At 40.2% G+C, this 60948-nt stretch overlaps 1 protein-coding gene and 1 pseudogene across 3 annotated transcripts in view; both read right to left on the bottom strand.

Annotated features, from left to right (window-relative positions):
* Positions 1-2289: 2289 nt before the first annotated feature.
* On the bottom strand, positions 2290-54437 carry POLD3 (DNA polymerase delta 3, accessory subunit). 2 transcript variants are annotated; one of them, XM_003910411.4, is made up of 12 exons: positions 54254-54437; positions 52853-52908; positions 40278-40380; positions 33643-33682; positions 31863-31995; positions 26041-26308; positions 24782-24854; positions 19651-19816; positions 15955-16061; positions 10637-10749; positions 9066-9144; positions 2290-4442 (listed from the first exon to the last, which is right to left on the bottom strand). In XM_003910411.4, exons 1-12 carry the CDS (start codon positions 54311-54313, stop codon positions 4240-4242), a joined length of 1401 nt encoding a protein of 466 aa, XP_003910460.1. In that variant the 5' UTR covers positions 54314-54437; the 3' UTR covers positions 2290-4239. The 2 variants fall into 2 exon arrangements, with proteins under 2 accessions (XP_003910460.1, XP_021782007.1); XM_021926315.2 differs by lacking the exon at positions 52853-52908 and having other exon boundaries at positions 54254-54372.
* A 4457-nt stretch (positions 54438-58894) lies between these two features.
* Positions 58895-60948, bottom strand: part of LOC116269721 — a 2277-nt pseudogene continuing 223 nt past the window's right edge. Inside the window, exon 1 of the transcript XR_004177443.1 lies at positions 58895-60948. This exon is cut by the window's right edge and continues 223 nt beyond it. The product of XR_004177443.1 is annotated as a 60S ribosomal protein L4 pseudogene (transcript).

Below are 60948 nucleotides of genomic sequence, written 5' to 3'. Positions count from 1 at the left end.
CTCCAAAATGGTAACTTCTGGGCTCTTACAATCCCTGAAATATTTTATCCAGGACTAAACATAACTAGCTTCCAATAACTGCTTTATGCTTTGGATCTGACTGATCACAAACAGACACTAAACAAAGTAGTTTTTCCATTCTTCAAGAGCAGTCTGGTAAAAGACATGCCATGAAAAGCCTTGAGAAAGCCTAAAACACCAAAAGAATGAAGCTGAAGAACTAGCCATGAAGAGCTTTGATTATTAAAAATGAAGGTACGGGGAGCCAAGGTGAAACCTCAAGAAACATGGAATCTGGAAAGAGAAAATGAGAAAAATTAAGGGGAGTGGGTGTTCAGAAAACATTAAGGGTTTGAAGTAGAAGGGGAATTGTAGAGTTAAGGTGGATTCTGATCCAATGGAAAAATATTGGATCAGAAGCCTTACCGAGTTTCTCTGGCTAAAGAGCCTGGGTGGCAATCTGTGGGTGGTCTGCACTTAAGAACACAAAAAACTGGACACAGATACAAGTGGAGAGAAGTGTCATGCAGCAGGGAGTGGTAAGAGTCAATCCTAAATGCAGTCATTTGGGTACAATGTGCCCTTCAGAGAGGGCATGGTGACAGCATGGGCTAATTTACAGAGCTGCCAGGGCAATAACTCAGAAAGCAATACTGCCTTCTCACAGCAAAACGAGGCAGTCCCAGAATGTTTCATGGTGGTAAAAGCTGCATTACAGCATACTGAGATCCTGGAACCAATGAAAGGAGACAAGTTTACCAAAACGAGTCTTGACACAGAGTACGTTTCTGGCAAATACATTATTAGGCACTCATTCTACTCATGTCCTGGAGAAACTATTTACTTTCCTTATATGGCCCTTCTCTTCAGCTCTCTCCTGTATAATAACTAATGTCTTCTTAAAGAAACAAAGATAGAAAAGGAATAAGACAACTGTTTCACTCGGTTACCTGCCCCTCTGCCCCCAAATTCCCAGTTTTTTCCAGGGAGGTGAGTGGAGGCTCATCACTGAGAGTGTCAAAGAAGAAACACCAGCTTTTGAAATCACTTTAAAAAACTGATTCTGCTACAGAAATCTACATTGACAGGGGAAGACAAGGAAAACACTGCAATTGTCTATGCTGACTGCCAGAATTAAGCAGCCTTGTTTTAACCAAGATAGTTTTCTTTAATCCGCTAGAATTTTAAGACACGATGTGCATATGCAAGGGTAGAAATACTATCATGGATACAAAATCAAAGTAAATATTGGCTGTCACTCTTCTTAAATTTCTTCAGTTGGCCCCCATTATCTACAAATCAAATCCAAACTGCTTAGCAAGACCCCAACTTCATTTCTGAATACACTTTCCTCCCTATTCTCAAGTTCTACCGGCCACCTCTCCCAAAACCCATGCTCCTCTGCCTAGAAAATAGTTTCCATTCCTCTTTGCCTGGTGAAATCCTGCTCATCATTCAAAGAACTGCTTGCTTTCCTCTCCTCCAGGAAGACTGCCTTGATACCTATCCTCCTAGGAATTCTTGGAGGACCTGTACATTGGACTCACATATGGCATTGTCATTTCATTTTACTGGCTTTCCCTTCCACTACATTGTGAGGATCAAGTGCCAAATTCCACTGTTTCTATTATATCCTCTAGTCCCCAGGTCATGGGCTTGACACATAGTAGATATACAATAAATGAACAGTAAATATAGCCATCTGTAATTCCTTCAATAGGAAAATATCTACTCTCTAAACCTTTCATGAAATAGGACAACTATCTTCCCCTTTTTACCACATGTACAGCCAGAATGACTGAAGAATACACCACCTGGGCCGTATAACTGATAACATTTCAGTAAGTTGCTAGCTGATTACATCACTTACGACATCAGAAAGGAAGCCACCATTTGTAGAGCGCATATGTGACTACCATCATGTACCAAATTCATGCTACATACACTTGACTTTAGTCTTGACAACCCTTGGTAATTCATTTATTTTGATAAAGAACTTGAGGCTGTGAAACTTGCCCAAGGTCATACAGCTAGCAAGTGATGTAGCCAAACTAATACAATGTGCTAGATTTTCTTATAGATGAACTAAACAATGAGGTTTGCTGAAACTAAGATTTCCCCAGGGCTGAAAAAATGATGAAGGCAGAAAATAACTTGTTCATCTCAGACTATAGGTATGCAGTTTTAACAGTATCAACTGAAAACCAGCCTTCTTCCCATTCAGAGTTTAAATAATTGCAACACTGTTACCATCCGTCAAATAAGACTCATCAGATACTCAGTTTGAAGCACTGTCTTAAAACTTCTCAAATTTATTTAACTCATGTGGTTAACATGGTGTTATGTAAAAAGAAAAAAAAAACCCTCACCACTCAATACTTACTAAGCCTTGCAGCAGCTCAAGTTGAGGCAGCATATTTGGCATAGAGATCATAAGATTTGTATTATCCCTTGAAAGTTGGAACTCCAACCAGCACCAGAATTTTCCAATTCAAATTGTTTTAGTCGAGACCCCAGCATAATTTTTAGAAAAAAGATTGGATTGTTGCTTTTAATTTTCCATTCCTATTTAGATAAATGACCAGAGGCAATGACAAAAATAACTGTTTAAAAGAGATTTCTCTCCAGAAGTTTTCTCTAATGGTTTAAGTCCAGGCTTTCCATCCTTCTCTCCATCCTTTTTCATTTTAAAAAGAAAGGGTTTTGGAGTATGTCAACCTTGCTATACAGCTTGCTATACAAAGCCACTGCTTTAGCCCCAGACATAATGCCAGGACTCATCTCCCACACTTCTGGTCTTAATCAAGTTCATGCTTGGTTGCTAAAGAAGCTCATGTTAATCCCAAGGTCAGCACAATCCCAACCTTAAAGAGGAGACAGCTGATTGCATCACTTACGACACACACCAGCCTGAGGTGGAAGAAGCCGGTCAGACACCTCGTCTGCTACGTGTGAGACACATCAGCAGCTGAGCGTGACCCCTTCCGCAGAGCTCACTGCAAAATCACCAGCACACCACTGCAATCCACTGAGCTCACCGCCTGTCCAGCCATAATGGAAGTCGCTTGAAGGTTATCATTGCAATAGACGATTTTCCATAAGTAACTAATAAAAATGTTTTCTTTGCTGTTTAGACTACTAACAATTCAGTCTCTCCCTCTCCATCCTCTCTTGGGGAGCCTCTACTTTTAAGCAAATAGGGGAGCTAAAAATACAAAGGAGCAACATCCATGTATAAATGTGTGCCTTATCTTCCTCACTAACTTCCTGGAAAAGTGCTGTTTTTGAATATTCTGTTTTCTTAAAAAGAAGAAATTTTATGTAAATGTAGTACACTGTATATAGGAAGGGATTTCTCTTTTTAGTCTTTATCTCATTGTACAGGTTTCACTCTCTAGGTACTGAGAGTGGGGGAGGGGGATCAACAAACCAAAAAAAGCAGCATAAAGCACACCCCGTGTCAGCAGCATGGCAGCTCCTCCAATATCGTCAATGCTGACTCGAGGTAATTTCTGGTGGAGTTGAACACATCATTAAATTTCTATTTGTGTTCTGCCTGAGGCTTTTCCCTAACCACTAATTCAGAGTGAAGGTCCCAGAGAGCTTTTGTGAAAGGAACAGAACACAAGCCATGTCCTGGTCTGTAGCCAGGTGTCCGTATACTGCATAATGGAGGAAGAGGATTACAGGGAGATTTTCACTTCAGCCTTTAGTCCAACCAAGACTTAAAAGACTTACAGAGAACAGCCTCAGGAGGTTAGGGGACAGAAGTGTGGTACTGGAGGAAGACAAGAGGGGTAAACACATCCAGCAGAATGTAAGGATAAGAAACACCCATATGAATTCTCAGAATACAGAGGAACAAGAAGGAATAATTCCTGTGCCATATGCGGACCAGAGCATAAGGCAAGTGGGGAACAGTGGATTAGCCACTAAACGGCTTCAGTGAGAATTCTGAAAACTGTTCCAGTATAATTGTGGAGTAAATCCTTCTCCTGGACAGGTCAAAGATTGTGCTTTTTAAATGTCATTAGAAGGTAACAGCTTTTTGTCTCCTGCTTCCAGATGATTTCCTTTTGGTTAAAAACCAGAAATAGTATAAACCTCACAGGATGAAAGAACAGTCTTTTGATACAAGTGAGGTGGAGATCTAGATGAACTTACATAGTAAGTGAGGAGCACATTTCTTGGTCTTCTCCCTTGACCACTTCAAGTCTCTCATCTACCAGAGATGGCAGTTTATTTCCTCTGGAAGAAGCCAGTAATGGACACCTGTCTGTTGGCTTTGCCCAGAGCAGCAGTCCCTTTCTTGAGGCCCTTTCGTTCCTCTTTGGGTTCTTTTTTCACAGTCATGGCAGGGGGTCTGTGTACTGAGGATGTCTTCATCTTAAGCTCCTCTTCACTATCTGTGCAGGATTCACTCTCGTAGACTTTTTCAGTCACTGGTAGGATGAGAAAAAAATGGAACATGGGTGGGTTGAATCATTTACTCTATCAAGAAAATGGGATGTCTTGCTAACCCCAATCATTTCAGACTCTCTGATCAAGGCAAATATGCTTACTTAGGACTGAATCTTTCTCCCACTGGGAGATCAGATCTAGCCTAAGGTAGCAAGTACGTGGAATCCTGAGCTCACACTGCCTCTATTTGATGCTTAGAATTAACATTCACTTTTCTCCCTCACTGCTATATCCCATGCCTTTAAATGGCCCTTTATCAGTGAATTGCCTAAATCCTTTATTTGGGTCCTGGCCTATGTTAGCTAACTTCCTGAACTCTATACCTGAATTGTCTATATCTCAGACACTTACTTCTAACTCCATGCTTTGACTGGCTTCTTAAGTCTCATCTCTCTGACCTACAATGCCTGCCTATTCCCGTTATTGGTCTTAAACCGCTGGCCTATCTGCCTGCCTCCATTCTGTCTAGCCAAGCTCACCGTGGACCCTCCTGTCTAGCTCTATCCTGATGCCACCCACTCTCTGCACATCCTAGATACAGAGAATTGAAGATTAGTTACTCAACTGTTCGGTTCTTAGTTCTTAATGGCTACAAATTAACCCAAGATTTAGTAGTAGTCTATATCACGAAAGTTAACTATCTCAAGCAAATGCTATCAGATGACACATTTGTTAGTTTTAAGGAATGACGGTGATAAAATGAGAAACAAAGTTACCAGTTTTCTTACTCTCTATCAGCCAAAGGCATAAATTGCCTTTCCTCTGCTATTAAAACTCACTGAACCTTTCCCAAGGGAAACTTGGAAAAGAACTATACCAGTAAGCAGTCATTATGAGCAAGCCCCAAAGGGCACAGGCAGAGATAGTGGCTTCCAGCCATGATGTCACATAACCGAGGAGGATCCACACTACTGCAACACATACACCAACCACAAGAAACAGCACGCCACCTTTCTGTAATTTGAGAGAGCTGTGGCAGCTGCATAACCAATACTATCTAAATTCTTTCTCAGCCTTCCTGGTTGCAGCAAGTGATAGAGAAACATTGAAGGAAAAGAGCTCGTTCTTAGCTGAAAAGTGTAACCTAATATGCATATTAAATGCTCAAATGATTAAAGTTTTTTTTTTCCATTAAAGAACAATGACAGTCTCAAGCTCTTATTGATAATTCTTTCTAATAAAATATATCAAATTGTTCTAGAGGCATAAGCTTTGGAATCAAATGATTCTGTGTCCTAATACCTACTCTGCTACTTAAGATATCATCTCAAACTTTACTATGCATCAGAACCACCTGGAGGGCTGGTTAAAACATAGATTGCCAGACTCTTGTTTCCCAAGTTTCAGATTCAGCAGATCTGGGGTGGAACTGAGAATGTGCTTCTCTAACATCCTCCCAGAAAATGCTGATGCTGCCGGTCTGGGGACCACACTCTGGGAATTAATGTTCTTTCCTTCCCTGTTTTAAATGTTGAAGTACAATTGCCACTGGAGCACTCCTTCTCTCTTATCCAGCTAATCCCATTAAGGCTGAATAATCAACAATCCCTTCCCAGAGAGTTCCCAGAGTTTGTCTTTAATTTTGTAAGAGCCAAGAATTCACTTTGATTTTCACTTAGAGGCTAAACAATACTAATAAACTTTAGATAGTATTATACTAAGTATTCTGAAAGGCCTTACTACTCAAATTGTGCTCCACACACCAGAGGCAACGGAATCCCCCATGAGCTTATTAGGAATGTACTCTAGTTCCCACTCCTGGCCTACTGATGCAGAATTTCCAATTTTAGCAAGATCTCCAAGTAATGCACATAGTCGGCGAAGTTTGAGAAACGTTGCTCTAAGATAATTAGAGAATTCCCACGGCATACCTATTCGTTCAGCAATTAGACCCCAGAACACCACCTCCGTCTCACATGCATCTTCAAAAGCATTATGTAACTGAATTAATGGGACAAAATTACGAGCTGTTATTTATTCAATATCTTAAATTAGAAAAGTCTGAAGAGCCATCTACAGATACAGAAAGGAAATGACTTTCTACTAGTTGGTGGTATAAGACTTTGCTCCTTCATAAGCTATATTCTGTATTCAAATGGCAGCGTATCTACAACATTACACTTCAGCATCAATTAGCTCATTATTTCATTACTTATTAACGAAACCAATGGCTGTCTCATTGCCAATTTTGTGCAACACATTGCTTGGGGGAGTTAAAAAACAGGGCAGCACCAATAAAATTTCTTTTTTTTTTTTTTTGAGACGGAGTCTCGCGCTGTCGCCCAGGCTGGAGTGCAGTGGCCGGATCTCAGCTCACTGCAAGCTCCGCCTCCCGGGTTCACGCCATTCTCCGGCCTCAGCCTCCCGAGTAGCTGGGACTACAGGCGCCCGCCACCTCGCCCGGCTATTTTTTGTATTTCTTAGTAGAGACGGGGTTTCACCGTGTTAGCCAGGATGGTCTCGATCTCCTGACCTCGTGATCCGCCCATCTCGGCCTCCCAAAGTGCTGGGATTACAGGCTTGAGCCACCGCGCCCGGCCAATAAAATTTCTTTAGCAGCATATTCAGTATACTGTAAGAGCTAAAAGGCATATTTCTATATTAAAGCTGTAGCTACCTCAAACCCCAGGAAAAAGGACGCCTCCATTAAAAATATGGGGCCTTTGTTTTAGCTGAACAACATGCCACTTTTCTGGGTTGCCATTAAAAAAAGCAAACAAACCTGGTTTTTGTGGGTAACATCAGATTTCTTTTCCACTTAACTGCTTTGCTCTTAGAAACCCATCCCCTTGTCCAGGAGTCTACTCCAAACTTATCTCAGGGACCCAACTCCCCAGTTTCTGCTGCAAACTCACAAAGAGGGAAAGATGAGTTTTCTAAACCCACAGAACAAATTTGATTCAGCACGGAACAGGGCAAACCCCCTATGCTGGTACATTTGGAACAGTCTGAGCAGAAAGAGGAAAGCAGAACTCCTTTGTTGGTAACCAAAGCCAAGATTCATTAGGTTGAGCTTGGACCAAAAACCTTAAAAAAAAAAAAAAAAAAAAAAAAAAGGTGCAATGTGAGCACAGTTTTCACTGTTGCATCCAAGGCTCTTAACAGTTCTGTCTGGAGACAGGAGTGCAAAAAAGTCCACATCACACACCTGGCCAAAACTCGAGTACTATGTTTTAAACAAAGCAATAAATAATTACCCACAAATTCCCAATGAACTCTCACAACGACATTTGACTTTTTTCTTTGGGGCAGAAAGAGGAGGAAAAAACTGGCACCAATGCTTTTGTCCTCCTAAATTTAAAAAATATACTGTTGAATTAAGAAAGTCAATAGTAAATACATATATTATCACCCACGGCCAAACCAAGAGGCTTGAAAATGGCAACTATTAAAAGACTGAAAGCCAAAAAAAAAAAAAAAGAAAAAAAGAAAGAAAGAAAGAAAGAAAAAAAAAAAACCCATACAAAGTCCAGAATTCACAGGTTCATAAGAAATTTGGCACTGAAAAGACAGAATTTCCACATGTAAAGAATTTTACTCCCCAGTCGCATGCTACAATTAAAATGGCAGAGGCCTTTTCAGAGGACTGGGAGGTTGGGAACAGTGGGACAGGTAACACAGATGACAAAATGTCCTCACTAGTTTTAAGAACCAGGAAAGGTTGATTCTTCAGAGCCAATCTTTTAAAAACAAGTTTGAACTAGAAGAAAAAAAAAAAAAGTCAAGAACAGGAAAAAATAACCTTCTCTGAAGATCCAACCTGTGGCAGGTGCCACAAAAGGCAAAATGACAACCATGGGCTATCCAACTAACAAAGGTAAAAGCCTAAACCCACAACTCTTTTCAAACACAAAAATACAGTACCAGGATATGAGCATCCCATCAAACCTCAAGTGCTAAATCTTAAAAGCTCCACAGAAGTCTGGTTTGATTATGGAAAGGGCAGAAGTAGCTAAAACATGGCTGAAGAACCAGCCAATGACTCAAAGCCTGAACTCTAATTCCTCCCTAGGCCTTCGTAACAAGCACATGCTTTTACCTAACATGGCTTACAAATAGGAAACACAAAGGAAGTAATCTGGATGAGTCATTCCCTTCTGAAGAACAAATGGAACCAAATACCAAAAATGACTCTTGATACAGTCTAATCATCTGTAGCTTCTTTTCCACTGTTCAGATTTATAAAAACAAACATTCTAGGAAAAAAAAAAATGCTTCTCAATGTCTATGATAACATCTTAAGCCCATACTGTGGTTTCCATCTTGTTTTTAGACATATTTATGCCACCTGAATCTTCATAACAACCACACATTTAGGCAAAATGGATATTCCACAGATAAGAAACTCTTCACCAGAGACAACATAACTTTTAGCCAACATCTCAGTGCTTATTTTTCTAGTGTATGACTTAAACAAGAACCTAGGTGTTCTGACTTACACTCTGCTACACAAAGTGTATGCCATAGACAAACAGCATCGGTAGCACTTGGGGATGATTCATATGTAAATTAAAGTTTGAGATGTACCTGTTCTAAAAGAGATTATGGTGCCTCTACGGTAATAAGAGACTCTTTCCGGATTTGGAGCCAAATATTTGCCTTACCTATGCAGCCTTCCTCATCCACGTAAGTTTTAGATTTTAGTACGCGTTTTCGTTTTCTTTTGTTTTCTCCACTTGAGCTCTAAAAGATCAGAGGATACAATGTTAAGCTGATCAATTATGTTATACAGAAAAATAACAAAAGCTTTTAAATCTATACTAATCATTCTCCAGTACTCCATTATGATAAAAAGTTGAAAGAGAAACTCTACATTAGTTTTAGAGAACCAACCCCATCACATAGACAAGTTACGCTCACTATATACACAGGCTTGATATTTCATTGTTCATAAGAAGGAAAGTAGCATGCTGAAGAAAGAACTGTGTTCTGTTCATTCGGTCAATAAGCTTTTGCTGGGTAGTGCAGGCGACATGGTTAAAAAGTAGGATAAGGACCGTAGTGGAGGAGACAGATAAGGAAAGCAGACCACTGCAATACGATGTGGTGAAGGCTTCAATGGAGGGCTGAGGCAGATATTATGGGAGCACACAGGGATGGCCCCTAAACCACACCAGGGGTTTCTGTGGCATATGCCCTTGCTGTAGATACTTGCTATGTCAGCCTTCACATTTCTTGTTTTTTTTTTTGGTTTGTTTTTGAGAGGCAAGGTTTTGCTCTGTTGCCCAGGCTGTAGTGCAGAAGTGCAATCATAACTCATGGCAGTAGTCCAACTCCTGGGCTCAAATGATCATCCCGCCTCAGCCTCCCAAGTAGCTGAAACTAAAAAGCATGTGCCACCATGCCCAGATATTTTTAAAGTAGAGACAAGGTCTCCCTGTGTTGTCCAGGTCTCAAACTCCTGGACTCAGGCGTTCTGCCCACCTAAGCCTTCCAAAGTGCTAGGATTACAGGTGTGAGCCAACATGCCTGGCCAGCCTTGACACTTCAACATTACACCTATCTAATTTAGTCTCAAATAGGTATTACTAATACCAACTTCCTTTTATCTCCACTGGTCTCTTTCATCTCATTTTCTCTTCAGCTAATGAGGAAATTGGCGTAAGATTTAAATGATGCACAATGAATTAAGAAAAACTAACAGCCACAAAGGAAAAAAAAAATTGTCAGCAACTATTTTTTCAACTCTTCATTATCTACACTAATAGATGTAAAAAAGATGCAGCTGAAGAGCGTTCCAAGCTGTATTTCCCCTCTGGCTGACAGTTTGCCCATCCAGCCCTTTTCCAGAATTGCTTCTGAAGGGCAGCAAATGTGTTTAAGTTGTTTGTTCCCCTGTCTTTCACATGTTGCTCTGATGCAGGGGGATCTCTTTTTGCACCACTCTAACAGGAGGTGTACAGCACAGCAGAGATGCTGAAGGTCATGAATACAGAACAGCTCCCAGGTTCCACCTCTGAAACGTTCTTGAGACTATACCCGCTAGCAAAATCTCCCTTCAGGTGAGAAAGGAGGAACACCCATTCTGTACAACCTGTTGGAGAGCAGAATGAGACAAGAGCCATCTACTGGCATTTGTGAAGTATACAGCAAGGGAACTGATTTAGCAAAGTGGTTGTAGGTCCTTAAGACATAAAGGATACATGGATATGCAAGAATCCCAGTATAATTTTACCTTGACAGAAGGAGGTTCAGGCTCAGTCTTTGGCACTGGTTCAAGAGGTGGAGACGGAGGAGGAGGTGGGGGTGGTGACTCAGCCTCATAAGCCCCAGGAGAGTCTGGGAAGACTGAAATAATGAAACAGACTTAGATCAGAGAACTACAAGCACTATCTGGTATAATGCCTTCTCCACTGGTTCTCTAAATTGACATGTCCAGCAAAGGGGATTTAGCAAGCAGTAATTCATGATAACCAAGAACTTTGCAGTTATATAGTTATCTTTAAAATATATATATTTTATTAATTTTATATAAATAAAATCAGAGAATCAAGAACTATTACAGCCAGAAGTATCTTAGCTAAATGTTTTCTTTTATAGCTAAGTCAGGTTATGAAGTTGGTTTGTAAATATCCACTCATCGCCTTCCATATGCCATGTATTTCACTTTATTTTTACAACTCTGAGACAGATTTTCTTATTTGCACATTACAGTAAATAGAGGTTCAGAGGGGTTCCGAAACTTGCCAAGGTCACACAGCTTACAACGGAGACAGGAGGTTTTAAGCCTAAGTCAATCCAATTCTACAGCCTTGCTATTCCAACTATACCATGCCGCTTTACCATTGAGGACAAGACATTCTCTCTCAAGATCTATGTGGAGACAATCCTCAGGTTATAACGAACGTTCTATGCCAGAGTCTTTCACTGTGACCTAAGGGTTTTCATCACTTGAGATGTTTGTTAGACTGAAAATCTCCAGCTGATGTTAAGAGTATAAACTTGGAGGTGGGTGAAGTCATCTTTTAAATGATTATCATTATTTAAGCTCTAACAACTAGGACCTGATTAATATTTTGCATATTTCTAGTGACTGCTCCACTGATAGGGCTTGTTCTGCTACACTGAAGTTAACAGGAAAGCATACTTTTAGGAAAAAAATACTGCTGTGGAAGTGGCATCACCCAAGAAATGAGCACCACCAGAGGGATCCCATGATTTCTTAACAATTGCAGAATTGGTGGTCTTAGTAAACGGCCCATGAGAGGGGAAGCAAAAATCCTCAACTGACCTATTACTCAATCACCACAAAGAAAGTGCTGGGTAGCAACTTAGCCTCACCTGCTCCCTGACTCTCCTGGCTGTATTCAAATTCTTAACACAAGTCTTGGATCTGAAATTCTCCCAACTGATTAGGTCAGTGTTAAAAATTATGACAGTGAAGCGAGTTCAAGGCCAAATGACCTAAAGAGGTGAAACAGAACAAGAGCCAGAATGAACAATAAATTACACACTTTAAGTATAAAATGGGCCCCAAAAACTTTATAAGCTCTGGGAAACAAGAGAGAGAAACACAAAAGGAAAGCAGTCCAGCTATCAGCCCAGCTCTGGGAGGCTAGAACATGATGGGAACTCAGGCAAGAGAAAAGTCAAACACCAGAAGTAAGCCTCCATTGTTCTGAAGGAACAGCTATGAAGAAAGCTGGGCTATAATGGTAGATGTGTTATAATGGGAGGAGGAAAGTTTAGGCAATGAGGAAGCCAAAGGAATTTTGAGACTCACAGTAATAAACTTAGGCATTCTTATTTCCAGTTCTGAAACCAGTTGACTTAACCAAAGAAAACAATCCTAGTGACACCCTCTAAGACCCCTCTCACAGCACTGTATGCAAATGTTTATCCAGATCCCCACTCTAGACTCTAAGCTCCAAAAAGGCAGAGACACCACGTTTCCCTGGCATAAACACAGAATAACTGTGTGTGTGTGTGTGTGTGTATGTGTGTGTGTGTATTTATTTACATAAAGGAAAACCACCACTTTCTGAACTAAATTTGGAATGAGGAACCCAGGTCAAGGAAGACAACATATATCTCTCTCTTCCTTCCACACACTCCCTGAGAGAAACACTGTGATAATAAACAAGTAAAACATTATGACTCCCCCAAACAGGGAAGAGAATAGTAGAGGAGTCAAGAGCCCTTAATGATTAAGAAATTTCAACAAATCCCTGGAAGATGGAAGGCAGATGGGAGAAAGCTGACAAAAGAGGCATCAGTCAAATTAGATGAGTCAGAGAGTAGAGATTATTATCTATTATAAAACTTCTATTTTTATCTGACTTTTAAAATTGTAAATATCTACTACTTTGTTTAAACTTGCCGCCATTCATGTACTAGAATATATGTCTGTCTGCCTTAGTCTTTACCAAGCCAAACATCCCCACTCAATACATTTTTACTGACACAGACATAAAGAATGTTCCATGCACTGGTGTATTTTAAACAGATTTGTAGCCAATCTGCAGCTCTTCAAGTGAAAGGTAAGCAATGAAGTATCACTTATTCCAGGAAAGCAACCTTTGTTGGGACAGAGTAAAAACTGCAATGAAACTAATTTCAGAGATCCACTGTGTCAAAGAGTTCTCTGGCAGAGACAGGTAATTAGAATTCTTGGAAACCATTCACAGCTTCCTAGGACTCAGTATTTTTAAAAAATACCTATCTTTACCTAAAATTGGGGATCATTTGCTTAACATTCTCCATAAGCACCTTGCAAGGACTGAAAATATTAGCAAAGACTTAAATATTTATCAGTTAAAACTACATTTCTTCTTAGCAATGTAGATGTTATTCTTAATGTTATTTCTTTCTGGGTCTGGCCTTTTGATTTTGCTTTACAAAGAGAGTATGTAGAACTACTAAAGGTGCATATGACCCCGCAGGGGTAAAAGAGAAAGGCACAGTCCCTTGGGTAGAGAGTTACAAACAGAAGTGGAAGGGAATTTTCTGAAAAAACTGAAGGTACTTGCAAGTATGGGCACCTCAGCAGGAAGAGTAGAGTGAGTAATAAGAAAACTATCTGAACTTGTTTCCAGACACAGGTAAAAGAAAAAACAGGCCAGGTGCAGTGGCTCACGCCTGTAATCCCAGCACTTTGGGAGGCCAAGGCGGGTGGATCACAGGGTCAGGAGTTCAAGACCAGCATGGCCAACATGGTGACACCCCATCTCTACTAAAAACACAAAAATTAGCTGGGCGTGGTGGTGGGCGCCTGTAATCCCAGCTACTCGGGAGGCTGAGGCAGAGAACAGGTTGAACCCGGGAGGCAGAGCTTGCAATGAGCGGAGATCATACCACTGCACTCCAGCCTGGGCGACAGAGTGAGACTCCGTCTCAAAAAAAAAAAAGAAGAAAAGAAAAGACAAAACAAAAGAAAACCATGTACCAAGCACTGTCTTGGCACTTCTGACACATCATCTTATTTCATGTTCATAAAAAGCCTGTACCATTTGTGATAAAAATCCCCATTTTAGAGATGAAAAACAAAGAATTAAACAAGTTAACTAACCTGCTTAAAGTCACACAATAAATGGTCAAGGTAAAATTTAAACCCAGGTCTGCCTGACTCCAAAGTTCTTGTATTTTCTCTTCTCCTGCTGTTCCTTTTCTAACTTCTGGCTGAAGACAGCATATTGAACTATATGACATACTCAGTGTAACAGAAATAAAGCAATAATCAGTTAGAGACTGTGTAAGGGTTTAAAATAAAATCCCACTGGCTTTGAGACAAAGACGAAATTTAAGAATAAAATGGCAGAAGTTTATAAATTTAGTCAGATGCCAAAAATTATCTTTGCCAGAGGAAAAAAGAATCTAAGAGCTTCTGCTCTATATCATCTGTTATTATAGGTTGTGCATCTCTATCGCATTTCTTCACATTCCTTTCAAAACTAAATAACCCCACTTATATTTCTAATCACCCAACAGTATTATTGTTGTAGGCTACAGATCAGAACTACAAGGAATATTTCAGAATGATATAATGAGTGCTCAACCAACCATAGTAATTCCTTAACTTAGAACTGACTCCTTCACTAATACTAGAGTATCTAATTTACCTTTTTAATGTACATTAGGTTGATGGCTTCAAAGACCTTTCCAAAATCTTCCCAAGGTCTTTTACTGATTGGAAATAGGGAAGCACCTATTCCTACATTTACTTCCTAATTATTTTCCCATGTGTCTACATGGAGTTGTTCCTTTCTGCAGCCTTGGCCAAAGCATTTTGATAAATGACAATGGAATGAAAATATAGCATTTGCCTCTCTGGGATGCTCATGTGTCTTATCCTACCCATTCTGAAGGGCCACTAAAAACCACAGAAGGACATTGTACCTCTCACAGCATATCAACGGCTGTAATTCTAAACACATAGCATGAATGGTAGAATCTAAATCCACAGAAGTGTAAAAGATGCTACATCTCTATCACAGACTCAACTTTCTGCTACTATTTCTTGGGTCTGTTCATTTTTTTGCATTACTGTCATCCATATATATAATTTGTTTTTTTTCACTCACTTGTATAGTTGAGCTAATATCCTTTTTCCAGAAGCCTCTCTTAGCATTTTCAATTCCTCTTAGTTTCTAGAAAAAGTAGAATCTTACAAGTTTCATTTTGTCCTTTGATAGCACAGTAGGTTCCTTTTTTGCATTCATTATTATTCTTTACTCTCCCTTTTAGTATCTGTTTGTGTTTGTCTCTATATCTTCATGTGATGCTGAAATACTTTAGACTAGATTTCCCCTCATTACTTAAAATGTTTTATACCCATTATGCCATGAATTCATGGACAATTGATTAGAGCAGTTCAAACTTTTAACCACTGTGTCTCAAAGTGGGCTTTTCAAAGTAGAGTCATGCACTAGTATATCAGTTCAACCCATTTAACTTTCTTTTTACCCTCCTTCTTTTTCTATATTCTTTATACAATTTGGGGCAAGATCTTGGCTCTTCAAAATACTTGATATTTTTTTTAAAGGCATATTAATGTTCCTGGTAAGACTCTTGCCCTTATGAGGTTTGCTTATCTTACACTGGCCCACAGCCTAAAACTAGAAGGGTCCACAGTGTCATTCCCTTCCAATAATGACACTGCAGGTTGTTCCAGTTAACCCTAGTTTTACCTGTGTGGACCACCACCAATAATATCCTGGCTGCCTAGAATGTCACAATTCTTAAAAGATTCACATGAAGGTAGCCAAAGGAATATCCTCCCCTTAAAAGAAAAGAAAAGAAAAGAAAAAGTCTTAGATAGTGTGCATAATAATAATTCTTATCCTCTTTCCCTCTGTGTTATTTTGACAAACTGACAAAAGATCATGGTTCTAGTCAAAAGGCTAACGCAAATTTCAAACAGAAAGAGGTGCTATGGTGTCTCTCAATGCTAGAATTACTACTCTCATTGTGATCCTTAATCCATTACTTTTTTAGCTCCTTGAACATTAAAAGTAAAATTGATCCCCCTAACCAAAAATGACTGGTAATGCCCACCTTCATCTTCACTGCTATCAGATTCAGGAAGTTTGATTCTTCTCCTTTTTTTCTTCATGTTTTCAGTTTCCTTTGTCTCATCATCAGATAACGCTACTTGCTTCCCCCTGTTGTCATCCAGAAATAAATTAAGCTTGTTACACATAACAAAAATGTTAAGTATTCACATGCTCTTATGGGTTTTGCTTTATCACTCGTGGTCTTAATTCCAGAGGGTAGAAAAGGACAGCCAAATAGTCCAATAAGGACTCTTGTTAAGGATACTCTGCTAACTGACCATTAACTAGGTCACTTTATGAGGTGACTTGAATAAAAAATTTCTAGAGTTTTCTAGAAACTGCTGGAAGCTACAACCAGGTTATCAAAAATCTCTCCAAATTCCTTCTTACTTCCCTGATAGGACTTTCAATTATCCAACAAGCATTAAATAAGCAGCTACTACATACCTACAAGGCTCTTTGCTAGCCATTGAGAATACAACGATACAGAAGAAAATACTGTTTTCAAGAAGTTCTGGCAAGCACCACTGGCTATAAGGCAATGTGGTAGATTTAACTGGACAAATAAAATGTTATGGAATATAATTCATATTTGGAAAACTTACAAGCTAAGTAGAAGTTCATCATGTAGAAAGGGGAAACATATTTTAAAGAGAAAGAACAATATGAGCAAAGGCAGAGATATCCTTTTAAGGTGATTCTAATGACATAATAATAATAAAAAAAAAAACCCTAGACTCCGCCGTGACATTATTTAGCTCCTCAGGATGAATGGATACTCCATCACACTTCTCATGCAACCAACAACTAATTTATCAAAGGCCTACTGAATGTTAGAGATACAAATATATACAAGACATAATCTTTGCCAACAAGTACCTTATGTCTTATATAACTTTAAATACCAACTTTCCTTTCTACCTTGAACTAGAAAAAGAACAATTAAACCCAAAGTAAAAGGAAATAATAAAGATAAGAACAGAAATCAATGAGATTAAAAAAAAGAAAATTAACAAAGCCAACGTTGTTACTTGTGGGAAAGAGATTAATAAAATTAATAAGCTTTTTATAAAACCCATTTTGAAAACAGAAAAATATAAATTACCAATCAGGAATGAAACAGTGAAGAAATCTGTATTGAGTACAGGTTCTACAAACTCGAAGAATAAGGTTATATAATGAACAGGTTTATGCCAATAAACTCAGCAATTTAGATCAAACTTTGAGTTTTAAAAGCACAACTCAGTCAAAACGGATCCAAAAGAACTAGAGAATTTGCACAGCTCTAGTTAAATCAAATTCACAACAAAAACCTTTCCCACAAATAAAATCCAGCCCTGGATTCACTGGTAAATTTTATTAAACATTTGAAAAATATGTACGTATATATAAACTCCTTCAGAAAACAGAGGAAACTTCTCCCAACTGCGGTCATGGATCGCTTAATGACAGGGACACATTTTGAGCAATGCATTGTTAGGTGATTTCACTGTGTGGACGTCATAGAGTCTACTCACACAAACCTAGATGGTCTAGCCTACTGCTCCTAGGCTACAAACCTGTACATCATTGTTACTGTACTCAATACTGTAGGCAACTGTAACACAACGGTATTTGTGTATTTAAACATCTAAAAAGAGAAAAGATAGTAAAAATACTGTATAAAAAAGATTAAAAATGGTACACACGTCTAGGGCACTTGCCATGAATGGGGCTTTCAGCACTGAAAGTTGCTCTGGCTGAGTCAGTGAGTGAGTGGTGAGTGAATATGAAGGTCATAGGATGTTATCGTACACTACTGTAGACTTTATCAACACTGGATACTCAGGCAACACTAAATTTATTTTAAAATGTTTTTCTTTCTTCAATAATAAATGGCTTACTGTAACTTTATTTTCAATTTTATAACGTTTTGGCTCTTTTGTAATAACACAGCTTAAAACAAAAAATTGTACAGCTGTACAAAAATATTTTCTTTATATCCCTATTCTATAGGCTTTTTTCTGTTATAAAAATTTTGTATTTACTTTTTAAACTTTTTTTGTTGAAAGCTAAGACCCAAACACACATTAGCCTCGGCCTACACAGGGTCAGGATCATTGTCTTCCACCTCCACATCTTGTCCCACTGGAAGGTCTTCTTCAGGGGCAGTAACACACATGAAGCTGTCATCTCTAATGATAACAATGCCTTCTTTTGGAATATCTCCTAACGACTGCCTGAGGCTATTTTACAGTCAACTTTTTTTATAAGTAGAAAGACTACTGTCCTCTAAAATGATAAAAAGTATAGTGCAGTAATTATAGTAGCATAGCCATTTTTATTATCAAGTATTATGTATACATAACTATTAATATATATGCTATACTTTCCCATGACTGGCAGCACAGTAGGTATGTTTATACCAGCATCATCACAAACACGTGAGGAAAGTATTGTACTACCATGTCATGACAGCTATGACGTCACTAGGCAATAGGAATTTTTCAGCTCCATTATAATCTTACGGGACCACTGTCATATATGTGGCCCATTGTTGACCCAAACATTGTTATACAGTGCATGACTAATCTTACGAAGTTAGCACAATTTTGACACAGCAACTTGATAAAGACATTACCAGAAAAGAAAGTAACTGACCTATAGCCCTCATAAACACAGGCAACAAATGCTTAGTGTAATATTAACAAATTTAATCCAGCAATATATAAAAAAGGATAATATCATAACTAAGTGGAGTCTATCCCAAGAACACAAGGTTGGCCTAATTCACCACATTAATAAAAACACCATCTGAGCATCCAATAAATTCAAAAAAGCATCTGTCAAAATTCAATAACCACTCATGATAAAACCTCTTAGCAACCTTGGAACAGAAAACAACTTCCTCAATCAGGTTAAGGGTATCTATTAAAAATCTACATTTAACATCACATTTAGTAGTGAAATACTGAATGCATTCCTGACAATAAGCATCAACAGTGAGTGATGTACCCATGGTTGGGGACATTTTTATCCATACAAGTCATAAGTTCCTAGGAGGTAAGACCCACTGGACAGAGCTTTAACCCTCTAAAATTTCACCATTTTGTTGATGTTTTCAACGAGAGTAATCCCAACCTTGCCACAAAAGTCGTCTTTCTAGGCCTATCAGTCTTGACAGTGTCCTTTAGAATTTCTTTCAACAGACTAATTCTACCAACTATGAGGTAGTGTCTCCAATTCCTGGATCTAGTTTTAATAGCTTATGTGCTTTTTATTTTCTTTTCTAATTACATTTTACCACTTGAAAAATAAACTCATTGATACAAAAAGAAAACAAAGAACTTTTTCTCTTAAATTTGACTGGAAACAGTAACCCTTCATTTGGCAAATTGAAGTGAAACACACACACACACAATTAGACACACTTATGCCATGTCCACAAATTTAAAACAAAAACTAACAATCAATTTAGATCAATAAGGCCAAAAAAATGACTTTGGTCCTTAAATCATCCAAACTGGCTGATTCCACAGTTCTACTCCACTAGATAAGCTAGTGGGCTTCTCTTTCCATTTTGGTTGTATAGTTGTATCCGTAAGGCATTAAGTGGGATTTAGTACTTAACTGAAAACTGCCTGCTGTCAATAAGCCCAAAGAGACCTTCTCACCCCCAGTAGAGACTCTTCCCCAACAAGCAACAACATTTTCCTACCTTTTTTTTTCCTTCTGCAGCACCTTAACAGGCTCTGCTTTTTTGCTGGATTTTTTCAGGCCTGCAGGAGCTGCCAGCTTTGGTTCAGTGACAGATACTGTAGGCTGCTCCACTATTTTTTCTTCTTTCACTGCTTGTTCTGAGTCCAAATTGACTTTAAGTTTATCTATAAATAGAGTATAGTAGACAACATATGACCCCATCATGCAATATTAATACATCATTCTTTTGACAGTCTACCATGTGCCAGGTAATATGTTAGGAGCAGGGGCAAAAAGGAGCTCATGGACTATTTAGAAAACATTCCTCCTTTCCAACCACCACTCTAACTGTAATTTCTCATTTCTGCCTCCTGCTAATCCCTCATTGTATCACAGCCCCCAGGCTAAATGATAGTAAAAGCAAGGCTTAGAAAAAACATATACAACTTTATGAGGTATCATCTTTTTCATTTTCAGATGAGGAAAATCAATAATCAGAAGGATTACAAGATGTTTCCCAACAATACACAGTTTACAAATGGTGACAACGATTTGTAGCCAAGACCTTTACTTTCTATATATTCTATCTTTTAATGCCTGGATACCCTTAATATCTCACTACTACCTTAATGATAAAAGTTAAAGACATTTTGGATTCAAAGAAGTTTGGTTCAAACCCCGCTTCACTCTGGGCAAGTTATTTTATCTAAAAGTCAGTCTTTTCTACACCTGGGATAATAGTTACAAGATTATTATAAGGACTAAAAGAGATCAGTATTGGTTAAATGATTTATCCAAGGTAACACTGACAGAAAAGGTAAGAGTTGGGATTTGAACAGAAGTCAGTTTAACTCCTCAAAGTCCTTAACCCTTTTCCTACACCGAGCTGAAGAATGACTACTGTGCAACAGGGAGAACTAAGAAATGCAAAAAGGCCTAGCCATCTGAGGAACTATAGAAGCATGTCATCTAGCCTTCACACTGTACTTAGTGATAGCTTTTCACAAGTAAAGTCACAAAATACTATTAGAAAGCTGTCAATAGCTGGAGGCGCTTCAATAAGTAGTTTTGGTTATATGTTGTTATAATAGCTTAAACCTTCTACAGTGTAGAAAAAACTAGTATCATAGTCTTGGCTATTATGCATAGCTTAGTATAATAATTTATAAATAATGTGTATTATTTGAAGGTGTAGCTGATGGACCAAAGTGTAAAATGTAATCTATTTACACTTTTCTCTTTCCTGAAGACTTGAATAGAAAATGCGAACGGTGGAATCCACCTTTCCAATGATGGCATACTCTTGCATTTTCAACTGTTATTCTCAAGTATCAGTGCCTCTCAAATATCTCAAATTGTATAAGAGAGTAAACATGCATCTCCAGGGCTCTAGGGGTCAACAGCCAATCCAAAAAATACAGTACACTGGAGTCACATGTGTAGCTTTAAAATTTATGCAAAATTTTCAATCTATCACATAAATTATACTGTTTTAATAGCAATTGTTTTAAAAATGGCATCATTAGGAGAAAAAACCTCCAAATACTTCCTACCTACCTTATGTATTAAGGAAAGTGTGGCTACTGCATTGAGTTTACCAATTACAGAAAACCGATCTCAATTAAAATACCACTGATCAAACATTAGATTCAGCATCCAGAGTTTCTTCTCTCTGTCTTGGTTTCACAGAATTTTGAGAACTCTAACTTAAACATATATGCAGCTACCAATAGCCAATTAACTGGTAAAGAGGTAGTTCAATGCAACAATTTAAGGCGATTATTAAGGAAAATTTAATGACATTTTGTTACCTGAATGATCAAGTCACCTATTTTCTAGCTGATTAAAAGCATTTCCTTCTTATACTCAAGAAAACATGAAACCTTTTCAAGCAAATAAAGATAACCAATTATGACCTTTAAATTTTGTAATCAATGCTGAATTTTATCACATATAAAGCATTACTTTTAAAAATTGAGATATAATTCACATACCATAAAATTCATCACTTTACATTCAGTGGGTTTTGGTTATATATCCACTATAACTGTCCAGTTTTAGAGCATTTTCATCACCCCAAAAAGAAACCCTGAACCCATTAGCATTCCTCCTTGACCCCAGTCCAGTCCCTGACAACTAATCTTCCTCTCCTCTCCTGTCCTTCCTCTTTCTCTCTTCTTTTTTTTTTTTTTTTTTTTTTTTTTTGAGACAGAGTCTCACTCTGTTGCCCAGGCTGGAGTGCAGTGCAGCGATCTTGGCTCACTGCAAGCTCTGTCTGCCGGGTTCATGCCATCCTCCTGCCTCAGCCTCCTGAGTAGCTGGGACTACAGGTGCCCGCCACCATGCCCGGCTAATTTTTTGTATTTTTTTTAGTAGAGACAGATTTTCACCGTGTTAACCAGGATGGTCTCGATCTCCTGACCTCATGATCCGCCCACCTCAGCCTCCCAAAGTGCTGGGATTACAGGCATGAGCCACCACGCCCGGCCCCTACTGTCTCTATAGACTTGCATATTCTGGATGTTTCATACAAATGAAATCATATATGATCTTTTCTATCTGGCTTATTTCACTTAATATTTCAAGGTTCATCCATGTATATCACATATCAATCTGTACTTCATTACTTTTTATAGCTGAATAACATTTCATTGTCTGGATATACCACCTTTGTTTATCCATTCATCAGATGACAGACTTTTGGACTGTTTCAATTTTTGGCTATTATGAAGAATGCTGCTATGAACATCTATGTACAAGTTTTTGTGTGGACATACAGTTTTAATTCCCTTGAGTAGATATCTAGGAGAGGAACTGCTGCTCTATGTTTAACTTTTAGAAGTACTGCCATATCATTTTCCAAAGTTAGTACACATCATTTTACATTCCCCACAGCAGAACGTGAAGGTTCAATTTCTCCATATCCTTGCCAACACTTGTTACTGTCCAGTATTAAGTTTACATGGTTCAAGTCCCCACAATGAACTCTCTTCATCCAATTCTCAAGCTTCATTTTCATTGTAATGATCTTGTCATGTGTCAAATACAATAAAAAAGTCCTAATTTTACTCTGAACATTCAGCCTTGAAGAAATGTCTGTTAAATAAATTAACTTTGTAAGCAATTCTTTTTTTTACATTAATATTTAATAATATTTTATTTTATCCAGGTTTTCCCCCTCACTGAATTACGTGCCATTATAACACCTTATTACTCCTACCTAGCAATTACAATCATCCACTATTTGAATGTTTTCTTTCTTTCTTTTTTTTTTTTTTTTTTAGGAATGGGGTCTTGCTATATTTTTGGCTGGATTTGAATTCATGGGCTCAAGCAAATCTCCTGCCTCGGTCTCCCGAGTAGCTGGGATTATAGGCATGTACCACCATGCCTGGCTTTTTTTCCATATTTATTTGTCCATCTCTCTCAGTAGAGTATAAGGACTTGAGGCAGGGACCTTGTCTTTTTCTCTATTGTATCACCAGTGCATAACAATGCCAAGCATATAGCAGGTGCTTGATCTATTTGCTAACTAAACACATGACTTAAATAAGTACACTTCTGTATAGTTTGATTTTTTTAAACAATTCACAATCACATATTTTATGTATTTTAAAAATAAGAATTTTAAAATTCACTGGGTTTTTAAGGTTACAAATGCATTAAAAAAAAAAGCAACCAACAAAAAGATGGGTCTCATCAAAGTTGCCAAGAAACCATGATCTGATTGGGTACAGTGGCCCATACCAGCTAGGCAGGTCAGTGACAGCATGATGCTTTAACACAGCAGTCCCCAACCTTTTTGGCACCAGGGACCAGTTTCATGGTAGACAATTTTTCCATAGGCAGGGGTGGTGGTGGGCAGCAGGGTAGGGGTGGTTTCAGGATGAAACTGTTCCACCTCAGATCATCAGGCATTAGATTCTCATAAGGAGCCCGCAACCTAGATCCCTCACATGCACAGTTCACAAAAGGGTTCGCAATCCTATAAGAATCTAATGCCACCACTGATCTGACAGGAGGTGGAGTTCAGGCATAATAATGCTTGCTCATTTGCTGCTCACCTCCTGTGCAAACCAGTCCCCAACAGGCCCTGGACTGCTACCCATCAGTGGCCTGTGGGTTGGGGACCTGTTTTAACAGAAGTAGGAATCATTCCCTGTACACCAACTGTGCCTGCAGTAATACAACAATGCTTCCCAGAAACCTTTAAGTATCACATTTTCCATTCACTTTTCTAGTTACCCATTCTGAGCTGCAAGAACACAAAAATGTTCTCTGACAGCTTTTATAGCAAACACAAAAACTGTCACGCTTACATAAGCAGAATATGAAAAAAAATTTAGCCATCATGGAAAGGCAGAATTTTGACTAATTTTGCTTGCATAGGCATGTAACAAAATGCCTCCTTGAAAAATCTTTGTAAAACTGATGCTCCAAGAAAGTGTGCCATAATTATCCTGTGGCTCCTGCATTCTTCCTGGTATTCTACCACATACTCTCAGGGGATGTACACTTGATATGAGAAGTATGAAAATATGTGACTACTGGTTCTTTCCATACAGAAGAATTCTTACTTAAGTATCTTTTTAAAAATAAAGAAGATTTTTGCTTTCTCAAAAAAAGATTTTTAAATGTCCATTATGACTTGGGCCCTTCTAATTCACACTGGAAGTCTAATTCATTACTGTAAGTAATCTGCAAAAAATAACCAAAGAAAGGCAAAATATTTGCTTTTGTGGACCCTTGAGAGATAGAAGAAATAAAGGTCACACCAGGCAAACTGACTCTAGCATCCATGTTATTAACCTCAATACTATACTGCGTAGCCAGGCAGCCTCCCTTTTATTTTAATCACCCATTTTCAAGGGCCCTATGAAGGAAATAGTTCATTATCTTTTCAAGGCGGGAAGTTAAACCAGGAATAATAAACTGCTCTCGAAGAGATCTCAACTGAGCCTAACTCACCCATAAAGTTCCAGCTAAGTTACTTTCATCAATATATTGGGCAGTACACTGTAAATTTATGTTAGGATGCAGGTAGTCTCCTGGACAGGCAAAAACTAAACAAAGTAACTTTCACTTCCGGTATAATATGTCATTACATTAACATTCATTCATTAGTCAAAGTAAGGTAAGAACATGCTTACTCATAGCAGCTTTTCCAAAAAAGTTGCTCATCATATTCCCTTTCCCTGGGGCCTTGTTGCCTGCTGAAGATGCCTACAAGCACAGAAAACACGTATGATTTTTTTCTAGCATTTAGGCTGTTCATGAAGTAGCAGTCTCAAACAATCTCTTCTATAGCACACTGCTGCAATAGTATAGTCTCTATATAATAGTGCCAAAATGCAGAGGTGTTAGATATAAGAACAAATCTAGAACAATAATCCACACCAGATAGTAACTGGTGTTAATCTCTAAAGCTTAGTTTCTTATAGATCTTATAAAATTAAGTACCCATGGATATGTCTAAACTTTTCTTGAGCACATTTAAAAACTATTTAATTTGACAGAATTAAAAAAGATCAGAGACAGTATGTACACAAAGCGGGAAAACCTAAAACATTACATTTTTAATCATCAGAAGTAGATCTGAATTCCTGGTTCCCACCGTTTAGTAGCAATATGAGCTCCAGGCAAATTACTTAAGTCTAGGTTTCAGTTTTACCATATGCGAAAGGGAAATAGTTAATACCTCCCTCACAGAACTGATAAGAGGATTTGAACAAAGACCAAACTCTTGGCACACAGCTGAAATTCAATAAACATTATTGTTTTCCTCCATCCTTCTTCCCCAAGACAGACACTTGAAAATGACAGTGATCTGAATTGAATACACTTGACACTTGAAAATGACAGTGATAATAATAGTAACAACAATAATTATACTTTTCTGGATTTTTAAAATAGTATCGGAATGATACTTTTCTTAAGTCAATGCCCTTAAGTTAGTTCAGATGACTGAACAATAAAAATCTAAGGGAAGCAAATAAAGCAAAACAAAACAAAAAAACCCACATAAAGTATAATAAGAATGGGAAATACACTAGGAAGGAAGGTATATATTGCAAAGCCCAGAACATAAGATATTCCTCAGAATGACATATTGCAAATAAACATTTTTTTGAATGTTAACAATTCTAGAGGTGTTTTCACATGTTTTCATCTGGGTCTCACAACAATCTCGTTTGCAAAGGAAATCCAAGGCTTGGTGAGAATCATTATCAAAAGCAAAAGAACTCTTTCAGGTAATAGTATCAAGTATTAAAGCGTTCAAACTAAAGTAGAAAAATCAGAACTGAGTATCAGAACCTTACATAAATAAACTACTACCCCTGGGACCATTAATGCTTTTCTAGTTACCCACTAGGAGCTGTAATGAAGGGTATCTTCAAAGAAGACTTACATTTGTTACTTCCTTAGCCTCTGTTTTAGCTTCCTTGTTGGTTTCTTGGGTTTTAGCAGCAGCTTTGGAGGCAAACATTCCCATAATTCCTTTGGGCTGCTGGGAAACCTGCTTGGATGCAGGTGGGCCATGACCATTGGTGGTCAGCTCATTGTTGGCTTGTGTCTCACTTGACATGTGAAGATGTGACTGCTCAAACTTTTTGGAAGATGAAGAAGATTCAGCAGGAGATCTAGGGACTGCAGCTGCACATTGTATAGCACTAAATCTAGGGACAGAAATGTTACATTAAGTTAATGTCAGCATATGCATTCTTGGGTGGTTCAACAAAAAAAAGAGAAAGAAAAAAAAACTAATGTCAGTATACAACCTTATTTTCAAATTCTTGCTTCTTCCACACAATACTTAACTCTAATATTGTTTAAAATCAACTTTAGAAAAATGTTGTATGAAACTCTCTATTACATAAAGAAACAAATACTAGAGAGAAGTGAGTCACTTGTACTAGGTCATACATCTAGTTAGTAACAGACAGGGTTGGAATTAGGTGCCTTCTACCACCATTAATTGAATATTCTTGCTTTTTTTGAAAAAAGTATCCTAATTCAAAAAAGAATGCAACCAACCATAATAAAAGACGCAGTAATTTCATTATCCTTGGGAAATGAAATAGCCCTTGTTTTTAAAGACCTGCCTCTGATAGGGCTAGATTTGCAATAAATATTGACTGAATCAAAACTAAGCTTTAAATATTAACAAATTTCCTGGCAACGCTCTTGGCCAGAGTAAATCATGCTGCAGGGTTGGGTGTGCTGGCTCATGCTTGTAATCCCAGAGGTTTGGGAACCTGAGGTAGGCAGATCGTGTAAGTCTAGGAATTTAAGACGGCCTGGGCAACATGGTGAAACTTTGTTTCTACAAAAAACACAAAAATTAGTTGGGTGTGGTGGCACACGCCTATAGCCCTGATTACTCGGGAGGCCAAGGTAGGAGGATCACCTGAATTCAGGAGGTCCAGGTTGCACTGAGCCATAAGCTCATCACTCAACTCCAGTCTAGGGAACAGAGTGAGACGCTGTCTCAAAATAAATAAACAAATCATGCTTTAAAACAAGGAAAAGGCTGGGTGTGGTGGCTCACGCCTGTAATCCCAACATTTTGGGAGGCCAAGGCAGGTGGATCATGAGGTCAGGAGTTCAAGACCAGCCTGGCACACAGCAAAACCCTGTCTTTACTGAAAATACAAAAGTTAGCTGGGCATGGTGGCACGTGCCTGTAATCCCAGCTACTCAGGAGGCTGAGGCAGGAGAATTGCTTGAACCTGGGAGGCAGAGGTTACAGTGAGCCAAGATCACACCACTGCACTCCAGCCTGGGTGACAGAGTGAGACTCTGTCTCAAAACAAAAAACAAAAAAAAGAAGAATAGGAGAAGCTGGGAGCAGAGCCACTGGCTCCAATAACCTATAGTCCTTGACAGCCATTTGTTAATAATTTCTAATAATACTAACGGCACCAGACAAGTAAGTATGCCCAAGGCCAAGAGAAGAAAATTGGTGGAACAGCTTGCGTGGCATATTAAAGGGAACATACATCTCTTCTCTAATCATTATAGAAGTGCCGTTTCACACAAATCCATAACGTAACATTCCACATTGTGAATAGGTAATTAATTTAGCCTTCTCACAGGATTATTTTCTTTGTTAGAAAAAGCAAAGTTCCCCAGCTTTTTCTAACAAAGAAAAATATTTTATTTTTCCCAGTCTTGCTTATTGAGCATACGTAAGACCTCCTTGAAGTCTTATTTATCTTTTTTATTTCAGGCACCCAGCTCAAGACCTGGCACAGAAAAGTGCTAGAAACAACATGTTGAAAGAATGACTAAGTGAATGAAAGTGAGGCTTCTGGCTTCTCTCCCTTCTTTAGTGTATCACCTTCAACTTGGGGTGGGAGATTTCTAAACTATGTGGTGATAGCAATTATCTTAAAGATCAACCAGGCACAACTTCGAGATTAACTGCTAGAACACCTGGTCTAATGAAAAAAAAAAGAAAATCCCTGATACATCATTTCATCTCAGAAGTAACTTTAGACTGGACAGCCCCAAAGCTAGAGTCAAAAGCTCCAAAAATCTTCCACTGATTTATTATGGTCTTCATCAGAAAACTCTGTATTTACACACATCTTTTGTGCATCAGAGTTAAGAACAGATGGAAATCATTTGCTTTCACCCACTGCTCTTCCTCTCTGGCCTTGCAGTACTTCCACATACAAGGAAAAGGGTAATGTTTTATTTCACTGTCAATGTCTGAAGTTGGCGTTGAAACAACTCTTTCTCCTTCTGGTTTGAATTCCACACCTTAGGGTCAGGACCAGGAATTGGCAATGAGGAAGAGACCGAGTTAGGCTGGGAGTATGTCTGATGACAAGAGATCTCTGGTCAATCCTAAAATTTCAACTTTCTTCATGTCACGGCACTTAAAACACACGAAATCATGAGTCAGATCTCAGTTGGCCCATAATTCTCAGGACCAAATACAAACTCATTTGTTGGAGATAAATTCACTTTTCTACTGAGGATACTTTAAGTAATTAGGTAAAGTTTCACTGAAGTGCTTCCTATTACCACATTTCTACTTGCCATGTTTATTTTAGTGGGCCCTGGCAGATTTCATTTTGAACTTTTGCGTCACTTTTATTCTTGTTTGCTTACTTGCTAGATACAACAAAGGAACTGATTTTTAGAGCCCGGAATACCCAACTAGATTTAAAAATTTTTTGAAATCTAGTAATATATTTCAAATAAACTTATCAGGGTGTTAATATTTTCTTGAAATCCTTCCCTAAAAGACAAGAGACTTGTAAATTATTACTCTTTGGCTATACATTTGTTTATTTAATAAATATTTGTATACTTATGCTCAAGGTTTTGAGCTAAAGAAAAAAAGAACTAATGTCTATCACTAATTCACTCAATAACTACTTATTAGTGTGCCAGGCACTATTTTGGGTATATAGTTAACTGAGACACGATCCCTATTCTCATGGAACTTACAGAAACTATGGCAATTCTGTCTCTCTCTCTCCCTGAGGACCCATCTTTATCAGTCATCCCACCTCCCCAGGATTTTCAGCCTTTTCTTCTCTATAGCACCCTCCTAACAATCCAAGTTCAAGTCATTCTCAACTTTAGAAACGTATATATCCTTCCCGTCTCAATCCCTCCTTAGCTACCACCCTCTTTTCTGCTTTGCAGTCAAATCTCCTGGAAAGAGCTGTCCATATTTGCTGTCTCACTTCCTGTGTTCCCATTTACTTAGCTCACCAGAATCTGGTCACTCCACTGAAAATGCTCTTACTAAGGCTATCACTAAATTCCATGGATAATTTTCACTTTCTAACTTACTTGGCTTCTCAGCAACGTTTAACATTGTTGACTGGTCCCTCCTACTTGAATCTCTTTCCTTAGGGGCTAAAACCCCATATACTCTTATCTCTGATGGCTCCCTCTTGAGCCCCCTTTTTCTGTTCTTCCCTTGAAAAGCAACTATCATTAAATAGTGCTTACTATGTGCCAAGTGCTATTCTAAGTGCTTAACATATAATAGTCCATTTAATCCTCTACAACCCTATTTGGCTGGTACTATTATCAGCTTTACTGACAAGAAAATTGAGGCACCGAGAAGTTAAATAATTTGCCCAAGGTCACGCAGCTAGTAATTTGGCCTAGAGTTTTACTTTCTGCCCTTCTTTCATTCTATACATTCTCTCTGCATAACTATCTACTACTATGGCCCAGTTACTATTCTTTCTGATTCCAAAATCTCTCTTTAACCCAGATTTCTCTCCTTAGCTCTAGATTCACCTATCTTTTGCGATGGACATCCTCACTTGGATTTCTTACAGGCTTCTCAAACTCAACATCTCTAAAACCCAATTTGTCATTTTTCTCTCTCTCCTAAAGCCTGCTCCTCCTGTTATATTCCCCTTCTTAGTACTCAGCTGCCCAAGCCAGAAGCATGGGTATCAAACTTTTAATACCAAGAAAGGCTGTCTTCCCCCATCCCCTACCCCCACACACCTTGTCCCTGACCACTACCATACATTGAGGTTGTTTTCTATTTTTTTTTGAGACAGAGTCTCGCTCTGTCGCCCAGGCTGGAGTGCAGTGGAGTGATCTCGGCTCACTGCAAGCTCCGCCTCCCAGGTTCATGCCATTCTCCTGCCTCAGCCTCCCGGGTAGCTGGGACTACAGGCGCCTGCCACCACGCCTGGCTAATTTTTTGTATTTTTAGAAGAGACAGGGTTTCACCGTGTTAGCCAGGATGGTCTTGATCTGACCTTGTGATCCACCAGCCTCGGCCTCCCAAAGTGCTGGGTGCTGGGATTACAGGCATTAGCCACCACGCCCGGCCACGTCAAGGTTTTTTGATGGTCATGACTCATTAAACTTCACACCTCTCCATCCCCAACAGCACAACTTTACATCAGAAAACTGTCGTATCCACCTGGATCACTGCCACATTTCTCCTCCCTGATGGCCTTGCCTCCAGATTATTCTCTTCTGATCTATCTTCAATACTGCAGCCAGAACAATCTTTCTAAAATGCAATTTTGATAATTTCACTCCATCTGCTTAAATATTTTCAGTGGCTCCCCAGTGCTCTCAGAATAGAGTCTAAATTTTTATCCTAGTAATCAAAGCATAATGTAATTCCTGCTTGGCCTTTTTAGTCTTCTATCTAATTATTTCCTAGCTTTCACTCTAAGTTGCAGCCACAGAAAACGATTGTGGTTCTGCACAAGCATGTTTTCTCTCTTAGCTCTGTCCTTAGCCTCTCATTTCTCCTTTGCTTGGCTATTTCTACTGGGCCTTCAAGACTCAAGTGAGATGTTATAACCTTCAGTGTCATAAGTCATAACTGTCTTGTCCCCTGACTCTATCCATCCAAAAGTGGGAGATAAGTGCCCCAGCCAACATCTTCCCCCAATATTCCTCCTATTTCAGCACTCTTACACTGTATCATAACTCCTGTCTCCCATCAGTTACATGAAAAGGTACGCAGGCACATTCACTCTCTACTGTATGGTATGTCATAGGTATCATGAGATATTTGCTGAATGAATTCAAATGATTTTGCTCAGTACCTGTCACAGCAGTAGGTGCTCAATATATATCTGGGGAACTGATCTGAATTCTCAATACAACCCCACGAAGTAGACATTATTACATCGAATTGAAAGGCAAAGAAACCAAAGCTCAAAGAGTTTAAGTAATTCGTCCAATGCCACCGGGCTACTACGCAGCAAAGCCACAACTCAAGCCTGTGACCACCAATTTCCAAAATGTACATGCATTATAGCCCATTACCTCCTTGTGCTGTTAAGGATACAAAAGATTTTAAAAACCTGATCCTGGTATGGAAGCTTAAGAAAAAGTTGTTTTTGAATGAAAAGTAGAGGGGTATCAAATTAGGAATTATTTTTTTAAGGACAACATTTGAACTAGTTGAAGGATAGGTAGGATTTAGACAAGCAGAGACTGGGTAAGGGAGTTAGAAAGGGCACGACAAACATTTCTGGTGGCAGTGACAGGATAAATACACGAGAAGTAGATTTATGGGGAGTCCACTGGGGTTTTCAATATGGGTTGTGGCTGCTATTTTTCACCTTATGATGTACTAATAAAACCAGGCATGTGTCTTATTGCAAGATAAATGGGGTTTTACTAGACTTGGCATTCACTCTTAAGAGGCAGCCACTGTGTAAACATCTTACAAAATCAATTCGTAAAGAAGCCCACAAGGAACATTAAGAAGCTTACTTGCTGCAGTTCTGCAAGTTGCTTTTAAGGATGTCATAGTCAGTATTGAACAGAGGCCCACTGTCCTTTAGCATGGCTTTCTGGATGCTGTACACATGGATGCTGGCAGTCACAGCTAGCTTGGACTTCACTGCTACAAGTCAACAGGAAAAGCAGTCTGTTAATACACAAACTTCATAGCATAGAGGACTTTAACAAGAAACCCTTCTGCATTAAAGCATTTGTAATCTGCGGTGGTCCAAAAAACTCTAAAAGGCCACATAGCCACATATACAGTAAAACATCAACCCTTCTGTCTGCAATGGGGACATTATGACAAGTTGGTGGTGGTGAGTCATTTCTAAGTACAGCACCTGTGAGGGTATCAGTCATGCAGTGGACACTCAGTAAATATTAATGATTGATGATGACTACGATGATCTTTTTCTTTCGGTCAGAAAAGAGCCTTACACTATAGCATATAATTAAAGAGGACTGGCCGGGCGCGGTGGCTCAAGCCTGTAATCCCAGCACTTTGGGAGGCCGAGACGGGCGGATCACGAGGTCAGGAGATCGAGACCATCCTGGTTAACACGGTGAAACCCCGTCTCTACTAAAAAAAAATACAAAAAACTAGCCGGGCGAGGTGGCGAGCGCCTGTAGTCCCAGCTACTCAGGAGGCTGAGCCAGGAGAATGGCGTAAACCCAGGAGGCGGAGCTTGCAGTGAGCTGAGATCTGGCCACTGCAGTCCAGCCTGGGCGACAGAGCTAGACTCCATCTCAAAAAAAAAAAAAAAAAAAAAAAAAAAAAAAAAATTAAAGAGGACTAAGTAATTTATATCTGAGAATATCATTTATATATTTCAATTTTAGTTTAGAGAAAGCAACTCTATAATAAAAACAATGCAAACTAGATAAGCCTACTGAGGAGAAACACAAAAGAACACCACAAGAACAAATGTTAGGTTCTGTGAAGGAAAGGATTGCAGCTAACTTGTTCCATGTCCCCAGTTCCTAGTATAGAGCTTGGCACATAGTAGATAATCATTACCTATCTATACAATAAAGAAATTTTGCTTTGCTTAACACTGTGGGAATTCAGAAAATAAAAAGTAGACAAACCCACCACTCTGAATACTTTAGAGTTAAATTTGGTAAAATACCCCCATCCTACCCTCACAGGCAGGAGCTCTTTCTTTTTAAAATACACATATTTTTTGTGTCCCTGACATGGCTGCCCTCCACCCTCCTCAGTCCCAATCTGTGAAATGGTGCCTGCAGGCCAAGGAGCCTTTATATACAAAGTACAACAGTACAGATTTTGTCTTGAGATATAGGTCCAAGATCAGGAGAACCCTGTTATTAAATTCCTTTGAATTGGGTTTTTAAACAATCGAATGGTAGCACTAATAGTCTTGAAAGAGTGAGACAAATTTAATTTAGAAGTCTTTCTGACTTCCAGAAAAGCATTCTTTAACTTGCTTCCTTAAAAAACTGCCACTGTCTTTTTACAGTTGATGAGGTAGCTCATATGGTATTCATAACAGTTTCTGCATGTGTCACGAGTTTTGAAATTCTATGATAAAAGTGCTTTATAAATGTCAGCAGCTATTGGCCCTAAAAATGGGAAGTTAGGCAGATGTAGTATCATATTTTAACATGCTTCAAAAACTACTAATAAAATGACTATTGGGCTATTCAGTTAAATAGCTAAATATATGCAGATGTTAGAGGCAGATTTTTTATTGCACCTACATTGATGCCATAAGAGGAAAACTTGCTAAGTCACTAAAACACTTACCTTCCAATTTATCTTCTCTCACTACTGCAACCTTGTGGCACTGTAAGAAAACAACACTTGATTAGTGCTTAATGTAAGAATCTGCAATTTTAATTTCCTTGCCCCAATAATTCAATTGTGCTTGGATGTGAATTAGGAAAACACCAGGCACTCCTTAAAATATATGTTATAATTTAATAAAGTCAGACTCACTTTTAATTTGCTTACTTTCAGGAAAAAAATAATTTGCTTATCTTAAAACTTCTCAATAAGGTTAAGAAAAGTGATCTAGTACAGATTTCAGTACTACAATTTAAAAAATAAAGCATCTCAAATCAGTGTGAGCAAAGGCTTTTTAGTGAGTGATTTAATAAGAATTACTGTATAATCACATGGAGCCACATAAAAATTGGATCTGTTCCTCATACCATATACCAAAATAAATTCTAAATGGATCAGAGATTTAAATGTAAAAAATGAGGCTGAGTGCGGTGGCTCATGCCTGTAATCCCAGCACTTTGGGAGGCTGAAGTGGGTGGATCACCTGAGGTCAGGAGTTTGAGACCACCTTGGCCAACATGGTGAGGCCCTGTCTCTACTAAAAATACAAAAATTAGCTGGGTGTGGTGGCAGGCGCCTGTAATCCCAGCTACTCAGGAGGGTGAGGCAGGAGAATCACTTGAACCTGGGAGGCGGAGGTTGCAGTGAGCTAAGATTGTGCCACTGCACTCCAGCCTAGGCGACAAGAGTGACACTTGGTCTCAAAAAAAAAGAAAAGAACACATACATGCACATGAAAACATGTGTGAATTCTATAACCGGCTATAACCTAAGAAAGAGGGAACATTTCCTAAGTATAATTTGAAATCCAGAAATAACTGAAATAATCTATTAAAAAAAAATTTAAATGAAAAAAAAAATTCAGTACAAAAACAAACAATAAAGTGGAAAAAAAAATCTGCAACTTACATCACAAAGGGTTAATATGCAACTTCTAAAAATAAAGAAAACAAAGACTAACAACCCTTTAGAAAATGGGCAAGAGAGGCCAGATGCAGTGGCTCATGCCTGTAATCCCAGTACTTTGGGAGGCTGAGGCAGGCAGATCATGAGGTCAAGAGATGGAGATCTTCCTGGCCAACATGGTGAAACCCCGTTTCTACTAAAAATACAAAAATTAGCTAGGCGTGGTGGTGCGTGCCTGTAGTCCCAGCTACTCGGGAGGCTGAGGCAGGAAAGTCGCTTAATTCCGGGAGGTGGAGGTTTCAGTGAGCTGAGATTGTGCCACTGCACTCCAGCCTGGTGACAGAGTAAGACTCCATCTCAAAAAAGGAAAAAAAAAAAAAAAAAAGGGCAAGTGGTAGGAACAGATAGTTCACAGAAAAAGAAATATAAATATCCCTAAAACATATGATAACATATGCTGTACGGAAACAGGCACTTTCATACATTGTTGGTGGGAACAAGAAACAGAGTGATATTTGGCAATATCCAACAAAAGTACACATGCACTCACCCTTTGACCAAGCAATTCTACTCTAGGAATGTAACCCTAAAACACACTAGCAAAAATATACAAAACACATAGACACTAAGCTATTCACTACAGCACTATTAATATCTGTAATAGCCAAAGATCGTAAATAACAACTACCAATAAAGGATTGCTGAATGAGCTAAGGTATATCTATCAATGTGGCACTATGTGGCTATAATAATGAGGAATATTTCTATAACTGCTGTGGAGTGATGCTCTGAATCTACTGTTATGTAAAAAAAAACCAGAGTGCAAAATAGGTTGCACGTATGAAAACATTTATCTAAGAAAGAGAGGCAAAATTAATATATATTTTCTTATATTAAAAATATATACAACAGGCCAGGCGCAATGGCTCACGCCTGTAATCCCAGCACTTTGGGAGTTTGAGGTGGGTGGATCATGAGGTCAGGAGTTCAAGATCAGCCTGGCCAAGATGGCGAAGCCCCGTCTTTACTAAAATACAAAAAAATATTAGCCGAGCATGGTGGTGGGTGCCTGTAATCCCAGCTACTTGGAAGACTGAGGAGGAGAATTGCTTAAACCCGGGAGGCAGAGGGTGCAGTGAGCCGAGATCGCACCACTGCACTCCAACGCCTGGGCGACAGAGCGAAATTCCATCTGAAAAAAAAAAAAAGGAAGGAGAAGGCAAACCCAACGTAATAGTTACCTGTAAGGGAAAGGAGGGAACCTATGAATTGAAAGCAAAATGGAAAAAAAAAAATTGAATTTAACTAGATATTGAATTGGTGGCTTCAGTAGAGTGAGGAATTATTTCAAGTGATTCTAAAATACAGGATGACTGTGCATCCTTAGCAAGATATATCCTACAGACAAAGAACTGCAAAGAAATCTTATTTTCAGTAATCAAATTGTTGGTAATAATACTGGTTTTGCTTTTCGAAACCTTGTATATTTGTGTAAAGCAAATAGATATTTTTGTTAATGTTCGGAATCACCAAAATTCACAACATAAGAAAAAGAGCAATCTAAACATCAAATAAGTATTTTAAAAAGTGTAACCATAAGTTTGAGCTGGGATTATTAATGTTCTCATAATGTGTTTTCTCTTAAAACAGGCAGTCCTAAAAATGTCATTTTTACTGGTTTATTTAAGGGAAGAAAAAAGTCAGGTTCTGTAAAACTGCACACTAAAAATTACAGAGATTATAAAAAGTACAGACCATTAGGAATGAATCACTCAAAACCTATGCAGCTTTGCAGTAAAGAGCCCTAAAAACAGTAATTCGCACCTCATGAGAAGATCTGAATAGACCAGACAGGTCAGAGTGGCTATATACTGCCTCGGGGGATACTGAAAGTATGTAAAAAACAACAGAATGGAAATGCCAGCTGGTGCTAAAACAATGCAGACCAGAGTAGAGCTCTGATTCAATGGGTTCCTATTAAAGTGGACATGGGAGTTAGGGAGCATCCACAAACCCAGAGCCTAGGACGGGGTAAGCCCCCTGTTCTTAGCAGAACAGGGAAAACATGGCTAGCTGATGAGAGAAAATTCTTCATAGAAAAATTACGGCTAAAAAAAACAGAAAGGCCAGGTGTCGTGGTTCACGGCTGTAATCCCAGCACTTAGGGAGGCAGAAGCATGAGGATCATTTGAGCCCAGAAGTTTAAGACCAGTCGGCCAGGTGCGGTGGCTCACACCTGTAATCCCAACACTTTGGGAGGCTGAGGCGGGTGGATCATGAGGTCAGGAGATCGAGACCATCCTGGCTAACACAGTGAAACCCCATTTCTATTAAAATACAAAAAATTAGCTGGGCGTGGTGGCGGGCACCTGTAGTCCCAGCTACTCAGGAGGCTGAGGCAGGAGAATGGCGTGAACCCAGGAGGCAGAGCTTGCAGTGAGCCGAGATCGCGCCACTGCACTCCACCCTGGGCAACAGAGCAAGACTCCGTCTCAAAAACAACAACAAAAAAACCCAGCCTGGGCAACATAGTGAGACCTCGTCTCTAACAAAAATAAAAGTAAAACATTAGCCAGGCATGGTGGTGCATGTCTGCAGCCCTAGCTACTCAGGAGGCTGAGGCAAGGGGATCACTTGGGCCCAGGAGTTCAAGGCAAAACATCACCATTTTGTAACCTTTAGTGAATTAATGATTTAGGCAATGATTAAAACTAATCTCAGCTAAAATCATTAGATGAAAAGCTAATAGGGAACCCATAAAGCATAGATCAGGTTGACAGTTCTTCACATTACAAAAAGAACCAGCCAAACATTTCCTTGAAAATTTCAAATAATCCTCTGGAAGAATCTCTGGAATGAGATTTGAAGGAAGCTTTCACATTCTATATATTTTTAAACATTTTTTATAATAATCATTGGAAAAATAAAAATTATTTACATTTAAAAAAATCCAGGTCAGGCACAGTGGCTCACTTCTGTAATCCTAGCACTTTGAAAGGCCGAGAAGGGCAGATCACTTGAGCTTAGAAGTTCGAGACCAGCCTGGGCAACGTGACAAAACCCTACCCCTACAAAAAATACAAAAATTAGCTGGGCATGGTGGCGAGCACCTGTAATCCCAGCTACTTGCGGGGTTGAGGCAGGAGGATGGCTTAAACCCAGGAGGTTGAGGCTACAGTGAACCGAGATTCTGCCACTGCACTATAGCCTGGGTGACAAAGTGAGACCCTGTCTCAAAAAATAAATAAAAATAAAAATGATTAAAAATTCCATACAAAGCTGTGTAATGTCTTTTTTCTTTCTAGAAGCACTAAAAACTTGAAAAGGAAATTATCAATACAAGAATTAAAAGAACAAAACCTGACATAATGCTTAAGAATTTGCCTTTCCTTAGGATTCCCTTTAAGGGAAAAAAAGCATAGGTAAGCATCCACATTTGGTCAGTTAATTCCACAGGGCTCCACAGAGCTTCCCAGTGAGGCTATTGGGAGGGCAAGTCCAGGGCTCCAAAATCCTCACAACCACTTCAACCACAGCAACCACGCTCTTAATAAATTTTACATATAGAACTCTGATTAAGATTTTGTTTGAAAAAGCATTCTCCTGCTAAAAAAAGATAGGCAGAATTTAAATGCCATCTTATACTTAGAAACAGAAAACCTTTTTATAAGCAAGCCATGGCTTAGAAGTTTTTAACTGATTATAGGTTATACATCATTTTGAAAAATGGTCTCAGAAATATGCACTGAGGAACAATTTGAACACTTTCAGTGTCATCCAAGAAAACTCCGGACTCTGAAGACCAACCATGAAGACTGTCCAAGAATCCTAAATTAAGAGCCCCTGTTATAATGGGTCAGTTTGAGTAAAAATCTATATTATCTTAAAACACAAATTATTAACTTGGGATCCTATTGCAGAAGATCCATGAACTCAAAATTTTATGAATGTCAACATATGCATTTTTCTTTCAGATTCTCAGTGACCAAAAAAAGAAAAAAAATTACTGCTTTAAAGAAATATAAAGATTCCCAAGTAAAGGCTTAAATATGACTAGATTGAGGGTACTGACATAACTAAAGAAAGAGACAGAAGGTTAGTTGACCCTGTAAACAGAAGAAAATATGACAATCAGCTATAATCTTTGACAATAACCATTCAAGAGCTCTAGAGTGGCAGAACTCTGGAGGCAGGTTTATCTCTGAAAGTAAATGAGTCACATCTGTTTAACTTTGCTTCAGAGATGTAAATGACATCTTATTTTACACTTGCAAATATCTTGGTTATCATTTGGCTTGCCAAATAGCTTGCAAACAAGAAAAGAATATGTTGGCTAGAGAGTATTAAGTATCTGATCCTTCTAGCAGTTTTGTTGCTCCTTGTAAATTACTAAACTGACATTCCAGTTTTATTTTATATCACCCAAGCTGGAGTACAGTGGTGCAATCACAGCTCACTGCAGCCTTGACCTTATGGGCTCAAGTGATCCTTCCCACTTCAGCCTCCTGAGCAGGCGGGACTACAGGCGCATGCCACCATGCCCGGCTAGTTTTTGTATTTTTTGTAGAGATGGGGTTTCGCTAGGTTGCCCAGGCTGGTCTCGAACTCCTGGGCTCAAGTGATTCTCCCAACCCAGCTTCCCAAAGGGCTGAGATTACAGGAGCGAGGCACTGTACCCAGCCTGACATTTCAGTTTTAAATCTCACATGCTTGAGACTCAATTGCTAAAAAACAAATCCAGTCAATATTTTGACAAATCAGGGCTCTGAACTTATGATTCTGAGGGAAAATCAAAGGAAAGAGGAAAATGTAGTAGATCTTTGAGAAGGGGCCACCTGACCTTTGGGCAAAGTCCCACGGGGCTTTTTATGCTCAAAAGAATCTTCAGACAGGAAGTCTGAGGAAGTGAGAACAGAGGAGGTATGCCTTACTTTTGGGAGGACGCCAGAGAGGGGAATTATTAAAGTTCCCAAGGCCCAGTGTGGTGCAGGAGAGGGAACAAGACATCTTAGCAGAGCTTCTGGTACCCACCAAGGCATGGGAGTAACAGAATGATCCCTGTGCCCCTGAGAGGGACATGAAAATAGCTAAGAAAAAAATCAAGCAGACCTGAGAAAGCTTTACAGTCAGGATGATGAAATCCAGCAGTCACCTGCGGTGCCAGATGACCAGATACCAGGTGGGACTACAAAAAGAAGAGGAAGGAGAATAAAATGTTCCCACCCTATGCACTGCATTAGCCATGCTCCTGCCAAAAACCCTTACCCTTTAGGCACTTAGACGTAAGCCTACCCAAATGAATGTTCAAAATTAAAATGAAGTTCAGTTAAAGAAATTATAATTTTTGAACACTTGTATTCGTGATTCGAAATTTGAACAGGTGTAAAATTAAGCACCATTGTTCCCCATATACCTTCAAGAGGGAAAAAGAGATACAGGGAATAACAGAAGCAGTCTCCTAACATCTTATTGCATAATAATGATACAGTCTCTGCATCACAGCCAAGATATTACCCAAACTTCTCAGTTTTAGATTTAGTCTAAACACCCAAAATAATCATCATCATCAAACAGCTCTTTAAAACTACTATAACACAGAATCTTGGTTTTTTTCTCTCCCCTAAACTATGTTATAACACTCTTCATAACACAAACACATTTAAGCTCATTACAAGGCTCTGAAAACTTACGGAATGTCCATTCTGAATGAGACTGCCAGACACCAAATAGGTAACATGCAGTTGGGCTCCTGAATTTTCTTTTCGTTTCCTTTCAACATAATCATACAGCATCCTGTTCCAAAGAAAACAAGCCACAAGTAAGTCATCAGTAAGAGTTCTTACATGATCAACTCTTAATTAACGACTTAAAAGATATATGAAATCTGGTAGTCCATCAAATTTTCTGAACAGTAGCATTTTTGCTTGGCTTATGGTCAGTTAAAAAAAGGATGGACTATAGACAGGACATGGTGAGTAGAGTCCACTTGTATGGAGCTGGCACAGTGATCAGTATATTAACTGAAATAAGATTAATAATAGACCAAGAGGGACTGAACCTGCATTAAAACAGTGGCAATGATACATAATAAATAGAACACTGAATCAAGAAGTAGTTTGGTAACTGTCTAAGCTCTGGATAAGATAATTAATGTGTCTAGGCCTCTTAATATCCCAAGGTGTGAACAGGAGGGTTATATTAGATTAGTGATTCTTTTAACCTGGGATTCAGGTGGCCATCTATAACCCTCCAACCCTAAAGTTTCAGCAAATGTTTATGTGCTTTTTTGGGAGGAGATGTGTGAGAGTTTTCGATGGATTCTGAAGAGTGAATTACTCCAAAACATTAAGAACTACTAAGTATATGATCACAAATGTCCAGCTCTGAAATTCCAATTTTAAGATTACTCAGATTTAATGCCGATTCAGAATTGCAGAATGTAACAGCTTACTCACATCACCCAGTATTCAGAATAATTCATTAACCTGAGATAGCCAAATACTAAATGCAGAAATAATGCTGCTTTTAGTAAAATCTCTAAATTCATTTTTACCCTATGATCCAGCAAGTATAAGAAGTTGGCTCCCTTCAACAATCCAGTTTAAAAACAACAAAAAGAGACATAACATGTCTTTTATTTCAAGAAACATTTACAGTCTCTCTATAATATACTTCTGCCAAGCACAGCTAGAAATTTAAAAATCCCCAGAGAAACTCAACCTACATTGCTGTTCACTCTCTTCTTGAAGAGCCTGCTCTCTCAGCTTCCATAAAACCATGACCCACTGAGTCTCCTGCTACCCCTCTCACTACTTCTGCTTCACTTTCTGAAGAGACTTCTCTACCTCCTCCCTTTCCTTAACTGTTGGTGTTCTGCCTTCAGCTATCTTTTCACTCTATGTATTAGAGTGACTGACCATTCCTGTCTGCCTGCGTCTGAGGGGTTTCTTGGGATGTGGAACTTGCAGTGACAAAATCGACCATCCTGGGCAAACCCAGGGTGGCTGGTCACCCTACTACATATTTTCCTCGGTTTATTTCATCCATCCCTGACTATAACATCATCTGCTCAAACCACCCAAGCCAGAAATCTGGGAGTCATTATCCTTCACTTCTTCCTATCCAGTGAGTTGCCAAGTCTCATCAGCTCTCCTTCCCAAGTAATTCTTGACTCCATGCCCTCCAAATGTCTTGACTAGACTATTTCAATTCCAAGTATCAATTCCTCTTCTCCTCCCCACTTCACCTTCATTATCCATGATGCTGCCAAAGTGAAGTTTAAAAAATGCAAATCAAGTCATTCAGTCAACAAAACTTTACCGAGTGATTACTTTATGTTCTATGCCTTAGTGACAGAATAGTGAATAAAGCAAGTCTGCTCTTAGAGCTTACATTCTAGAAATGAGACACACAATAAATATATATAATCTCAGATGACAGTAAGTTTATGGAAACAAAATTAAGTAAGGTAAGGAGGACAGAGGGTGCCTGAGAAGTTTTGCTATTTTATATAAGGTGATTAGGAAGGCCTCATTAGCAGAGCCCTGCACAGAGGGAGGGAGCCAGCAAGGTGGATATCTTGGGAAACAATGTTCTAGGCAGACAGTCCAACAAATGCCAAGGTTCTGACGCAGGACGGTCAGCAAGATCCAAGGAAAAGAAAGGAGGCCAGTGTGCTGCAGTGAAATAAGGACAGTAGTAGGCGAGAGAGGGCAGAGTGCCAGGCACATAGGGCTTTGTGGCTACCATAGGACTTTAAGAAGCCATTAGAAACTTGAGAGCAGAGGTAACATGATCTCACCTTTTGGAAGGATCTGAGGTTATGTGGACGATATACTGTAGGGGAGCAAGAGAGGAAGCAAGGAGACCAGTTAGGAGGCTATTGCAATAACCTAGCCTAGAGATGATTGGTGGCTCAGTTTGGGGCGGTAGCAGTGCAGGTAGTAATTAGTGGATGAATTCTGGGTATATTTTAAAGTGAGAAACAAGAAGATTTGCTGATATACTGTGGTGAGGTGTAAGAGAAAGAAGAGTCAAAAATGACTGCACTAGGCAACCCAAAGAAGCAAGCTGCAATTCACCGAGATAGGGGAAAAGCAGGAATAGCAGGTGTTGAGGGGAGAAGTCAGGAGTTAGGTTTTGGGGCATATTAAATTTGCAATGCCTATTAGTCACTGTTGATGTTGAAAAAGTTGCTAGAGAGTCTTGCCTGAAATATAATTCCTTGTTATAAATCTTTCAGTAGCGCCAGACACGGTGGCTCACGGTTGTAATCCCAGCTCTCAGGGAGGCAGAGGCGGGAGGATAGCTTGAGTCCAGGAGTTTGAGACCTGCCTGGGCAATATAGTGAGATCCCGTTCTCCACAAAAAGCGGGGGTAAAAAAAGACAAAATAATAATAACAATAAGTGTAACAAAGCTTTCAGTAGCTTCTCATCCCCTAAGGATCAACTTCAAATCTCTAGGTATGACAGGTAAAACCCTTCTTGTTCTGGGCCCGGTATCTCTGACCATTCCCCATCATACCTACACTATCTTCATCCTTATGAAACATTATACAGTTCCCTTTATTCCTTTGTATATGCCCCTCCTTCTGCCAGCCTGGCCTCGAACCCCTGGGCTCAAGCGATCCTCCTGCCTTGGCCTCCCAAAATGCTGGGATTACAGGAGTGAGCCATCATGCCTAGACAATGAGCCTCTGCCTTCTAAGCTCTAACAAATCTTATCTCATATCCATTATTACAGCATGTATCACCCTGCATTCTAACTACTTATTTTACATATGAGGCATCCGCTCTGGACTGTTAACTCCTTGAGTACAAAAAGGTGCCCTAGTCAGGATTTTTGCTGATTGCTCCTCTTTACCCTTTGATGTTTCTTTCCATTACAACAATTGTGTTAGAAGAATAAATGAGCTAACAGATCCACGAACATTTTGGTTTGTTGATGGTAGTTTGGACCATGCTAAGGGAAGACGTGATAGGCAGGTACCATGCCCAAGATGCTCTCAAGCTTGCTGGCCAAATGCAGTATTTTTTATCCACAATAGTCCTGCCCATATCATCAGTCATTGTCCTCTACGTACCTGTCTCCCCAAATTGACCCCAGTTCTTCTCTCTTATATTATTAACAGAAAATTCAAAGCAAACTCTTATTTTAAAAAAGAATTCCTGCGGCCGGACACGGTGACTCACATCTGTAATCCCAGCACTTTGGGAGGCCAAGGCAGGCGGATCACCTGAGGTCGAGAGTTCGAGACCAGCCTAACCAACATAGAGAAACCTCATCTCTATTAAAAATACAAAATTAGCCGGGCGTGGTGGTGCATGCCTGTAATCGCAGCTACTCAGGAGGCTGAAGCAGGAGAATTGCTTGAACCTGGGAGGCAGAGGTTGCAGTGAGCCAGGCTTGTGCCATTGCACTCCAGCCTGGGCAACAAGAGCAAAACTCTATCTCAAAAAAAAAAAAGGAAAGAATTCCTGCCTATTTTTTTGAGTCTAAAACATGTTTTATCTAATCTAAGCCAAACTTTTTTTTTTTTTTTTTTTTTTTTTGGGAGATAAGAGTCTCGCTCTGTCGCCAGGCTGGAGTGCAGTGGTGCGATCTCAGCTCACTGCAATCTCTGCCTCCAGGTTGAAGCAATTTTCCTGCCTCAGCCTCCCAAGTAGCTGGGACTACAGGCACACGCTGGCTACTTTTTCGTATTTTAGTAGAGACGGGGTTTCATCATGTTGCCCGGGCTGGTCTCAAACTCCTGAGCTCAGGCAATCCGCCCGCCTCGGCCTCCCAAAGTGCTAGGATTACAGGCATTAGCCACCGCGCCCAGCCTAAGCCAAACATTTTTTAATAAACAAAATGTAAAATATTCTTAAATAAGAATGACAACAGGCTGGGCACAGTGGCTCATGCCTGTAATCCCAAAATGTTAGGAGGCCGAGGCAGGCAGATCACAAGGTCAGGAGTTCGAGACCAGCCTGGCCAGCAAGGTGAAACCCCATCTCTACTAAAAATACAAAAAGTTAGCCAGGCATGGTGGCACGTGCCTGTAGCCCCAGCTACTTGGGAGGCTGAGGCAGGAGAATTGCTTGAATCCGGCAGGCGGAGGTTGCAGTGAGTCGAGATTGTGTCATTGCACTCCAGCCTGGGCAATAGAGCAAGACTCCATCTCAGAAAAAAAAAAAAAAGAATAACAACATATATGACTTCTTACAAGATACACTTCCTACACGTATGATTAATTATAGCTTCCCATTTTAATTCATTAATCTTCCCTCCTGATCAGTTCCACCCATAATGTTCCCCAGGATGAGTACAATGTATTGCCCATACTGCTTTCTCTAACCTAACTTAATTCTTTCACAGCATTTTCACAATCTGAAATTATCTTGTTTAAATCAATTGGTGGGGGGATGGGGGGTGGGCTTGTCTGTCAGGTTTACTATTGTATGACATAGCCCGAAATAATGCTAAAGAAAACAGTATGAGGCCAGGCACACTGGCTCAAGCCTGTAATCTCAGCACTTTGGGAGGCCGAGGCGGGCGGATCACCAGGTCAGGAGTTCAAGACCAGCCTGGCCAAGATTGTGAAACCCTGTCTCTACTAAAAATACAAAAATTAGCCGGGCATGGTGGCGGGTGCCTGTAATCCCCACTATCTGGGAGGCTGAAGCAGGAGAATCGCTTGAACCTGGAAGGCAGAGGTTGCAGTGGGCCAAGTTCCACCACTGCACTCTGGCCTGGGTGACGGAGCAAGACTCCATCCAAAAAAAAAAAAAAAATTATGTGAGAGAAATGTTTGTGAAAATAGTGAGGCCGAGCTTGGTGGCTCATGCCTATAATTCCAGTACTTTGGAAGGCTGAGGCAGGAGGACTGCTTGAGTCCAGACATTCAAGACCAGCCTGGTCAACATGGCAAGATCCCATCTCTCCAAAATGAAAAAATCAGCTAGCATGGTGGCATGTACCTGTGGTCCCAGCTACTCACAAGGCTGAGGTGGGAGGATCCCTTGAGCCCAGGAGGTCAAGGCTACAGGAAGCCATGTTTGAACCACTGCACTCCAGCCTGGGTCATAAGAGTGAGACTCTATTTCAAAACAAACAAACATAAACCATAGTGCTTGGTATTCATTCAATAAATATGTATTGGCATTCATTGTGTGCCTGACACTGAAGAGAGAATAATTGTGGCATATTATATTTTCCAAAGATGGCTGAGACAGCATCTCCCATTCCATATGCTCTTCTACATTCTCTCATTGAGAAGTAGAGTCCACCCCTTGAATCTGGTATGGCCAGTGATTCACTGCTTGACTTCTGAGGCTAGTCAGAAAAGGCAACTGGCTCTACACTGTGCTGGAACACAAGTTTTTGGAGCCTTGAGCTGCTATGTAAGAAGTCCGACTACCTGGAGACACCAGGCTGTGAGGAAGCCCAGGCCATATACATAGACCACATGCAAGCACTCTAGTCCACTGCCCCTGCGAAAGTCCCAACAGATGGCCAGAAGCAACAGCCAGACATGTGCTTAAAGATGCCTAGAGATGACCAGGTTCCAGTTATTGAGACTTTCCAGTGGGGATGCCAGACATCACGGAACAGACATAAGCCATTCCCACTGTGCCCTATCCAAATTCCAAAGCAAAAGATTCTATGAGCATAATAAAATGATGTTTCCAGGCACTACATTTTGGGGTGATTTCTGATACAGCAATAGTAATCAGAACAGCAATGAACCTGACAAGTTTCCTGCCTTCATCGAGTTTATATTCTAGTGGCAAAAGACATACAATAAGCAAAAAATGCCAAGACAATAATATGAATTATAAAATGCTGGGATAACCATATACCCATGTGCAAAAAAATGATGCTGGACCCTTTCCTTACACCATACACAAAAAATTAACTCCAAGTGATTCCTAGAAGATATAGTCAATATTTATACATTTCAGTGATTCATTTAAAAATTAGCTTGAACTAACACCTAATCTGAAAGCTTTAGTATAGTCTTACTATAACGACTAAAGCATTTCTCCTTCCTTCCTTTCCTCCCTCCCTCCCTTCCTTCCTTTTTTCTCTCCCCCTTTCTGTTTTAGAGACAGGGTCTTGCTCTGTCACCCAGATGGGATCATAGCTCACTGCAGCCTTGAACTCCTGGGCTCAGACAATTCTCCTGCCTCAGCCTTCCGAGTAGCTAAGACTACAGGTGCATGCCACCACACCCAACTTCTGTTTTAAAAAACCTTTTTATAAAGATGGGGGTCTCACTATGTTGCCCAGGCTCGCCTTGAACTCCTGGGCTCAAGCAATTCTCCCACCTCAGCCTCCTCAAGTGTTGGGACTAATACAACTGAGCCACCACACCCACCTGACTGAAGCATTTCTAATGTTAACAAGTACATGGCCAGGTGCAGTGGCTCATATCTGCAATCCCAGCACTTTGGAGGACAAGGCAGGAGGATGGCTTCAGCCCGGGAGTTCAAGACCAGCCTGTGCAACACAGTGAAACCCCATCTCTACAAAAAATACAAAAAGTAGCCAGGTGTGGTGGCGTGCACCTGTAGGTCCAGCTAGTCGGGAGGCTGAGGAGGGAGAATCACTTGAGCCTGGGAGGCCAAAGTTGCAGTGAGCCAAAATTGCGCCACTGCATTTCCACCTGGGCAACAGAGTGAAACGCTGTCTCAAAACAATAATAATAATGATGTTGACAAGCACATGATCTGTAGAAAACTTAAATATAGTGATAAAAATGATTTTTTTAAACTCTAAGTGGATTACAGAATTAAATGTAAGTGCAAAAACTAAGAAATCTTAGAAAAAAAGCACAGGAGTAAATCTTCACAACCCTGGGTTAGGCAAAGCCTTCTTAGATACTATGTCAGAAGCATATGCAACACATCAGAAAGAAAACACAGCAAGGGTATGGAGAAAAGAGAATGCTTATACACTGTTGGTGGGAATGTAAATTAATACAGCCATTGTGTAAAACGGTATGGAGGTTCCTCAAAATATCAAAAATAGAGCTACTGTATGATCCAGCAGTCCCACTATGGATATACATCCAAAGGAAATGAAATCAGTATGTCAGAGATATTTGCACTCACATGCTTATTGCAGCACTATTTACAATAGCCAAGATATGGAATCAACCTATGTCCATTAACGGATAAATGCATAAAGGAAATAGAGTGTATATACACAATGGAATACTATTCAGCCATAAAAATGAATAAAATCCTATCATTTGCAACAAAATGGATGAACCTGGAAGAGACTATGTTAACTGAAATAAGCCAGACACAGACAAATACCACATGATCTCACTCATTTGTGGAATCTGTAAAAGTTGATCTCAGAAGTAGAAAGCAGAATTTTCTTTCCATAGGCTGAGGTGGTTAGCGGAGGGGGAATGGGGAGATGTCGTTCAAAGGATACATAATTACCATTAGACAGGAATAAGTTCAAGAGCTCTACTGTATAGCATGGTGACTACAGTTAACGATGATATATTATATTCTTGAAAAATGCAAAGATGGTAGACATTAAATGTTTTTACCACCAAAATAACTGTGTGATGTAATACATTTATTAGCTAGATTTAACTATTCCACAACGTACATATACTTCAAAATATAATGTTGTACACAATAAATACATACAACTTAACTTGTCAATTTAAAAAATCTTGGCTGGGCACGATGGCTCACATCTGTAATCCCAGCACTTTAGGAGGCCAAGGCAAGCAGATCACTTGAGGTCAGGAGTTCGAGACCAGCCTGGCCAGCATGGTGAAACCCCATTTCTACTAAAAATACAATAAAATTGGCCGGGCGTAGTGGCACATGCCTGTAGTCCCAGCTACCTGGGAGGCTGAGGCAGGAGAATGGCTTGAACCAGAGAGGCAGAGGTTGCAGTGAGCCAAGATCACGCCATTGGACTCCAGCCTAGGCGACAGAGCAAGGCTTCTGTCTTAAAAAAAAAAAAAAAAAAAAAAAAAAAATCTTCTTAGGCCAGGCACAGTGGCTCGTATCTGTAATTCCAGCATTTTGGGAGGCCAAGGTGGGAGGATCACTTGAGATCAGGAGTTTGCGACCAGCCTGGGCAACATAGCGAGATCTCGTTTCTACTAAAAAAAAAATAATAAGATAAAAAAAAATTAATCCTTTTAAAATTTAAACTTAAAAAAGCATAAGCAACAAAAGGAAAAATAAATAAATTGGACTTCATCAGCAATAAAAACTTCCATTGGCCAGGCATGTGGCTCATGTCTGTAATCCTAGCACTTTGGGAGGCCAAGGCAGGGGCTTGAGCCTAGGAGTTCAAGACCAGCCTGGGACCAGCCTGTGAAACATGGCGAGACTCCATCTCTACAAAAAATAAAAAAATTAGCTGAGTGTGGTGACATGCACCTGTAGTCCTGGCTACTTGGGAGGCTGAGGTGGGAAAATCACCTGAGCCCAGGGAAGTCAAGGCAGAAGTGGGCTGAGATCACACCACTGCACTCCAGCTTGGGCAATAGAGTGACATTCTGTCTCAAACAACAACAACAAATGTCTGCACTTCAAAGCACACCATCAAGAAAGTACAAAGACAATCCACAGAATGGTAGAAAATTTTTGCAAATCATTTTTCAATCGGGGTCTTATATTCAGAACCTATAAAGAACTCTTAAAACTCAAAAACAACCAAAAACACCCAATGACAGAAATGGGCAAAATTTTGAGTATCATTTCTCCAAAGATATACAAATGGCCAAGACGTGTATGAAAAGATATTCAGCATCATTAGTCATTAGGAAAATGCAAATCAACATCATTTATGAGATACCACTTCACATCTGCTAGGATGGTTAAAATAAGACATAACAAAAAGTTTTAGCCAGGTGTGGTGATGTACACCCGTAGAGCTACTTGGGAGGCTGAGGCGGGAGGATCCTTGAGTTCAAATCCAGCCTGGGCAACATAGTGAAACCCCATCTCAAAAAAAAAAAGAGAATTCATCCACGAGAAGTCTAAGGGAAAAAAAAAGTGTCAGTGTTGACCAGAATGTGGAGAAACTGAAATACTCATATACTGTTAGGACGGTAAGACGGTGTAGCCATTTTGAAAAATAGTTTGTCAGTTCCTCCAAATGTTAAATACAGAATTATAACCCAGCAATTCCAATCCTAGGTACAGATACTGATATGGTTTGGCTGTGTCCCCACCCAAATCTCAACTTCAATTGTAATAATCCCCACGTATCAAAGACAGGACCAGGTGGAGATAACTGAATTATGGGGGCAGTTCCCCCAAGCTCTTCTCATGATAGTGAGTTCTCACGAGATCTGATGGTTTTACAAGGGGCTTCCCACTTCGCTCGACACTCATTCTCTCTCCTGCCAACCTGTGAAGAGATGCCTTCCGCCAAGTCTCCTGAGGCCTCCCCAGCCATGCGGAACTGTGAGTCAATTAAACCTCGTCTTTATAAATTCAATCTCAGGTATGTCTTCATAGCAGCATGAGAAGGGACTAATACATATACTCAAGATAACTGAAAATATATGTTCATATAAACACTTATACATGAATGTTCATAACAGCATCATTCATAGCAGTCAAAATATGGAAATAACCCAAATGTCTATTAATGATGAATAAACAAAATTTGTTGTATCCATATATATTTGGAGACTGAATCATGTCTCCAAAAAGATATGGTGAAGCCCTAACCCCCAATACCTTAAAATGTGACCTTATTTAGAAATAGAGTTATTGCACATGTAATTAGTTAAGACGAGGTCATATTGGAGTAGGGTGGATTCGTAATTCAATATGACTGGTGTTCATATAAGATACACATGCAAAGATACAGATACACAGGGAGAATGCCATGACAATGAAGGCAGAGATTGGAATTACGCAGCTACAAGCCAATGCAAATGATTGCCAGCAAACCATCAAAGGTGGGAAAAAGTAAAGAATAAGATTCTTTCCTATAGATTTCAGAGACAGCACACAGCCCCGCCAACACCTTGATTTTTACTTCTAGCCTTCAGTACTATAAGATATTAAATATCTGTTGTCTTAAGCCACCCAATTTGTAGTATATTGTTACGGCAGCCCTTGGAAACTAATAAATTATATAATGGAATATTATTTAGCCATAAGAACAAATTAAGTAGTGATGCATGCTAAGCGAAAAAAAAACAGACATTATAAGACTATATATGATTCCATTTATACAACATATTCAGAACAGGCAAATCTATAGGCAGAAAGATTAGTGGTTGTCTAGGGCTGAGGGCATAGAGGTAAGGGAGAAATGGTAAGTGAGTGATAGTGGGTAGTTTCTTTTTAGAGTGATGAATATGTTATAAAACTGTGGTGATGGTTACACAACTCTGTGAATATACTAAAAACTACTGAATTATACACCTTAAATTGGTGAATTATATCTCAATAAACTTTTTAAAGGGAGAATTACTAAAGAAATTAACAGAATGATATGACAGAATTGGGGAGGGGTGGGGATACTTGAAATAGAGGATTAGTAAGATTCCTTACAAGTGGTAACATGTAAAATCTGAGCTGAAATCTGAAGGACGAGGACAGCTGAAAGAGCATTCCAGACAGAGGGATCCTAAAGTGAGAATAAGCTTGCATATTTGAAGAACAGAAAGGCAAATATGGCTAGACTATAGTAAGTGAGGTAGAAAGCGGTATGAGATGAAGTTGGGTAGATAGGCAGGAGCTAGACAGTGCATTAATGCTACAAAAATTAGAGGTAATCAGGTAGCTACAGTAAAATTGCAGGCATCTTCATTTCACCTTTGGGGAACTCTAGTTCACAGTATACACCTTTGTATCCCAATAGGCTTAGTAATAGTTGCCTAATTTCACTTTAAACATCCATAACCACAATGAACAATAACCCATAGGTATCCATTCCCAAAGTTAACTGAACCTCTTGGGTTTGGGCCAGCTGCTCTTGTGCAATCTCAGTCAAAACTAGTCCCAATCTATCCCTAGGCTAAGACTTTCAGGTTTGAAAGCCTAACCATCACCGCCAAAATCAGACTCCTAAACCTGTCTAACACTAACCCAGATAGAGTCAAAGCAACCCATTCTAGAGACTAGGAACTTTCTAAGACTTGTGGAATGTTCTTAAGGCTCAAAGATTCCTATGGCTCCTTCAGGCATGGTGGCTCACACCTGTAATCCCAGCAATTTGGGAGGCTTTGGCAGGCGCATCATTTGAAGTTAGTAGTTTGAGATCAGCCTGGCCAACATAGTGAAATCCCATTTCTACTAAAAATATAAAAATTATCTGGGTGTGGTGGTGGGCGCCTGTAATCCCAGCTACTTGGGAGACCGAGGCAGGAGAATTGCTTGAACCTGGGAGGCGGAGGTTACAGTGAGCTGAGAGCACGCCTCTGCACTCCAGCCTGGGTGACAGAGCAAGGCTCTCTCTCAAAAAAAAGAAAAAGAAAAAAAAAAGTTTGTACGACTCAAAGAATAGAGAAAACTCAGACCATCCTTAGGAATAAAACAAACTAAATGAGCAATTAACCCAATATTTGTGTCCTCAACCTGTTTACTAATTCCCCCTTTTGGGACATAGATGATACTGGCACCTATGCAGGTCAAAACATTCTAAAGTTATTTCAAAAGCTTGCCTTTTCCCCTCTGGTTTCAAACTGGATCACAGTTTTCAGTAAGAAAAGGTGATATGGCAAAATTCAAGAAGAATAATGTTCTGCACCAGCCTAAACATATTCTTTTCAGTTTCACTTAAATAGTTCTCCCATCTCTTATACTGTCATACAGCTTGTGTCAAACACCTGTTGACCTCATTATGGAAGCATTTCAATAACATCCAGAAATGGGCCTAAGAAAAACATGTGAAAACATAGTAAAGATGTAAGAAACAAACATACAAATCCGAGATGTAAACAGAACTGGGCAGGCCATTTAATAAATTTGAATTAACAAAGTGATGTTAACCAGAGCCCAAGGCTGCAAATAAATCCAATAAATTTACCATCATACCTTTATATATTTAGGTTGCTGCAAAAGTAATGGCAAAAACCACGATTATTTTTGCACCAACCTAATACAAGTCCACCAATATTTTAAACAAGACAAAAGGTAGTAAAAAGAGTATTATTTTCATTTACCCAGAAAATTAGCTCTAATCTATAGGCTATCTGTAGAGTTAAAAGCAAAGCACAACAAAAAACAAAACAAAAAACTCCAATGTGATTAAAATTGGTAGTAACTTGGACTTACTGTTTGGCCTGGTTAACATGAACCCCTAGTGTATAGCTCAGCCATTTGTATGTCACCTGTAAGAAGAAAAACATTTTCAAATGTTTTATTAGATGACTCCAGAGTGCAGATCAGTCCCGAGTGTCTGTTCCTAAAGATTCCTATTCTTAGATGGTTATGCCTTATAAATTACAACAAATGCCACTGCGGCTTTGCCAAGAACTATCTATCTGGGTAGGCAGGACCAAGTTACTTATCTTAAAAATGCTAGTAAGTTTGTTTCATGAAGTAATGAAAAATAATCTAACAAGACAGGTTGAACATACCTAGCAGAAAAAGCTCTCATTTTCCTCACATTCCTTGTTTTACTTAGGCCCTTTCCTCATGATGTCTTTTTTTTGGGACCACCAGCCAAAGCCATCCTAAAACTCACGCAGAAGATAGATGACTTTGAAATGTTATGTCTCAGAAACTTCTAAAGAAAGTTGCACCCATGCAAACATTAAAGGGCGCAGGTGGTGCAGGGGTCAGGAAATGAACAAAGAGGGTAAATATTTTTATAAGAGATCAGATTGGGAACTACCAGCATCAAGCCTTCATCCCTCCTAGACCCAGGATGCCTGCACTCTCTTCTCTCAAAGTCTCTCCAATTCCAAATGTCAAGCTTCCAATAGTTAGAAGACTTGCACAGGTTAGGCAAAGGTAGTGTGATGTAGAAGAAAGTATTAGTAAGAGGACAGACGTAGGTTGAAAAATTGCCTATCCCTTACCAACCGGAAATAAACAAGTTATTTGGCCCCTCAGATTCAATTTCCTCATCTAAGGATACCACCACCGACCTGGGGTAGGGTGCGGGGAGGTCACTGTAAAGATTAAAGTGCCTTGGCACACAGCATGCACTCGATCATCAAGGTTTGAAAAGTGCACTCACATCCATCATCTCGCTTGATCTTTACCGCACCCCTGTGAGGCGGGTCAAACCTCTATCAATGCTTAAATTTCCAGGAAGAGGAAACAGTATCTGGAGGTTACACAACTTGTAACTTAACACAGTTAAGACACGATTTCCTCAACTATAAACGTAAAACTTTAAACGCCAACCACCTTAAAAGATAGGTGTAGGGACGCCTTAGAAATACTCAGCCAACGGCCCTCCCTCCGCGCCCGGTCTCCGCGGCTCCAGTCCCAGGCTCTGTTCAGAGCACGCCCACCCAAGGGACACGGACTTCCGTGTGTGCCGGAGGACCTTCCCGACGAGTCCTCGCTCGCCCTGGGGCACAGAGCTCACCCAGGTCCCCTCGTAGGGACCTGTCTCCTCCTGCTCCCCACGAAGCCACCTCAGAGAGAGTCAAGGCTCCCGCCACCCCAGCCGGGCCCAGGACCCCGGTCGCACGCCCGCGTTCCCCAGTAGTAGCTGCTCACGATCTTGTTTTGGTCCGTGACGAACTCGTCTATATTTTCCAGATAAAGCTGGTCCGCCATGGTGCGGCAGCGCTGGGACCCGCCTCTAGCCCCTCTCTCAACCACAGACACAGCTCCCGCCGGCGGGAAACGTCTTTGCTCCCTCCCAGTTCCCGGGTCGTTTCCCCGGCAACGGAAGCGACGCACTACGGCGGCCCTCAGCGAGTCAAACTAGTTATGGAGACGGCGCAGACTGAAGTAGGCAGAGCTAGTGGGAAACAGCGAAGTACGGGGCCTCCTGGCTAGTTTTTTCCTATACCTACGTGCTTATGTTAAAGTTTAATTTATAAATTAGGCACAGTAAGAGATTAACAAAAATAACTAACGATAAAATAGAACAATTGTTATTATTATACTGTAATAAACATTAGTGAATATGGTCTCTTAACAGATGTCGTTGGATATAATATTTCCCTACCGAGATTGGCTGCGGGTGATGAAACCCGGGAAAGCCCGGATAAAAGGGAGACTATTGAAAACAAGTAATTTTAGTAGTGCTGCCAACTGGGGAAAAGTACTGCCTGTTATAATCCCTCAGAGTTGAGAAATTAGGGAAGGTTTTTCCAGAGGGGATGAGGAGAGGCTGAGTGTTTCGGATAGAGGCAGGAGAATTTGCTGGAAAAGAGTTCATTATCTCTGGATTATTAGAAGAAGAGGCGGGTGAGAGATACTTGGGAGAAACCAAATAGTTGTGCCTAGGAGAATGTGAAGAGGTGCATGAGCTGTGTTCTCAGGAAAACTTGGAGAAAAGTTATCAGGTTGGGGAATTTCAACTCAAATTTCTCCTAATATCACCCCCCAAAAATCTTTAATAATTGACTTCAGCATAAGCTGGTGCAGTTCAGTACCGCAGCTGTAGTGCATAAGTAAATCAGACTTACTGGGTTTGAATCCTCGTTTTGCAGTTCATTGTGTAAAGTTAGGTAATTCTTTAGCCACTAGGAGCCTATTTCCTTATCTATAAAATGGGAATAATAATAGTACCTACTTCAAAGGCTTATTGCAACATGCATTCATTCAAAGCACAGCAAAATCCTGAGAAAGGCCAGATACTGTTCTGAGTGCTGAGGTGCTGGGGCTGCAGCTGTGAACAATAATAAACCCAGCCTGTTCACATGTAGCTTACATTCTGAGATATTTAAGTGAAGGATAGTGGTGGTTTAAAATAGGGCAGCAGACTGGGCGCGGTGACTAACGCCTGTAATCCCAGCACTTTGGGAGGCCGAGGGGAATGAATCACCTGAAGTCAGGAGTTCGAGACCTGCCTGGCCAACATAGTGAACTCCTGTCTCTACTAAAAATATAAAAATTATCTGGGCATGGTGGCACGTGCCTATATTCCCAGCTACTCGCGGGGCTGAGGCAGGAGAATGTCTTGAATCCAGGAGGTGGAGGCTGCAGTGAGCCAAGATCATGCCACTGCACTTCAGCTTGGGAAACAGAGGAAGACTCAGTCTAAAAGTAAAATAAAATGGCTTGGCGCAGTGGCTCACACCTGTAATCCCAGCACTTTGGGAGGCCGAGGCAGGCAGATCACCTGAGGTCAGGACTTTGAGACCAGCCTGGCCAACATGGCAAAACCCTGTCTCTACTAAAAATACAAAAATTAGCCAGGTGTGGTGGCACATGCCTATAATCCCAGCTACTTGGGAGGCTGAGGCAGGAGAATCACTTGAACCTGGGAGACAGAGGTTGTGGTGAGCTGAGATCGTGCCACTGCACTCCAGCCTGGGAAATAGAGTGAGACCCCCTCTCAAAATAAATAAATAAAATAAAGTAGGGTAGCAGTGCCAGACACAGTAGGTCACACCTACAATCCCAGCGCTTTGGGAGGCCAAGGCAAGGGGATCACTTGAGCTCCAGGATTTCAAGACCAGCCTCAGCAACATAGTGAAACTCCATCTCTACTAAAAAAAAAAAAAAAAAAAAGCCATGGTGGTGGCGCAAGCCTGTGGTCTGTGGTCCCAGCTCTGAAGTGGGAGGATGGATTGAGCCCAGGAGGTACAGGCTGCAGTGAGCGCTTGATAACGCCACTGCATACAGCCTGGGTGACAGGGTGAGACCCTGTCTCAAAAAATAGTAATTTTTTTTTTTTTTTTTGAGATAGAGTTTTGCTCCTGTTCCCCAGGTTGGAGTGCAATGGCGCAATCTCAGCTCACTGCAACCTCTGCCTCCCGGGTTCAAGTGATTCTCCTGCCTCTGCCTCCCAAGTTGCTGGGATTACTGGCGCCCACCACCAGGCCCAGCTAATTTTTTGGATTTTTAGTAGAGACAGGGTTTCGCCATGTTGGCCAGGCTGGTATTGAACTCCTAACCTCAGGTGATCCACCCGCGTCGGCCTCCCAAAGTGCTGGGATTACAGGCATAAGCCACTGTGCCCAGCCAATACATTTTTTAAAATAGAGTAGTGGTAGTGGAAATTGAGAGAACTGAGTGACTTGAGTTTTCTGTTAGTTGGCAAAACCTGCTGAGGAATTAGATGAGTGAAGTGTGGAAAAAACAGGAATCAAGGAAAATACCTAGATATAGAACATAAATCTTTAGGTAAATGGTGATGCCCTTGACTGAGACATGAAAAACTGGAAGCAGATGAGAAAATCAAATAATTCTATTTGGCCAGTTATAAATGAGGTAATATACGTAAAACCCTCATGCAGTAGCTGCACACAATAAAATCTATAATCATTGACTATTACATTATTATATACCAGACACACTGTACCAGGTACTTGGAGAGCAATATTTCATTTAGTCCTCATAGCAATGCTGCAAATGCATTATATTGCTCCTGTTGCCCAGGCTGGAGTGCAATGGCGCAATCTCAGCTCACCGCAACCTCCGCCTCCCGGGTTCAAGCGATTCTTCTGCCTCAGCTTCCCGAGTAGCTGGGATTACAGGCCTGCACCACCATGCCTAGCTAATTTTGTATTTTTATTTTTATTTTATTTTATTTTGTGTATGTTTCAACATCTAAAATACAAATATTTTTGTACCTAAAAATTGTAACTTTTTTTTTATACTTTAAGTTCTAGGGTACGTGTGCACAACCTGCAGGTTTGTTACGTATGTATACATGTGCCTCATTTTGTATTTTTAGTAGAGACAGGTTTCTCCATGTTGGTCAGGCTGGTCTTGAACTCCCAACCTCAGGCAATCCACCCGTCTCCACCTCCCAAAGTGCTGGGATTACAGGCATGAGCCACCACGCCCAGCCTATTAATTTATTTTGTTTTATTTTTTGAGACGGAGTCTCGATCTGTCGCCCAGACTGGAGTGCAGTGGCACGATCTTCACTCACCGCAATCTCTCTGCCTCACAGGTTCATGCGATTCTCATGCCTCTACCTCCTGAGTAGCTGGGATTGCAGGCATGCACCACCACACCAAACTGTATTTTTAGTAGAGAGGGGGTTTTGCCTTGTTGGCCAGGCTGGTCTTGAATTTCTGACCTCAAGTGATCCGCCCGCCTCTGCCTCCCAAAGTGCTGGGATTACAAGTGTGAGCCACTGCGCCTGGCCATTGTCCATGTTTTAGAGACTAGATTGTTGAGACTTAGAGAGAAGTAGATTTTTCCAGGATTATTAGGTGGTTACTGTGGGATCAGAACTCAGGCCTCTTGTCAGTGCTCCACAGGAGTGGGAAGTAAGTCAAGATAATTGGCCAGGGAAGAGTCTTGATACTATCCCTATGCCAAATGGAGCAGATGACAGTGAAGTGGCTATGTTGTCTGGGCTATATACCCTGGGGTTGGTAGTCTGGCGCCAGGAAAATTTAGGACACTAACACAAAGAGTTTAGGAGCGGAGGTTTAATAGGCAGAAGAGAAAGAGAAACAGTTCTCTTTATAGAGAGAGGGGTCTCCTAGTGATCATGGTGGCAGATGCACTGGACTTTATAGTCCAGCTTGAGGAGGCGGTGTCTGATTTATGTAGGGCTCACAGATTGTTTCGATCAGGTGTGACATTTACATAGCCTAGGGAGAAGGCTGGTATCCCCACCCTAATCTTATGATGCAAATGAACTCTCCTTGGCTGGCATCATCTTGTCTGCTCCTTACTGTACACGTGGCTAGCAGAGAAGGGATGATGGAGCCGCCATCTTGAACATGTCTAGTGCCTAGTTCCTGCCCACATTCACCCGTGCAAGCTCCCAACTTGCTTGTCTACATCTGCAGCTCGACTTTACAGGCTGGTCTTTGTTATAAAATGATTTGGGGCTGCTTTTCATTAAAAAGAAAAGCCTTACCGTGGACTCCTATCCTTTTACTATCTGCCTAAGTGATTTCTTCTTAACTCCTTTATCAACCACACTGTTTAGAGTACCCAGCCCAACCCAAAGGACATGCCAATATTAGGGCTGAATGACTTAGCTGGATTAGTGGTTACCCTTGGTAGGGTAGAAACTGGAAGGGACTATGAGGAGGCTTCTGAGATGAAGGTAATGTTCTTGATCTTGGTGCTGGTTGCATGGTGTGTTGAGTTTGGAAAATGATTTGAGGTACATACTTTTGATATGTATATATAGTTTTCTACGTGGATGTTTGCATTAATCAAAAGTTTAAGGAAATTGATTATTTGAGGAATCTTTTTTTTTTTCTTTCTCACTGCCTGTATGATCAGGTATTTTTTCAAAAGAAGCTGTCCAAAATGATGTGACCCTTATGGAATAATCAAATTTAAGAGTTTATGCAGCAGGCTTCTTTTCCTCCGTAGCAGGTTTCTTTTCTGCAGGCTTCTTTTCAGGGGCTGGGTTCTTGGTAGCTGCTGCCTTTTTTCCCGCTAGAGGCTTCTTCTGCTTCTTAACACCAACAGCAGCCTTCTTTCCTTTCTTCCCTACCACAGGCTTCTTGCCTGCAACCGCCACCTTCTCATCTGAGTTGGCTTCTAGTGCTACTGCTGCAGCAGCTGCCTTATCCACCTGGAGCTTGTGATTCCTGGCCTGGTGAAGAATGGTATTCCGGTGCACGGTCTTTGCATATGGGTTTAGCTTCAACATGATTCTCAGGTTTTTCAGTGGGTTCTTCTTTAGGACTCTGCGATGAATCTTCTTGCGTGGTACTTGAAGGGCTCTTTGGATCTCTGGGCTTTTCAAGATTCTGCTAAGATCTGTATTAATCATCTTGTGCATGGGAAGATTGTAGTTACTCTTGAGGGAAGCGGCTTTACACCAAGTGCCATACAATTAATCTAACTTCCGGAAAGCACTCTCAGTCCAGATGCAGAAACGTCCCACATGCCCACCAGGAGCAAGCTTCAAAATGTTCAGTTTGCTTACATTAAGCAGACTAATTTCAGGGATGTTTCTGAAGGCCTTGATGATGCCATTATCCTCATTATAGATGCACGGCCCCCTGCGCTGGATACGGCGATGGTTTCTCATTTTGCCTTTGCCAGCTCTCATTCACTGAGAGGCATAGACCTTTTTGGTATCATTCCAGGCTTTAAGTTTCTTAAGGAGCAAAACAGCTTCTTTGGTCTTCTTGTAGCCTTCAACTTTATCTTCGACTACCAAAGAAAGTTCAGGAACTTCCTCAATACGATGACCTTTAGACATAACCAGTGCTGGTAGGGCTGAGGCAGCCAGGACAGAACAGATGGCATATCATTTTTGGGTTGTGTTCACTCTACAATGCCAACAGTGCCAGGTTTTAGTTGGTGCAAACATTCGGCCTCCACAACACATGTTTCCAAAAGCACCCTGGCCAGAGCGGTGAGTCCCACCACCTGGAACTCTGGGAATTCGAGCCACAGCTCTGCCAATACCCCAAGACTCAGCACTGGTCTGATGACCTGCGAATTCACTGACAGCGTAGGGCTGTCTGTTGTTTTTGCACAAGTTGGTGTGAACAAAGTTCACAATATCTGGTCGAATAGGAGCCTTGAATACAGCAGGCAAAGTGACATTTTTGCCAGATGACTCCCCCTTTTTGGAGTACACCGATATCAGTGGGAGAGCACATGCCATGGCAGAGAGAGGAGACAGCCACGCTCCTCTCACTCTGGCTGCCGCCACAGGAAAAAGTATTTGAGGAATCTTAACTACAGTGTCAAGCCTTCTCAAACTAGGAAAATAGAAAATAGGTAGAGGTATTAGAAAGACTGGGTTTAATCTTAACCTTGGACAATAGAAAGGAAATTCTGGGAAGAAGGGATAATGGGCAAAAGTGGTACAAAGCAAGGCAGTAATTATCAAATCAAGATAAATAATGAAAGGTATCTCTAAGTCTGGGTTGGGATAATGGGACTAGAAAGGAATGACTACAGCTCTGCACAGGATTGGGTAGACTAGGGGTTGAGTGTGTACATTAAGGGCAGGAGAGCTGGAGGGGGAAGAAAAGAGATAGCTTTTCCGTTTCTGTGTCTAAGGTCTACCCAGTTTGACTATTCCTTTTCCAATTTGGAGGGTAACTGAATGAAAAGCATATAAGCTTTGGAAACAATTTTTCTTGTAAAAAGCAAGAAAACAAACAAACAAAAATCTGGGCCTGAATCCCAGCTTTACCACTTACTAGCTGTGTGGCTTTAGGCAAATCATTTAACCTCTTTTATCATCTTAAAAGAAGAGATAATAATATCCAGCGATGTACAGATAAATGTGTAATAACCAACTTGCTAAATAAAAAAAGCCCTGATCTGAAGTGGTTGCACTTCTGTGGTAT

This window comes from Papio anubis, chromosome 12 (assembly GCF_008728515.1).
Source record: "Papio anubis isolate 15944 chromosome 12, Panubis1.0, whole genome shotgun sequence".
Lineage (NCBI taxonomy): Eukaryota > Metazoa > Chordata > Mammalia > Primates > Cercopithecidae > Papio > Papio anubis.
Note: the sequence above shows the minus strand (reverse complement) of the source record. Positions and strands in the feature narration are given on the sequence as shown.

Coding starts and splice junctions, on each gene's coding strand:
- POLD3 (XM_003910411.4), bottom strand. CDS start 54,313: ATGGCGGACCAGCTTTATCTGGAAAATATAGACGAGTTCGTCACGGAC. Junction 24,855..26,040: donor AGGCTAAGGAAGTAACAAAT/GTAAGTCTTCTT, acceptor CTGTGCTTGTAG/GCATCTTCAGCAGGCAACAA. Junction 19,817..24,781: donor TTTTGGAAAAGCTGCTATGA/GTAAGCATGTTC, acceptor CTCTATTTATAG/ATAAACTTAAAGTCAATTTG.